Source organism: Poromitra crassiceps (genome assembly GCF_964638095.1).
Source record: "Poromitra crassiceps genome assembly, chromosome: 25".
Lineage (NCBI taxonomy): Eukaryota > Metazoa > Chordata > Actinopteri > Beryciformes > Melamphaidae > Poromitra > Poromitra crassiceps.
Window position 1 is genome coordinate 12160388 of NC_139649.1, and position 72089 is coordinate 12232476.

The 72089-nt window shown below is 44.4% G+C and overlaps 5 protein-coding genes across 8 annotated transcripts in view; all 5 read right to left on the reverse strand.

The window, feature by feature from the left end:
• Window positions 1–3328, reverse strand: part of timm17a (translocase of inner mitochondrial membrane 17 homolog A (yeast)) — a 6999-nt gene extending 3671 nt beyond the window's left edge. Inside the window, exons 1-3 of the mRNA XM_083660774.1 lie at window positions 3287–3328; window positions 1600–1699; window positions 490–553 (exon numbers count right to left, since the gene is read on the reverse strand). Of these exons, the coding sequence (XP_083516900.1) occupies window positions 490–553; window positions 1600–1699; window positions 3287–3312 (190 nt within the window). The 5' untranslated portion in view covers window positions 3313–3328. The remainder of the gene's footprint in view (window positions 1–489; window positions 554–1599; window positions 1700–3286) is intronic.
• A 5390-nt stretch (window positions 3329–8718) lies between these two features.
• On the reverse strand, window positions 8719–14027 carry lmod1b (leiomodin 1b (smooth muscle); the record flags this gene model as incomplete). The annotated part of the gene is made up of 3 exons (XM_083660680.1): window positions 13654–14027; window positions 9695–11455; window positions 8719–8745 (listed from the first exon to the last, which is right to left on the reverse strand). Exons 1-3 carry the CDS (start codon window positions 13921–13923, stop codon window positions 8719–8721), a joined length of 2058 nt encoding a protein of 685 aa, XP_083516806.1. The 5' UTR covers window positions 13924–14027.
• Window positions 14028–16984: 2957 nt separating this feature from the next.
• shisa4 (shisa family member 4) lies at window positions 16985–24631 on the reverse strand (the record flags this gene model as incomplete). Its single annotated transcript, XM_083660792.1, has 5 exons — window positions 16985–17025; window positions 17696–17890; window positions 18227–18366; window positions 22436–22613; window positions 24547–24631. The coding sequence occupies 5 exons, from the start codon at window positions 24629–24631 to the stop codon at window positions 16985–16987; spliced, it is 639 nt and encodes a 212-aa protein (XP_083516918.1).
• Window positions 24632–27040: 2409 nt separating this feature from the next.
• On the reverse strand, window positions 27041–58663 carry ipo9 (importin 9). Its single transcript, XM_083660674.1, has 24 exons — window positions 58473–58663; window positions 56560–56621; window positions 56025–56111; window positions 53815–54016; window positions 53466–53554; window positions 53226–53312; window positions 52249–52368; window positions 51673–51773; window positions 51471–51529; window positions 51142–51293; window positions 50841–50939; window positions 49947–50053; window positions 46965–47104; window positions 46498–46657; window positions 44123–44349; window positions 43129–43277; window positions 42336–42464; window positions 40395–40670; window positions 37997–38163; window positions 35459–35592; window positions 33346–33465; window positions 31536–31649; window positions 31293–31369; window positions 27041–28795 (listed from the first exon to the last, which is right to left on the reverse strand). Exons 1-24 carry the CDS (start codon window positions 58639–58641, stop codon window positions 28685–28687), a joined length of 3138 nt encoding a protein of 1045 aa, XP_083516800.1. The 5' UTR covers window positions 58642–58663; the 3' UTR covers window positions 27041–28684.
• Window positions 58664–60992: 2329 nt separating this feature from the next.
• LOC310798549 (guanine nucleotide-binding protein G(s) subunit alpha-like) overlaps window positions 60993–72089 on the reverse strand; it is a 44949-nt gene continuing 33852 nt past the window's right edge. For all 4 annotated transcript variants that reach the window (XM_083661092.1, XM_083661091.1, XM_083661090.1 and 1 more), the window contains 7 exons: window positions 70680–70734; window positions 69792–69865; window positions 67655–67713; window positions 66932–67052; window positions 65925–66055; window positions 65327–65394; window positions 60993–63862 (listed from right to left, as the gene is read on the reverse strand). In XM_083661092.1, the coding sequence (XP_083517218.1) occupies window positions 63716–63862; window positions 65327–65394; window positions 65925–66055; window positions 66932–67052; window positions 67655–67713; window positions 69792–69865; window positions 70680–70734 (655 nt within the window). In that variant the 3' untranslated portion in view covers window positions 60993–63715. The remainder of the gene's footprint in view (window positions 63863–65326; window positions 65395–65924; window positions 66056–66931; window positions 67053–67654; window positions 67714–69791; window positions 69866–70679; window positions 70735–72089) is intronic.

Sequence of the window (72089 nt, forward strand, 5' to 3'; positions counted from 1 at the left end):
AAGCTCGTGCTAAGCTAATCCAGAACTACACACAGTGTCGCATAGGCGTCCACGCATTGATTGCGAGAGAAAGAATTTCCGCGTTCACTCGTGATGACGTATAATATCCGCGTCGACATTGTAGTCTCATTTAGCCGTTTGCTAGCTAGCCACCCTTTTAACGGCACATAAAAGCTTCAAAACTCATAAAAGTCGTCTTCATGTGTGAAGATGATGTTAATAAACACTAGTTCGCGTTTGATTAAGCCAGCGTTGCCCAGAGAGATTATTAGAAGCATCGCGCCAAAAACCCATTCAAAACTCCCATAGGCGAAAACTGTGAAGAACCAGGGCTGTTAGCATCGATGATTTCCGGACTCGTTCCTGGAGCTCTCTATGGGTTAAGCCAATCCTTGTCATAGTCTTTCCTGAACTCATCAGTGGCTTTTGTTATTATTCCTTCCACGGGAGTCGGACAACATTTAAATTGAGCTTAGCAGTTGTTCTTACCTCCCAACTGTGGAGCTCTGGTCTTGATGGCCGTCATGCTGCCTTTCATTCTGTGGTTCATTCCCTACAAGAGAGAGCAACACAGATCAATGGAAATTCCTCGCCAACTCAGAATAAAACCAGTGGCCAGTGATGTCATTTGTATGCACAAGTGACATCACTGGTCCACAACTTAACTCAACATCAACTCTCAATAGAGCTCAACAGGCACGTGACTTTTCGTGATGTAATTAGCCCTGGAAGTAAGTTCCATTTTCTCCATAGACATTTCGATAAATCCAAATATCACGAGTTTTAAGGCTCGAATCAAGCCAAAAATTATTTTGCAGGTGTAAGTAAGATTTTCATTCTCGAACAGCACAAAATGACTAATATATCTATGGAGGATTGATAGGGTTGTTGATCAAGACTAATGAATGACTCAACAACTACTTTGCCAGGTGCGAAGAGTTATGGCTTTTAAAACTCTCTTTACAGCTTTTTTGAAACACACACCCCCCCCCACCCCATCAACACATTTTAAACCGCTCAACAAGAGAGGATGGTGCTAGTGTGCGGGTAAACATTTCAGTCTCATTGGTTTGAGTGCAGGATGATCAGCTGATGTGTTAGGCCACATTTAGACGACAATGGTCTCTGCATGAAACTGTTGTTGCATTCTGGCCTTTGATTCCGCGTTCATACACAGTTTGTGATAACGATTCGCGTGCAGACTAGAGCTGCAAATGTCATCACCAACTCTGAGCAACGTAAAGTAAGCCAGGATAAAACGGAAACTTCTGGCTAGAACCTTGAAAATAATGGCAATTATTTGAATAGCCTTATTGATGCACGTTGCAATTTTGTGTGTGTGTGTGTGTGATCCAAATTACAGAGAACACAGACAATTAAAAGTAAATTTTAATTAGTAGTTATAATTTATCACTGGGTCATAACAGTCGGCTAACTACTAGTTAGCCGACTGTTATGACCCAGTGATAAATTATTGCTTTTATTTTGAAGGTAAAAACACCTAGCTTCCTGTATTCTGTCTATTTCTAGAGGGATTGATTAAAGTGGTCTGTGAATGAGGCAGTAAGTGTTTATCTACTACTACATGACAGAACTTACCGACGGTGAATTTCTGAATCCTTTGACTGCCTGGAATATTCCCCCTCCAATGGCCCCCATGGTGAAGGCACCGCCACAGTCATCCACAATCCTCCAGGGGCTAAATGAATAGTACAATCATTATTTCAGGTTCCCTATTACCATAGTCAAGTCAAGTTTATTATCAGTTAGGGAAATTAATCTGTTCTCTCACTTACTTGGTTCACAAACATACATTTGTAAGGTTACTCTGAGGTCGCGCAAGCAAGGGAGGCAGGAAGGGACGCGGAACTGGGGGTAACCCGCCATTCAAAACAATGAGCGCGGATGTGAATTTTGTAAATAAACAAGACACGTACGTGGTCTGAGCTTTGGTTTTTAGCCTGAATATTACAAAAGACCCCACTGATTCATAACAGGTCTAAAGTCATGTTATAGCAGTCGGGCACACTTAGTGATAAGCGAGACAACAGTAAAACGGACAGGTTTTTGTATTTGTATTTTTGAGTTTGGCGACAGTGGGCATAATGCATAAGAGAGCGAGCCCCATACATACCCCAGCGTTGCGTAGCACCAACAACACCGGAAGTAAGTCTAGCTTTTGACCGAATAGCAATAAAAAATCAACAAGAACCAAATTAGAATACATTTTACAGGACTGAGGCACTTATCTCATTACGCTATAGTTACAAGGATAATCTATCTTAAAGTTGCATTCATGTGTTACACAGACAGACAGTCAGACAGTCAGTCAGTCAGTCAGTCAGTCAGACAGACAGACAGACAGACACAGACACAGACACACACACACACACACACACACACACACACACACACACACACACACACACACACACACACACATATACACACTCAATGATCTCAGGTTCAGTCTTGATTTGCCCCATATGGTGATATAATAGAAGAATAAAAGCAAACGTGTACATTTGCATTTTAAATGTTATTAAGCTCGTTTGGATGTATTAAGCCATCTTTTACAACAGAACTAACGCTACAAGCGAGATATGAACACCCCAGAGAAACCTCCTAGGCTGGTCACACTTGTTCTGACAGGTATGTCAAGTCACCTGACAGGTCATGCTTACAAACGTCAAATCAACTCGAAACACAGCACAAAAAAACAAATCCCCTAACTCGACCAAACACTGTCTAATCGGCCTTTATGTAACATTACGTTACCCGGCAGTTGTGCAATCTTCCAGCAATCACCAGATAGCCCCTGGGTAAGCTAACTTAGCTAACCTAGCATGCTTAAGCAACAGCCTGATCTCACTCATTTCAACTCGGCAGCTATTAAAAAAGAGATGCACTTGCTATTCAGTTCAAGTCACTTACTTAACAATAGCTGTACACAATCAATGACTGGAATAATTTAAATCCCACCATGAGCCAAGTGGGTATATCATAGCAACAATCTAAAAAGCCCACAAGGTCACAACAACGTGATAGCTTTTAGCAACGAAGGGCTAGAGTAGACATTGACACCACTGCAATGCTATACAGAGTTAGCATTTCTGCTAATGTTAGCTAGCTAGCCGGGGGTTGGTTTGACGTGGTTCGCGGAAGCTACACGCTGTAACTGTTAATGTATGAATAGGCTAAGCTTCACCTGCCAGTTAAATTAAGACATGTACTGAGGGACATCAACATACACCGCTCACAGTGATAGTATTCTGTTCAAACTCACCATGGTTCCCTTGCATATTCCTCCATTTTGTTCTTTTGCTGTTCCCACTGACGTCACGCTTATGAACGACCACGACCTACAGTGAACGACTACGTCATTTCTTAAGGGGGCATGTCACACCAAAGTCATGACTGATGAAGATGTGAATCGAACCGTTACTCTGCACCGAATAAAGGCATTTCATTGTTCGAGCTGCTCCAGATTCCCTCCTTTATTCAGCACAGATATTTCTTATTGTCTATAATAGGTAGATTCAATAGGCTACTGAGATCAACAGTGTGTGTAGGGCAGCCTGGCAGGGCTATCTAAATTGATTTAAATAATCTTGAAGCAAAACATATGACAGGCCTATATGTACTGGTACCAGTAAAAAATATAATGAAGCATCTCTGGTGTATCAACCATTTGTTTCACAACTGTAATAGCCTATCATCAGCATCAGCATAAATAGGAACTGGGGCTCTGTGTCTCTGTTTCTCTGTCTGTCCCACTGTGATGTCATAAATTACTCACACACTGATGACATCACAGTGACTGATGTCATCAGTGATGTTGTCAGGCATTGTGACGTCACTGATGAAAGGCTATAGTTCAGTGATGATATCACTGATGTCATCAGTGATCACATACGTAGGCATTGTGACATCATCAGTGATGTCATAAATTTGCGCACGCGCACACACGCCTATAATTCAGTGATGATGTCACTGATGACATCACTGATTATGTATCAGTGATGTCATAAATCCCACTGATGACATCATCAGCGATGTCATAAATCCCACTGATGACGTCATCATTTAGTTAGTAACTAACAGTGATGTCATAAATTCACTCACACACACACACACTAAGTCACGAGAGAGACTGAGGGAGAGGGAGAGAGAGGAGAGAGGGAGAGGAGGAGATGGAGGGAGAGAGAAGAGAGGGAAGAGAGACTGAGGGAGAGAGAGAGGGAGACATTGTGTGTGCGCCATAGGGCAGGCAAGGCCACACAGCAGCAGAGCTGTGGGCAAGGCCACGCAGATGTTTTGCAAACCTAAAGTATTTTACACTGTAATTTCTCCAACACAACTCGTATCTTCTTTCTAAAGGTAGCAGCCGTCACATTAGTTTAAGTTAAATTGGCTAAGTGGTGTCTCTGTTGTAATGTGTGCAATGTGCAATGTGTGTCATGATTGTGATGTTATCAGTGATGATGTCATCAGTGATGTCAAAATTCAAGATTCAAGATTCAAGATTTTTATTGTCACTCCATTGTCCAAGTACACACGTGTGAAATTATTATGCTGTGGGCTCCGTTACAGTCTATTTCCCCATGGGGATAAATAAATAAAGGATAACTTAACTTAACTTAAATGTGCAGTAGGTAAATAGTGCAACAACAAATAGATAAGTAAAGTAAAGTAAAGTCCCACACCTGAGTGTGCGAAATCTGTTCTCTGCATTTGACCCATCCCCTGGGGGAGCGGTGAGCGGCAGCAGTGAGCGGCAGCAGTGCCGCGCTCGGGAAACATACGGTGATCTAACCCCCCAATTCCAACCCTTTGATGCTGAGTGCCAAGCAGGGAGGCAAATGGGTCCCATTTTTATAGTCTTTGGTATGACTCGGCCGGGGATCGAACTCACAACCTCCCAGTCTCAGGGCGGACACTCAAACCACAAGGCCACTGAGCTGGTAATAAGGCAATAATAGTTAAATAGGGCAACAATGTAAACAGTGTATGTGAAGGGCAATTAAGGCAACAGTTAAATGGGAGAGGTAATACAGTAGAAGTGATAAAGTATTAAATAGTGTCCACGAGTGTCCAAGAGTGTGCAAATGACAGTTACAGTGTGTGTGTGTGTGTGTGTGTGTGTGTGTGTGTGTGTGTGTGTGTGTGTGTGTGTGTGTGTGTGTGCATGTGTGTGTGTGCATGTGTGTGTGCGTGCGTGTTATCTGTTGAGGAGTCTCGTGGCCTGCGGGAAAAAACGATTCCGCAGACGGTTTGTGAGTGCCTTCTGGACCCTGTATCTTCTCCCTGAGCGAGGCAGGGAGAACAGGCTGTCGTGCGGGTGGGTCACGTCCTTGATGATCTTCCGAGACTTCCTGAGGCACCGCTGAGTGTACAGATCCTGCAGTTTTGGCAGCTCACACATCCTGTCACGTGTCTCAGCGCCTTGCGGTCGGTCCATGGTGGTACAGTTCCTGTACCAGGTAGTGAAGCAGCCGGTCAGCAGGCTCATCAGTGATGTCACTTGCACAATTGTGATGTCATCAGTGATGTCACTTGAGCAATTATGATTCCTGGTTGAGGCTAAGTGGTGGGAGTATAAGAAGGGGGATCAAATGTTGTGATACATGACGACATCGGACGTTTTTGATGAATGTTATATGTTTGTGTATCTGACCCTATCCAACTGAAATGAAAACAATCTCTACAGAGAGGAAGGATATGGTCCCTTTAAAACCAGAGATAGGTTTGTAGTTGGGTTTCTGCAGCAGGTATGCATATCAATCAATCAATCAATCAATCAATAACCTTTATTTAACCAGGTAAAGTCTCATTGAGATTAAAATCATATACATATACAGTACCTGCTGCAAAAAACCAGACTACAGACCATGCTATGTTTAAGAAATGTGCATATTTCATTGTCCACAAAATTACTCCCAGCATATAATTGATCTCGCAAGTTGTCCTCGGGTCCCCTTTTGTTGGCACGGAGCACCCAGTAATCTCAACATTTTCAAATTCCTTCCCCCTTTTTCTCCATCTGAGATCAGTGCTGTTAGTCAGGCGGGGAGCTACAGCCAAGAGACAGACCGCTGGCCCATGGCCCATTATTAGGAACGGGAAAGGAATGAATCGCAGAGCAAGTCCTCATTGAGAAATGACCAAATATAGGCATTTCATGGATGCAGAGACTGTGGCGGGACGACTACTGAGATAAACTGGCCTGTTGTCCTCTGTCTCCCTCTGTGAATCCATACGACTGCTCCCATCATGGTTCCCTACAGCCTGTGCTAGAATAGAGACATAATGCCCTTTATTGGAGGACATACTGTATACATACTCAAATAAAATGTCAGTCCATTTAGCATCGTGAAGTCAGGCCAGTCAGTACTCTACACACATCACAACTGTAGATTACAAAATAAGTCCTTGGGTCTCTCTGGGCTCCTTATTTATATATACCGACCTTTTATTAGTATCAACATTACATCTTGTGCCTTGGAACAGATGGGCAGCATTGTCCTTCAGAATCGTACGCCCATGAGATGCAGCCTCAGGATCTTTTCAGATTGCGTAGACCCCTGAATTACCAAGGTCAGGGACATAAGTCAATATGAGAAATGTTTCATGGGGTTAGTGGATATAAATGATAAGGCACTATTTTGTACAGCTAGGAAAATATGTTTTCATCTAATTAGCACCATTCAGAAGTAGTGCTGCAGGAGAACAACACCTTTAAAAGACACTATTGTTTGTGCTACACTAGCTTTCACATAATGGTTGGCTATGGATACTGTATCACACGGCTCTGCATAATACTGGTGGTCTATTATGCCTTCCTATACAACCTTGATCTGAAGTGGAATGTGCATAATGAGGCCATTTACACCTGGCGCTAACATGCGTTTTCTGTGATCAGATTGCAATCAGATTGTGTTTTATCACTTGAAATGCCAGGTGTAAACACCCCCAAAACGCATTGAAGAAGGATTGCAATCTGATCGGCCAAACCGCCTCCGGAGGTGGTCAGGGATGCATTGTGTACACATTGAACACAAGTGTAAATGCAATGTGTCCTCTCAATCTGGATACAGCAACTTTATGCGGGTTGAGAGGACAACCATTTCTGCAATCAGATTGCAGAAAATGCATGTTAACGCCAGGTGTAAATGGAATCAGGCTGAAGTGATAAAATACAATCTGATTGCAATCTGATCACAGAAAACGCATGTTAGCGCCAGGTGTAAATGGCCTCAATGTGTATTATGAACTGCCTCATGCAGTTCACGAAGGGCATGAAAAACATCACATTAATAATGAGAGCTGACCTTGAATTAATACAGGAATACACCTTGCTTTATCATACGGGGTAAACAATTGCAAAAGGTTTATAGATTTTACTGTCAGACAGATTCTCTGTCATCTTAAATACACATTGCTCTCACTTGTCGAGTGATTTTAATCACGTTTATAACATTACACGTCATGTGACTTGTCACTGCATACATAACCAGAATCTTTGATTGAAGACATACAGGCTCTCTGCACGCTATGTTCAGCATGTGTAATCAAATATGACAGGGAACTTCTTCAACACACCGATCAGCCACTCCAATTTCCTTTATCACATTCCAATAGTTTAGAAATGACATTCACTGAAAGGTATGGCATACGTCAACAAGGCTGTTGTCTAAGGGTTGATACTGTATATGCCAGTAATGGTTTTCAAAATCCCTAAGGTTAAGACATGTCAATATTATATTACGTAAAAAGTAAGATATTCAAACACCCGGCCTAGAATAATACAGAATATCAGATCAGATACTAAAGGACAGTCTTTCCTACTTCCTGATTAAAAAATCAAAAAGTCATCCCGCAGTCTTTCGTCATAGACCAGGATTCCACTGGGCTGCTTTCCAACGTGTTCAACTTTGCCTGAGATGTGTTGAGATTTGGCAATGAGACAAACACATATCACAAAGCACCATAATTCACTGCTCTGTTGTTGTTGTTGTTGTTGTTTTGTCTTCTTACTCAGTGTGAATGTCTTAAGCCAGACCCCCATTTTTTGTTAATTCCCTGATATTTATGCCATTTCAGAATTCCCTGGTTTGTGCAGAATACCAAGTGACACAAGCATAAAGTAGATTCCCTCTCCACAAATAAATAAATGGTCAAATTAATGTCCACTATATATCAAGGATAGACTTTTGTATAGAAGAATTTATAGAGTTATTTCAATCTCTTACTACTAAGCTCACCACACACAGTCCCCACCACGCTCACATTCAACCGACGCATACACAAGCCAACATATGATCGGCTTCATATAATCTAGTGCAAATAACAGGCAAAGCGTCAATATGAACAGAAGACAAACGGCCACAAACCATTATGGCACTCTCTGCAGTTGGCTGAAAGGAAAAGCGCTGCGTCACTCATTCTCCATAGTGTCCTTTTGGTCCAGTGTTTGAGGGGAGAACTCATTAGAGTGAAAGCTGCTCATCCAACAGACGGGCATCTCATGTTTCGTCTTCTCCTCGTCATCTCCATCTGTCCCACAGCCACAGCACACTTCTATGACATACGGTAGTATTAGACCTTATTAGATCATATGGGCATTACAGTATGTAGAGTTGATCTCTGTGAAGCCCTGTGGTGAGATGTCTGCTCTCCCTTTCTCTTCTGTTTCACTTTACATTCCAAATGGGAGGATCACTGCAACCACTTTGGCACGGGCACCTGTGGGAGACACAGTGCAAATGTAAGTATGTGTGAAGATCTGTACAACCAGCGGTGCCTCAGGAGGTCCATGAAGATCATCAAAGACACAAACCACCCCCACAACAGTCTGTTCTCCCTGCTACCCTCAGGGAGGAGATACAGGGTCCCAAGAGCACGCACAAATCGCTTGAGGGACAGTTTCTTCTCGCAGGCCACGAGACTCCTTAACATATACAAATAGTGTAGTAGCCGTACGTGGATACACCAGCTCATCCATACACCTACTATAGCCTCAACCTGCTTCTCATGCTGAGTCTCAAACAAGGACCCCCGCAAAATCCACTGCGGGCTTCCTTTAACATGGCCCCCTACTTTTTCATACATGTAGCCAACACAAAAAAACAGTACTTTGCCTTGAAGGATAAGTTCACCCAAAAATGAAAATTCTGTCATTATCTACTCCCCCCCATGCCGGGTGAAGTTTTTTTTAGTCCATGAAACATTTGGGGAGTTTCACATCAAAACACTGTTGCAGAATTCTCCTTAACAATTGAAGTGTATGGTGACCAACTTTCAAACGTAAAAAAAAAAAAAAAACATACTTACTGCTCACCTGGCATAATGCAAGTCTCCACAAGCCCTGAGACCTGAGATGCCAAGTTGATTTGAAAATACGTCATTTAAACACCCTGTTTTTAGCAGAGATCTTCCCTAACTGCACCTCACATATTTGGCCTACATGGCTACAGTGACAAAAGGAAACCCCCTGTATTGAAAACTACGAAACATTCAAGAACACGAATAATTGACAGACAACAACCGTGGCTTTAAGGCAAGTACTGGTTTATGTGATTGCATGTATGACAAAGTAAGGCTATTTTAAAGGGAGGGGGTCCTTGTCTGAAACTCAGCATGAGAAGCAGGCTAAAAGTCTCATGTTGAGGTTACCATACACCTGTCCACATACCTTCTTGAGTTGTTGCTTATCGCTTCCCCTGATAGAGTCAAGCAGTTGGTCCCTTGAGCCCTTATTACCGCCTGCACCTTTTCCATCCCGCTTCCTCTGCGAAACCGGCGTCAGGGAGTTCCTCAGGGAGTCTACATCCAGCATGGGAGGAGGAGGAGGTGGTGGTCCGCCGCCGGGAGGAGGTGGAGGCGGTGGTGGGGGGGGACCTCCAGCTCCCCTTTTGGGCGTGAGCTTGGGCGACGGCATGGGTGAGGGTATGGGAGAGGGTTTGGGGGACGCCCGGGGCGAGCCTCTCAGCGAGCCTCCTCCGCCCGCCTTGGGCACCTCCAGCGTCCCCTTCTTCTCCCCGTTGGCCTGGGCCTGTTTCTGCTCCTGCAGGCGCTTCTGCCTCTGCCGGTCCATGTTGCGACTCAGTATGTTGGTCATGGTCATCCGGGGCCCGGCCAGCTCGAAGTGGTAGCCCAGTTTCAGCAGGGTGGTGTTCTCTTTCAGGATCTTGGTCATCTCCATCTCTGTCTTCCCGCCGCAGATGTGGCGCTGGTTGTGGAAGCGCAGCTCGGTGAGGGTGGCGTTGTGCTGCAGTGCCTGGATGAGCGAGATGATGCCCTTGGCAGTGAGATGGTTGGAGTCAAGGTTGACGCTGGTGATGGTCTTGTTGCTGCGGAGGGTTCCCGCGATGGCGTAAGCCACGTGGTCGTCGGCACGGCAGTTGGCCAGGGCAAATGTCTTAACGTGGGCGTTGTTGTGCAAGGCCTCCGCAAACTGGATGAGCGTTTTAGTCTTGATGACCTCGGAGTTGTTCACATTGAGCTCCAGGAGGGAGGGGTCGTTGCTCCGAACCTGCTCCATCAGCTCGTCAAACATACTAGAGTCTTCGTCCTCCTCCTCTTCCTCCTTCGCCTTGCTGTTGGAGTTCTTGTCGGCCACGCAGTTGCCGAGTTTTTCGGTTTCCTCGGCCTTGCTGGGCTTGGACCCTTTTCCTCTACTATCTTCTTTCTCCTTTTTCTCATCTACTTTCTTCTCTGCGCCAGTCTTCCTGTCCTTCTCATTATGCTTCACCTCCTCTGCTCTCTCTTTTCTTTTTTCCACCTTGTCATCTTTCACCTGCACATCGCTATCACCTCTCTCAGACTTCTGCCGCTCAAGTTTGACGTCGGGCTTGTCTTTAGCCTCTGTGTTTTTCTCCTCCCCTTTAGGCTTCTTCTCTTCTAACTTACCCTCTTGGCTTTCGTGTGCCTTGCTCTGCTTCTCCACCATCTTAGAGACCAGTCCTCGTGTCCTCATATCCTGCTTTGTTTCTTTTTCCTTGCCTGCCTCCTTCTCACTTTTCTCTCGTAGCTTTGAGATAAGGTCCTTCGTTTTGCTGTCAACACTCTTCCTGCTATCTTCTTTCCTCTCCTTTTCTCTATCCCCCTTTCTCTCCTGCATCTTGGCGATCATGTCTTTCGTCTTGCTACCTGTGCTCTCTCTAGTTTCTCTCCTGTCCTTCAGCTTATTGTCCTCATGTTTGTCTTTTTCTTTGATCTCGTCTTTCACCTCATTGTCCCTGCTCTCCTGCTTCCTGTATCTGCTCGAAAGCCTGCTTCGTTCCTCTCTGGAGCATTCAGGTCCTTTGTTGTTTCTGTCCTCCGTCTTAATGTCCCGTTCACTCGAGACACTGGCCTGTCTCCGTAAGCATCCTTTCTGGTCATCATTGCCCTCTTGACTCAGGCCCATCTTCCTCAGGTACTCCGACTTCCGGCTCTCTTTCTTTGGCTCCCCCTGCAGGAGGAGGAATATGATATTGGAGTTTTGTCAGACAATAAATAAACAAACAGCGAATCTATCCACCAACATCAAAAACAAATCATTCCACAGTTATGTAAAATGTTTGGACAGTATTAGTCTGGTATGTTGCCTTCCCTGCAGTAGGGGAGACCGGGTATGGTTGTAACATGGGGAGAGTAGTAACACCACCAATTCAACCAATCAGGGATAAGATAGGAGTAATCTGATCATTTCAGTGTTAAGCCACTTCCTGCCCAGTCTTACATGACGATGTTTCATGGCATTAACGCTGAGGAAGCCCGTCAGGCAGAAAAACACGTCTGTTTTTCTGCTGCTGCTGCTGCGCTGGATTAAACTCATTGAAACTTTATTGTGAGTGCTGCAATTTCATCTGATACTTCAAGTTTCATGGCTGTGGAAGCAAAAATGCAGATTTTATAGCCAAAAAACATGTTGAGGGAAGAAAGTAATTTTTTGAAGCAAGTTTATATTTTGATTAAGGCTGATATAGTTGAAGTTAAAATGAAATAACTTGTGTTAGATTAATAAGTGTTCACACTTTTACATGTCATCCATTGGATGCTTTGGATTGTCACCTATATCCATAAAATCAATCAATCAACCAACCAACCAACCAATCAATCAACCAATCAACCAATCAACCCATCCCTCTAGTCTGTGATATTATAATAGATGCTATATTAGATATTATAATAGATGTTAAAGTGATTTTGTAGCAGACAAATGTGGGCACTTATTGTCCAAATTTGAGAGATCTAACACCAAAACTCTCAAAGTAGGGACTTGACAAAATGTGTTACGCATAGGCTACCCGATCTCCCCTATAAGGATGTCTTTTTGTAAAAAATGTAAAGGCCTCTTGAAATTGCAATGATTTCAGTTGATTTATTAGATATCTCCCGTCAATGAGGACATGTTCTCCCAGAGCTATATAAACATATGACACAGCCAATGATATAATATAACACCTAACCATGCAAATGCTTCCGCGTGTGTATTCTTGCACTATGAAATGGCTCCCAATCCATTTGCTCACTTAAACACACACTCTACCTACAGTACCTGACATTATACAGCATGTGTTTTAGTGTTTACAGCGAGCAAGAGGACACCAGAGCCATTTTACAGTACGGGGATACATTTGAGAGAGCGAGAGAGAGAGAGAGAGAGAGAGAGAGAGAGAGAGAGACAGAGAGAGAGAGAGAGAGAGAGAGAGAGAGAGAGAGAGAGAGAGAGAGAGAGCTAGCTAGCTAGCTAAGTGTTTGATTTGTGAGCTCTCCATCTGTGTTGCTGTGTGAGGCTGCAGCCCTGGCAGATGAAGCCTTAAAAGGCAGTGAGCGTAGGAGCAATCAACCAAGGAATTCCATCAGGCCCGGGATTAAGATGCTCCACATGGGCCACAGGCAGCTCCATCGAATGAAGTGGCTCTCCTCTAAACACAGACAGTCACCCTACCAGGGAGGGCTCTCCTCAGAGGCCACGGACAAAACAACACGTTTGTGTAGCACAAGGACAAGAGGAACTGTGTTTAGTTTCTCAGAGGCTGTTTCTCCACTTGTGAGAAGAAGACGATTATAAGAATGTGAAATGGCTGTAAGTAAGCCTCGGGGGGGATAGTGTTTTTCCTGGCACAGACACCGACTCTGGGGACCACCACTATTTATGAGCCGATGGACTCCGTGTGCAGCATGTGGTCCAGTTGGCATTTTGCTACAAGCAAATTGAAAAATATCACATGGGATGCTATCATTAGAATATCTTGGGACAGTGGTGGGATGGTATGTAGATGCTATGTAGATGCTATCATGTAGTGCTGTGTCCATCAATCATAACGGCATGCATAGAAACTCCTCTAAATTGATTCATCTGGCAGGTCATTTTCACACACGCACGCACGCACGCACGCACGCACACACACACACACACACACACACACACACACACACACACACGCACACACACACACACACACACACACACACACACACAGACACACCCACACAAATGAAAACTACTAGTGAAAGTTTCCCACATAGAAACAGACAGGCAGAGTTAGGCAGGGTTAATATGAGACGCACGGTTGACAAAAACGCTCCTGGGTGTTTTCCTATGAGTCAAACTGAATCAAAGTGGAAAAGGGGTCAAATCATTCACTGACGATGTAACCATACCTCAAACGACTGTTCCCTCTGCCCGAGCCTCCTCTGAGGGTCACCACCCTGCTCGATGACCTTCGCCTCGTTCGGGTCGAGGTCCGGCACCTTCATCATGTCCTTCTCCAGCTCCTCCATCTCCTCGGGGGAGAGGGTGGACAGCAGGTTGTCCAGGTCCGGGTCCTCGCTCACCTGGCGGCCCGTACGGGTCAAGCCTCTCACCTTTCTCCTGGACATTTGCTTGGACGGTTGCTTGGCCGGTTTCTCCGTTGGCTTATCCTCCTCCATGGTTGCCTAAAATCTGGGCTAAAGGCTACACCCCGTGGAGAGAAAACAGAGAAGTTGGATGTCTTGAGGGTTGGTGGTGGTTGTGGTGATGGTGTTAGTATATCCCTTTAAAAAAATTGATGATGGTCTTGTTACTTCTCTCCTATAGCGAGCAGTTGGATATTCCGATATGCCAAAGATGTCCTTCTGTCCTGTCCTGCTCACCGAAAAGGCATCAATCGTAGGTGGACCCGTTTCACAGGAGGCTGCCTCGCCGGGGTACCAGTGACGGACTGCCAGAGTCTCGCATCATCAAAGCGGACTGTGAGGCTGTGGGACATTCTTTGAAATCCTGTGAAAGTGCATGTCCATATTTAGTTCAGGGTACACACTCCTTTAAAGGCAATAGGGATTGGGGAGGGCTGAGGATTACAGAATGGTGTTACACAGCCAGACTTCCTACGACACAAATCATGTTGCCATTTGAGACTTGCTTTCACATCAGACTGTAAATGCAAACTGCTACGAATTTTAAATGACACTTGCTGCTGCCAAGCGAGAATTTTCTGGTTTCTCAAGAAAATTCCCAACATTTGAGTGTCAGCTTTATTTACAAGCCGTTCATATTTTCTGGTTTCTTGAGAAAATTCCCAACATTTGAGCAAAGAGTTTAAAGTTTAAATATATATATTGTTTACACAGGAGTTGTGAATAAAACTAGTAGGCCTGTGGTTTTAGGGGGAAAAGAGTCATTATTTGTTGGGAATGTACACAGGCTCCTAATAGATAACATGTTTGTAAGCATCTATGATGTAATAAAACTGAACACACACTTCACTTGAAATTGCATATGGACATCTAGTGGTCAAAATAATGTTAGTGTCGCTTGCCAGACTATCTCCGTTTAACTGTCCCATTCCAAAGTCTACATGGAAACAAAAGAAAGGAAAAGAAAAAAAGACACAGCAGCCCATTGTATTTTACATTCCAAAGTTAAATTTTTATGTTAATAGAGATAAAAACTTTTTACTCACTTTATATTACAATCCATCCATTTGACAACAGACAAAAAAAAAAAAGCCATATCTAGACAGTTATATTGCAATCAATGTCAATTTCATTAACACACTCATAGAGTTGGTCAGAAGCACAAATGAACAGAAACAGAGCCAATGTCAAATTAGCATCTTTAAACAAACAAAATCCCAGTGTTGTACTTGTGCTTTACGAAGGCTCAGTCTGTACATATGGACATGACGTACAGCATTTGTGCTGTAAACTAGTGGCAGTAATTTGCGTCTGATTCATCGCATCATGGTTTTTGTACTGAGAGAAGATACAGCAGTAAGACTCGAGGAATTGTTAGCGAGCACGGGCCTCTCTGATGAGCGAGAGGGAGAGAGACAGGGGGGTAGAGATACAAGATGGCTGCCTTGTCCAATACGTTGCACCTGAATAAACATAATCCAAGCCTTGACCTATGAGCAGCCAGTCAGATTACTGTACAACACATGCCTGAACACGCCATGTTCTACAATTCAACCATCTCACAAGGAAGGAGCACAACGAGGGATCACTGACAGGGCTGGTACTTTCTGTCCAAGCTGGCCACCTGAACCCAGACAATTTAAGAGTCATAATTTCCACCTCAAAAAATTGGATTACAGACCTCGACCTCGAATTTAAAGAGACGTGGAGAAAGAAAATAATTGACCAACTTTTTTAAACGGTCGAGATTTTTGGCTTTGTAGCTTGGCCAGAAGGTAGAACCCATTTCACAGTAAGTATGTGATCCCAGTAATAAATATAACAACATAGCAAACTTAGTATTAAAATGCAATCTCTTATGTTACAATGACTTATCGTTTTTTTAAATAACTTGTTACAATATCATAAAATACTCGGCTGTATATCGATTTACAAAATGTGTACTGAAGTAGTTAATCTCACACGGTTAATTGTTGTAAGGCGGGTCACGTTGTTTGAATCGAGCAGCATGACCTGCAAACTCCCTGCAAACCTGATATGTTACAAGAAATAAACATTGAACGTGGACTTCACTGATAAAAGACATTCTAGCTGACTCTATGGGGTTAGTCTAACCAACGGCTCATTTCTACTTGTTCGCAATCAGAAGAAGCAGGAGAGAAGGGATAACTCGGACTGGGAGGCATGCTAACGCTGTGATGCTACATGAGAATGCTAATATATGATACTGTACCACAAAGCTGTTTTTACCAGTCAGGTACGAAAAAACTACGTGAGACTGAGCTGCCAATGGCCGACTAAAGGCTTCCAATACAGGAGAGAAGAAAACAAATCTGAGCAAATTCGTCTTAAAAATAAGAGTAAAGTAAACCACTGCCTATGACCCAAACACCCTCTTATTTCCAGTCGCTCTGTTTTCCCCCCTTTACCCACGAACATATTCAGAAACAAACAAACATGGATACAAAGACATCGTGTATCGTACTCACATCTGATAGAGGGAGAAGGTGGGCCCATGACCCGAGATGACCTGGAATGTAGCCTGAGGCCGCTATCGATTCACTTCAATTTAACGAGGTTGAGGAAGTTATAAGCATAATTGGGACGCACGTCATCATTTTTCGCAGCCCCCTTCCCCAAGGTAGTGGCCTCTGTCGTTAGGCTCAACCCTGCTGTTGAGGCAAGTGTGTGTGTGTGTGTGTTTGTGTGTGTGTGTGTGTGTGTGTGTGAGAGCGGGGAGAGAGAGAGACACGACACCGTCCGAGTAGAACCTCCTCACTTTGGGGATTGTGTGACATTCCCTCCTCGAAAACCACCAGGAGGAAGCAGGTGTCAGGTTGCAGAAACAAACTCGACTCGGGCAAATGCTCCATAGAAGTGGGACAAAGTTATAAATAAACGAAATACCTTAAAGTGCCTCTGGTTATCTTTTAGAGGCAAACCGCTGCTCTCCAAGCTGTGTGTGTGTGTGTGTGTGTGTGTGTGTGTGTGTGTGTGTGTGCGTGCGTGCGCATGCGCACGGTTGCCTTCTTTTGATACAGTCATTTCTCTCTTGCGGTTACAGCATGTCCCACTGTGTGTGTCGACTAGCCCATCAATGGCCAGGATACTGTGGTGGAGAATAAGGGGGAGGGGCTGAAAAAGGAGAAGGTAAAAAGAGAATTTGAGAATCCTACATGTCTTTATATGATTATGATCATGATAAATACATTTTATTTACCCATTCGTGAGGCTAAGAAAGAAGCCTCGACTGGAGCAGCGGGCAAACATCTAATCATCTTATCCACCTTATTTTTGAATGCCCCACTGTACAAATAATTGTGGGTACAAGTTCCGGTTTAACGTGACTTATTGTTGAAGCTTGCCATTTCCTTTGTTATACTCTTTGGCTGCAGAGCCGAATTATAAACCGGAAACTGGAGGACGTTATAAAAGCTATAAATATAGTCATATATATAGTTATAAACAACTAACCAACGCTGGGGGTCCGTATGGAAACGGTGTTACTCGAAATGGTTAAAAGTTCAATCAATTTGGTCATTTAGTGGCGTTTTACTGCCATGTAACATAGCTAGCTAGCCGCTAACATTAGCCACAGTAGGCTGCGCACTGCGCTCTTAAAGGGATATTTATCGACGAGATTTTTGCCAAGCTGGACCCGATTAGTGATTTCCTCCGTTCGCCCAGACGGGTGTCAAGCTGTCAGCAACGAGGCTGGGAGGATCACACCGGAAGAAGAACGCATAGGCATCATGGCCGCTAGAAATAAGGTGGATAATCATCAATAACACCTTGCTAGTCTTACCCTGGCTGTATCCAGGATCTGCCATTGGGTACGCGGGATAGGGCCCGGGATGCATCATGGGATACTGCGGGGGCATGCCAGGGTACTGGGGCGCCATTGCGTAACCTGGGTGCAGATAGTCGGAGGGTCCCAGTGGTTTTCCGTACGCATCGTACATGGGCTCCACTGGGTAGCTGGCCATAGGGATCTGCTGGGCTACGGGTCAAAAACAAGCACACTGTTGTGAAGGAATACTCCATGAAGTGCCATTTGCTTCTGTAATAATAATAATAAGAACACGTTTTATTTGGATACGCCTTTCAGAACACCCAAGGTCATCGTACAGTGCATAAAAGAGACATAACATTCTAAAAGATCATACTCAGATACAGGCATGGCAAACACCAGCATCATTAAAATACGACGAGCGTAGATAAAAGAAAAAATACCCAGGTATGTGAACAAAACAAAAAACTTTTTTTTTTGGATTCAGCTAGTCTTTAAAGTTCTGTATGTGTGTGTGTGTGTGTCTGTGTGTGTTTGTAGTCTTACCATCATAAGGTGTCCTCCTGCCCCTCTGCTGCCTTCTCTGGTACAGGTAACAGCAGGAGCACATGAAGCAACACACCATAGTAGCAATGATAGCCACGAAGAGGAGAATGGAGGAGGCAATGCCCGCTATGGTGGTGGGGCTGCGAGAAACAGAGCCAAGGAGAGAGAGAGAGAGAGAATGAGAGAGAGAGAGGAGAGAGAGGGGGGGGGAGATGGCGGGTCAGACTTCAGTTAAACCCATAGACCAGGGGTGGTCAAACTTTTTTGGATGTGGGCCGCATACAGAAAAATATAAGGAGTCGCGGGCCAAACAATATTAAGCGTGGCAGTTTTCGCGGCAAAAAAATTGGACCAGAAAACCCTTGTGCCATCAAAGATTGAATTTCTACCTAAATAAATATATGACACATAGTTTATTGATGCGCTCACCTATTACAATGGGTATTTCTGTATGTTATCAAATTTTCTTTTCCTGTGCCAACAGGTTAAGACAGAGATAATTTAACATAACATTAGTATTAAACATTAATTCAGTATTTTTTTTTATTTTTTATAAATAGACCACGTCAGGGTGCCCAAGTATAACCCATTTTCAATGGTTTTAAATTAAAAAAACGAAATGGGGGGGAATCCGTTTTTTTGTTTTTGTTTTTCAGTTTCTTTTTCTTAATGTTTTTGTTTTTCAGTTTTTCCCCCCGTTTTCGTTTTCGTTTTCCGTTTTAAACTTTGAAACAGAAAAACGGAAAAACTTTTTTTTTTTCTTTTTTACTTTTTTTTTTTTCCTGGTCTAAAGTCAGTGTGACACATCACCCATTGGTTTTTGGACTCCCCCTTTTGAAGCCTAGTGTGGCCGGCGCCATCTTGGGGCTCTTACGCAGCTCGTGTGAGACAGCTCCGCCTGCTATTGGTCCGTGATCGGCAAGCTGCGCAGTCACTGGACAGGCGACCTGTCAATCATGCTAAAAACATAGTCTTTTCTATCATCGATTTCAGGGGTTTTCAAAGTCTGACACTGTGGGCGTGTCCCCCCAGACAGAGCTTGGAAAAAGGAGCCCCCCTCGCTCAATTCCTGCATGCCTGCGTGTGGGATCATGATTGTTATTTGATCCCATAGATAGACACCCGACAACTGAACCAAGATGGCCTTCATATTGCTGTTTGACACACTTCAGACTACACCAAAATTTTACTCTAAACGGGTACAGTCGTTATGAAAGGTGAAATTAGCTTTATAAAGCAAACCCGTGTTTTGAACCAGGCTGTAACGATGCTTAATCCTGTTATAAAGAAAGACGGGCATTTTAACATGGGGGGTGAATGGGGAACGACTCCCTTTTGGAGCCAGCCTCAAGTGGCCATTCAAGGAACTACAGCTTTCAGTATCGCTTGTGCGCGGCTTCCTCTGTAAAAGCCCGAGCTTGCCCGCGCCTACAGTAGTTAAACCTCAAAAGCGCTTCCTTTTTCATACTTTCATCATCATACCCGTGTATATTATTCCTACCACCAATCTTGTAAATTTGCGAGGCACTTTGCAACAGATTAAAGGAGACGAGATAGTGATGAACGGAGGAGCGGCTTTTGATTCTGACTCAGTGTTTACCACAGAGTGACACTGAAATCAGACCCCAAGTTAATGAGACACACAGCCTCTCTCTCTCTCTCTCAGATTCCATCACCTCACAGTCTCAGGAAAGCAGCAAAAGCCTTCCATTTCCTCTCAGCTTCTATTAGCCATGCGTGATTTCTAACCCCACATAGGATAAGCAATAACCACGCCCTGTGGCGCCGGGATTGGCCAGGAGCATTGAAGCTTGGGACTAAAGCACCTGGGGTTTTTCATCTTTTAAAATAAAGATGTTTAAAAAACTTTTGCTTGTTACATTTTCAGTAAATTCTCTGGGTAAGAATTGAGCTTGAAATTAACGATATGATACATTATATTATATGAGCTATGAACGTGAACACAACACCGTTTATATTATTGCATGTTTTTGTAGATTGTGTACATTGTGTAGAATTATTATGCTTATTATTATTACTATGCTAAGGAAGGTAGGTGACCATAATTCATTTCAATGTCCGCTCTCAATGTCCGCTCTCGAAATCGCTGTCCGTTCTCAAGAGCTATTCAGTTGGTTCATGAAATCGCTGGGCTGCGTGCCCTCCAGTGCTGCTCCTGGCCAATCCCGGCGCCACAGGGCGTGGTTATTGCTTATCCTATGTGGGGTTAGAAATCACGCATCAGCCATGCATCCGATCTCCCATCGGGACTTAAGAAGCTGCAGGTCGGCTGCTGCTCTGTGTCCCGACGTGATGGATGGCTTCCGGGCAGCAGCGCTGTGGACGAAGCCTCTCAGGTGCGAGGTTGCTTAGTCCAGCATTATCCCAACCCCTCACTGGGGACTTGGGTTTAATCTCCCCCACTAAACGCAGAGAACAGCTGATGGAGCAGAAGAGCTAATGAGAAGATGTTGCACTGCTGAGACCTCAGTGAAGTAAGTCAATTAGTCAAATGCAGCCAATGGGAATGGGCCAATGTACTAGAGTCTAGACTGCAGCCTTATATAATAGCTGCTGTCCTGCTGCTACATGATGCTGTTTGGCCAATGGTACTACAGAGTTCTTCACATGTGACAAAGTGGGCAGTGAGGAGATGTAGAGTTCAATTGTTTTCTATCTTTTTTTTCATTCATCCTAAGATTAGGGCAATTGATAGCATTCCGTTACATCACCACACGGCCATCTTGGTAGGAAAACAACAGGTGATTGTAATCAATTAACAGGTGATTACAATCACATGACACAAAACAGCCAATGAGCTCTGTGCATTTTAGCGCCATATTGGTAGGGAAATGCTTGTGACATCATGGGAATACTATCTATACAATGTCAGGTTTTATGTTGGCAAATGATATCCTCTGTTTTCCTTCACACTTTGTACATAAAAACAAACCCCTCCATAAATCAAAATGCCATGTAGTGATAATTACAAATAAAATGTGAATTTTAATTGATTTAATTAATCTGGGCTTTCTGTTCATGTATGTATGGGAACATAATACACTAAAATAAAGTACAGAAAGTAGGTCAATTAGGGTTATGGTCAATTCAAGTATTGTTATAGAATAGAAATTTCCATCCTGTATCATGAGTTGTTATTATCCAGTTGTTATTGCTGTATTGTGACGTCAGTTGTTATAGAATAGAAATGTACAGCCAAAAGGTAAACAGCTAACCACTTGAAGAAAACCACTTGTGATCAAAAGATGGAGCCAGGAGTCAGAAATCATCTTAAATGAAGTATTTAACACAGATCTTGGCCCAGAGATGCACTCTTGTATATTCATGAATGGATACACAGGCTTCCATCACAATGAACAGAAAGTCAAACATACTTATAGGCTAGGACACACATCAGATTTCAACCGCCTTGACACACATTTGAAGGCTAATCTGCAGACAACCTGGTGTTCTGGCTCTGTACAGGACAGAGCGACACGGCGTACAGGACAGAGCGACACGGTGACAGGGCACAGTGTGAAATAGAGAGGAGCTGCAAATGTGCATTACAGGCTATCTGAATATGACGTCTGTCTATGTATGTACAATAACTACAGTATGTGTAACTTCAATGAAAATGTGTATGAATTAACTAGTGATTGTCCAAATAATGTGGCTAATGAAGTGATTTAAATTTTCCCTATCAAGTATCTCATGTACGGTACTGAAGAAAGATAGCTTTCTTATAGGGAACATAGTGCCGCAGGCCGGGTGGCAATCACCTCAGAGTTCCTATATTCAGTGTATGACAGTTCCTCCATAAGAATTGTTTATGTTTTTCACATATTCAGTGTTGAATGTTCCAGTATTTTACAATATATTAGGCTAATTATATTCATTTGAGTGCAATAAAAGACTAAAAGAACATCCTTGCAACAAATAAAAATATATATTTAGTTGTACTTATGAGTACAAAGCCATAACTCAATTACCAGATGCAATCCAGCATCTTTGAGCCTTTGAAGTGCTCTTGTCTGTCAGGGCCTTTTTTTCACTTGATGAAAAACTAAGTGTTTTGAAAGGTCGGCATTCTGCGATTATGGCCTCAAATGTGAACAAAACCCGACTGTGGGTGTCGACGCCGCCGCGCTGAAACAAGATCGTGGTGAGTGAGTAACGCAATACGCTGCGGGCCGTCCCCCCACTGACCTGAACTGGAAGAGCATGCAGCGCTTCTGCTCCCTCTCCGTGATCATCTTGAAGGCGTCCAGGCAGCAGTAGCGCCGGTGGCAGTTCCCACAGCAGAACGTGATCAGAGGGCAGTCGAAGCCGTTGTGCCAGGTGCCGTTCTTGTCCACGTACCACAGGCAGTCCTCGTTGGCTCCCGCTGGCGAGACGAGACAAGCACAAAGTGTGGAGGAAACACGTGAAGGAGACATGAGAAGGGGAGAAGGGAACAAGGAGGCGGGAGGAGGGAGAGTGAAAGGAAGCAGCAGGCCGGGACTTTCAGTTCAATCTCAAAGATATTTCCATTCTTACAGTACTTTGCTTTGTTCCAACTCTAAACCTAACCTGACGCTGCCAGATGGTTTGTTTTCACATAACTCGGATGCGTCGTGTGATGGTGATCTCATGATCCCCGCCCAAATCCAGCTGCCTCGCAAGGTTAACCCCTAACCCATCTACTGGCTATTCCTTCTTTAAAACATACCCCCCCCCCCCCCTTAAAGACTCCGTTAACTAAAATGGGACAGCAGTCCATTTATGACTTCAAATGTTTTATTCCCATGCTAAAATAGTCCAATCAGCATTTGTGGACATCAACGACTCTCTCCAAAAGCAAGAAAGTAAGACACTTCTGAAATAGGGCTCAAACATTGTCTTGGTTCTCTGGTCTGTGACTTTAAGAAACAACTGTTCACAAAAACAGACTAAGAAAACAATTGACTTTCATGGGATTCACATATAGACGGTTTTCACAGAATTGTGTTGCTGGCTAGGCAACAGTTTTGGAACCTAGCTTATGTCCTGTCAGTTATAGTAGCAACAGGAAGTAAGCTGGGTGAAATTTACAATGTTTATGCTAAACCGTCAATATCTATTGACAGTCAAAAAAGCAGCGTGGATCAGTGTGTTTGTGCCACACTCCCGGGACACAGAATCCAAGGAACAGTTCATAAGTTATGACCTGCTTACGTCAGCCACCTGTGTGCCGGGTGCTAAAAGTGACACTGCCTTGTTCCACATCATGTGGACTTTCCTCTGGTGCCTGTGGGAACATTTGCATTTCTCTGACCATACGATGCACGTAATGATTTTTTAAACCTCAAGATGGTCTTCCCGATTGAATTGAAGATTTTGATGTTGTCTATTTTGAAACTCCATAATTAAGGGCCTTCTGCCATGCTTAGTCAGGACTTTGATTTTGTGTATGAAATGTCCTATAACAAATAAACTTGCCTAAACTTGCCTTGCCTTATACACACACTTGGCTCTTGATCCTGCTGATCCTACTTGGATTCTGACCATTGAGTGCTCATATTGTGGATATTGATTTTGCACTTCGCTACTATGAGCTTATTAAAAATGCATTATTGCTTATGTACCCCCGCTGTGCTTAGCCTATCTTAATATTGAGCGGATTAAAAATATAGTTGGCTATTATTGCTGTTTTTCACTGCTGTGTGAAGCCTGTCTTGATCTACTGCAAATAAAGAAGAGAAGAAAACATGGCTTCAAAGCTAATTACTGTACCAATAAGTAGCCTACCACGAATGTAATTATCTCCAAGTGTAGGCTAATATTATTTTTTTTAATGTTGAATTATGTTTATGATAGGCCTATATGATTAAATGAGCTCACGACTCATAATGTAAAGCTTACAAGATTGTATTTAAAGCTAAATTAAAGTTTATACCACTCAATTGTAAAGGGAAGACATTAAGACAGAATTTCCACAATCATTCTTGTGGTGGGGGGACTTTTTTTCGCTAGAGGCTTATACACATTTGCACTGCATCATCATTTTTACTGGACACAATTTAACCAGTTCGGGTACAGTTAACAGGCCTACAATAAATGAAGTAAACAGGCAGAAAGCAGCATGACATCATGGACGTGCCAATTGCAATTGTTGCCTGCTGCAGCAGCCCTGCCGGACAAAGCACGGGCGGGCATGTGATGCTCCAGGGTTTATAGCCTAGAAATAAATAAATAAATAAATGTCCTGCAGAGATGCAGGCATGTTTGCAGGGATCAGATCAGGCGCATGGTGGTGCGGCCTGGATGGAGATGAGCCCGATGATGAGCCATAATCTTACCCAGAGAAGTGCAGAGGACGACGGTGAGCGCAGCCAGAGTCAACGCGACAAGGGACATGTTGCCCGGTGGAAAGAACATCCCCATCCTCCTCAATTAACACCGATCAAACACAATTTAAAAGCGCGGGCGTGGAATTAAATTTCGGCTGTTTTACATCGGTATAAAAAAAAAAACAATAACAAATCTTGCTAACAGCTCCTTTTAATCATGGTCCTAGCTCAGGGACTGCACCAGGCGGGAGGGGGTTGGTTGGCGATCGGTAATTTATCCGTCGAAATGACACATCGCGGCGGCTGTGACGCCGTTCACCCCGGGATGGGAGGATGCTGCCTTCACATGGTCGTGTGAAACGTCGGAATTATTAGGATGAGCACACACATGGACGATTCTAGACTATTTAATAGTGCAAATCTATTCTCATCTTTTTTATTCCCCCATGTCTGCACATTGTGGTAGCCTACTTAAACAGCCATGGAATTGTAGGAATTTGGGGTGGCTACAAAGCTGAGACTCTTGTGAATCAAGTGTCCAAATGCATTAATGCGTGATGAATAATTAACTCATTCACTGCCAATATCTGACTGGCATTTTTGGCACAGGCCAAGTATTTCCATAATGTTTGGTCATCTTTCAAGACCCACAGTAAATTCTGTACTAGGACTACAGTGATGTCCAATACCTCGAAATGAAGATCTAAGTCTCTACTTTCACCCCCAAAAAGAAAGTTAGCTTTTAGCATGTTCTGTACTCTACTTATAACCCTTTTTATACACCCCATGTTCATCAAAAAAGCCTGTCTGGGAAGAGAAAAGGGAGAAAAAAGCATTTTTGTAAAAGGGCACAATCTCAGGCATAACTCACTCTCAATTCTTTTATTTTGAACTGTATTGACATCAGACATGTAAATATTATTCGTTAGGACACAAATGACAACAAAAAAAATATATATATATATATATATATACACACATGAAGTGCTTTTTTTTTACATTCAACAATACAGTTTACTCGGTGTGAGTGTGCAGACAGACAGACAGACAGACAGACAGACAGACAGACACACCGACAGACAGACAGACAGACAGACAGACAGACAGACAGACAGACAGACACACACACACACACACACACACACACACACACACACACACACACACACACACACACACACACACACACACACACACACACACACACACACACACGATTTCTAACCCAACATAGGATAAGCAATAACCACGCCCTGTGGCGCTGGGATTGGCCAGGAGCAACACTGGAGGGCACGCAGCCCAGCGATTTCATAACTGAAGAGCTCTTGAGAAGGACAGCGGGCTGCTGTGAGTGCCTTCTGCCCGCTGCTGCCTAGCTGTTCCTGTGTTTATTTTTGATTTGTTCTGGTACACCCGTCTCCCTATCAACTCTGCTATTTGATCGTTCCCGTTTTCCCCTCGGCTATTCAACACGTCCTCACCGCCCTCGCAAACTGATCGATCATTTCCTCATTCCTCCGATGATCAAACACATCTCTTGATTACTTTCTCCCGTTTTCTCCTGGCTGGCACAGAGGAAGGCGACTCCAGCTCGTGCCGAGGGCGTTTCAATTGCGTTTCTCCTGTCTGCACAAGGAAGCGTTACCCGTTCTCTGCTTTTCCTCTTGCTAGATTTCAAAACAACAGCTGCTGTATGTGTTTGATCGCGTGCTGTCGGCTACCCTTTGAAGGCAGGGACCTGTGTCTGTGTGACAGGCTGGGCAAGTGTTTGCTGCAGGCGCTGCACCAATAAAAACAAAAACACGTCAAACACGTCCTTGGCGGGGAAGGCCATTGCTGATAACACGTCAAAGACGTCATTGGCGGTGAATGAGTTAATTAACTTGCTCATACTGTATAAAATGACGTGTTGTGAGCTTTAGGATAATCACAGCCTCATGAAACTAAATCTATACACACTGACTAGTGGTTCTCAGGGGTCTTTTTGAGGGGGTTCCAGTAAAATGGGTAATACTTTATTTTAACTAGAATTCCAAACACAAGTAACACAATGACAGAATGCATGACTATTTTGGTCATGGGTTTCATACACTTTCTGTTAATAAAACATCTAAAAGTGTGACACAAATTCTGTCCCACTCTCCTGGCCCCGTCTTGCAGGAGCCTGGGTCGGGACCGTTGGGTGCACCTGTGCGCAGTGCACTCATTGGGCTAAAGACCTGCAGAGCATTCAGGCCTCCTCACCGATGCACCTTTTGTTCTGTTGTTTGTTTAATGTACTTTGTGTTGTCTCGTTATATTTTCCATCAGTTTTAGTTAATACATTGTTTAAACTTTTATTTTGGTGTATGACTCCCCTTCCCCCCAAGGAGGTAACAAATGAGGGAGTCATACACCAAAGTAAAAGTTAAAACAATAATTTATTAAAAACTAAGGGAAAATAACTAAACACAAACCACATTAAACAAATGAACAGAACAAAATATGCATCGGTGGAGAGAGACTGAATGGTCCGGTCTTGAGTGCACCGGGACCAGGTGCACCCAATAAGCTATAACAATTACGAGGAGCACTTGAATGCAGCATGAGACCCGATGCGGGTCAGAGCGCCTCCCTGCCTGCTCGGTGGATGGAGGAACATGTTGCATAGTCGGGATTTGAACTGCACTTGATAGAGAATATCTCATCATGTTGCACTTTCCACAATGGAAATTCACTGAGAAGCCATGACCAGTGCCGTAATGCTAAATAAAAAATAGGTAAATAATGATCAATAAACAGGTAGGCTACATACATAAAACTTCCTCCAGTTGGTGATTTTCATAAGACAAATCATAAAAACAAAGAACTTATAGACCCTGTCGTCATAAAGCAAGATGAAATGTACTTTTTTTTGTAAGATATAACCATCAATGACCACTGAGAGAAAATTTACATCACATTAATGTAACTTTTCTCTATCAACCACTATCTTCACACTGCTATTATCTGCCCACTTCACCAAAATGCTCTTAATATTTGACAATTGATATTGTACTTCAAGGCTACATCACCTGGGCACAATTAGACTGAGATTATAAATAATCAAACCAACCTTTTCGATAACTCAAGCCACATTTGTATTAATTGAATTATTCAAAATGTCTTCCACTTCTTTGTGTCTCATTTGTCAGTCCATCGCAAAGATGCACTGCAGGCCAAAGACAGACAGGACACGTGCACAAACCCAAGCGTTGTATAGGCTAACGATGAACGAATTCACATTGTGTGGAACAGTTGCTCATCTTGTGCCTACCTGGGAGCGATCGAGAGAATGCAAGCTGAAAACTTTTGTCCTTTCAGGACTTTTATTTAGAAATTTTCCATCCCAAATTTCAAATGGGTACAAGGAAATGACAAGGCTGTGAATCACCATGGCAACAGTGTGACTTCCATAATACCCACTGTACCCCCAGACAAGACAGCTGTACCCCCAGACAAGACAGCTGGTCTAAGAGCTTTCATTTCATTTCCTGTCAGAAGCAGCCAACTCTTTCTGAAAATAAGGCCGCCAATGTTTCTCTCCTTCTCAAAAGATCAGGAGATCATGACTGTCCTTCTTCCACCAATGTAAAGTCTCTTGGAAAGTGTTTTTTTCTACTCCATATGATTCACTTCACTGTTTTATACAGAAACACAAAAATAATGGGTTGAGTTACAAATAGGACATGGCAAAAATAGTCCGTTCATAATTATATTGTGGTTCACCTGTCCCATTGTGAAGCCTCAACCCCTCTATTCAATCCTCTAGTCCAGTCTCGAAGTCCTTCCCAAACGCCAGAGGGTGAAACGATGGAGGCCGCCCCGCACGAACAGACCTCCGCACCTTCTGTAGGAACGGCGGTGTCACACGTCTCTCCTCTCATCTCTACATCCTCCTGCCTTTTAACGTCTGGAGTCCTTCACCTCGTCCCATCACGAGTATGGAGAAACAGGGGAGCTACGGATAAGTGCATGTCTGTCTCCTCTCCTCCCCTGCCAAGCCCATCATCCCATACTTCAGCGGAGTAAATTCATTTATGAGAGCGTAAGTGATGGGGCAACAGAAGAGCTGTTTTGGGGGCCGGTTGATGGGAGAGGGGTGGCAGAGAGCGGTGAGGGGGCGGGGCTAGAGGCCTATAGACTGCAGGGCTCGTCTCTCGCCGTCGTTGAGGTGGCCTGAGAACATGCTGTAACACGGCTGCTGGGCAAACTGCGTCAGGAAGTCTGTCAGGTAAGCCTGGAGGAAAGACAAACAACACAAGACAGGTTCATTATAATAATAGCAGTGTAAAAAATAACATACTAGATTGTTCCGTGTACGGAAATGCATTCAGAGCACAGGATCAGTTACAGGTGTGCCTGGAACTGCGAGATATTCAGGTCCAGATTGACTAAGATTGTATTGTGATGGCAACTTGATTATTTTTGCTCTCCAGTTCTGGCTTGCTCTCTAAGGCAGTGGTTCTCAAATGGGGGTCCGGGGACCCCCAGGGGTCCGTGGCACTTTGCCAGGGGGTCCGCGAAAGGTTTTCAGGAAAATAAAAATAAAACTTTTTGTGTGCAAAAGCTTCATACAGTAGTTCAACAAAAATATTTTATGTTTTAAATCTAAAATGGTTCATGGATTACATTCTAATCTAACAAAACTATAAATTTAAAAGTCAAGCACGTTACCGTGGAAACAATTAAGCTTAGCCCAAAATCACAAATCAGAATGACAGGGTCCCCGGTATATTTTCTATCTTGTAAGGGGTCCTTGGCTGAAACATATTTGAGAATCTCTGCTCTAAGGTATTCATCCAACGCAAGTTGGGGTGCAAACAAGCCCTCAAAAAGGGTGATGCATGATGCATGGCCAACTGCTTCGTCTTTAAATTTAATCCACCAAAGCTGGCACCCTTTCACCCTACAGCCACTTTATAATTGGGGCGTCTTCTCATCTGATTTAAGATTCTAGGACAGAAAACACGCTCCCTCACTTCCCTGACTTGCTGCCCATGACAGCAGCCATTCTGAAGGGGGCGAATCTCTTCACACAAAGTGGTCATGCCTCCTTTAAAGACATCTGTGCCCGGGAAATTTGGTTTGGTACATAGTCAGAAACGTTTGGGAACCCCTGCTTTACTATATTGGTCACAATCTCAAGTGACATGGCCTCGCCGACAAATCATTATGAGGGCAAAATAATACGATTTTTTTTATCCCATTTTATCCCCCATTAGTGCTAATTTAATTTATTTATCCTGATTGCTGCTCCACCCTCTGCCGATCTGGGGAGAGCCGAAACTGGCTCCATGCTTCCTCCGAGACATGGGCAGTTAGCCAGCCGCTTCTTTTCACCTGACAGAGGAAGCTTCACCTGTAGGACATAGCACGTGGGCGGTTCACGCTATCCCAACCGGTTCCCCTCCCTCCGAACAGGCGCCCTTAACGACCAGAGGAGGAACCACATTAGCAACCAGGATATTGCATGTTTTTGGTGAAGGGGGTTCCTATATGAAGGAAACCCCCGGGAGGCACGGGGAGAACATGCAAACTCCACACAGAAAGGCCCTTTTGACGACCCCACCCGGGCGGTGGGCACTCGAGGACATGCGGACGCCGGGCGCGCATTCCTTCAGCGTTCACAGCGTCCCAGGTGGGAATCGAACCCAGGACCTTCGAGCTGTGAGGCGACAGCGCTTACCACTGCACCACCGTACCCCCAATATAATAATAATAAGATTTATATCATCATTATCATAAGAGATCAAAAGTCCCGGCAGCATTAGTGACGCTTTCCACTCGCAGCTGGTGAATAGCATGGCATCCTGATTAGGTCATTCTGGTGATACAGCACAGAAGCACACACTCCTCCCTGCACAGTGAGACCGTCTGGTAGGGGTGCTCCAAAAAATCGATTCTGAAAGGATCGCGATTCTTAATGCCACGATTCCTGGATCGATTCCAAACTCCCAAGAATCGATTCTTCTTCGTATTGTAAAAAAAAAAAAAAAAGTTTTACAGTGCACCTGAACGCAACATGCAAGATACCGGCTGAATAAGTGTCCAAATGTTCATGTCATTTGTGTACTGTCCTGCCACGGTGCCACCACCTCTTGCACTTAAGAACTCTGGTTAATGTATTCCCCCCAAAATCTATAAATCCTTCTCAAAGTCTACAGATCCCCCCCAGCCTATAAATCCATCTTATCTGAAGAACATAAGGGGGGAATTCCCCCCTAGTTTGCAAAATGAATTTAGGCCCTGACTGTAATACTTCAGAAGTTGAATTTGAAGTTCAGCATTAATACATTTGTCATTTTTTGTCTTAGATTTACCTTTGTGTGTTATTGCAATATAAAACTACATAATTGAGAATCGATTCTAGATTCTGGAATCGAGAATCGTTGGAATCGAGAATCGATTCTGGAATCGGATCGTGACCCCAGGAATCGGAATCGGATCGGATTGTGGCTTAGCCGGATCGGAGCACCCCTACCGTCTGGTGATACAGCACATTAGCACACACTCCTCCCTGCACACACACACACACAGAGAAGCACACACTCCTCCCTGCACAGTGAGACCGTCTGGGCAGATGCTTACCAACACAGAGGCTTGAATACGGATCCTGCAGTTCAGAGTCTCCCTAGTCATTATCCCACCCTGCTGTCCCGCTAATATCCTATATTAGGAATGACAATACTAATGGGAATAACAGACATGGAACCAAAAGTTGAGAGATGGCCTACCTGAAGATCAATCTGATATATGGGGTCTTTCAAGGCATCTGGATCGTCTTCGTCATCATCCTCATAGAAATCGTCATCTTTAAAACCGGGGGGGGGGAGAGAGATTAGCTCAATTTAATTTGGGATTTTGAAACCAAGTTCTGCTGTGATAGCATGGGTAAGACACATTTATTTTGGGGAACAAGAGGAAATGAAGCCAAATAAAAGAAGGAAGTAGTTGTGGCTCTGGTGAAATAGTGGTACCGTATTTGTTGGAGGCGATGAGATCAGAGAGCAGCTGCCCTGCTAGCCCTTCGTCTTCCTCCTCCTCCTCCTCCCCCTCTTCCTCATCCTGCTCCTCCCACATGCCGCTGGAATCTGCAGCAAACACAACAGCTGCCGATTGGAACATTTGCCGTCCTCTTCTTAAATTCACCACCTTTGATCACAAATGTTCTAGTTTCTAAACATGATTAAAAACTAAGCAAGACTTTTCTGGAGACCATATGGATCCTAAGCCAAGACAAGAACAGCAATTCAGCTACAGTGAGTGGCAGGGTGGTGACGCACTGGTCCGGTTTTTGAGAAGTGTAGATGGGCGACACTCGTAGCATCAGGCAACAAAGAGGAAAAAGTCACAAATCTATTCAAATACTTTCTGACAACAAGACGTCCTTCTGTGACTAAAGCAACAATACTGAGACAATTCCTTGGACGTTGCTGCGCATCCAAGTTCCCCCAAGAATGCCGTGTCTCGCTGTGTTTACAGCGATGGCACTTCTTATCAAAGACTTCAATGCTTAAACCAGTCCACAAAATGTTGATGCTGTTGACTGATGACCTAGAAGCAAGGGTGAATACTCTATATACAACAGTATATCTATATTTAGAACACGGCTCTCTTGAATACTCGATTCTGATTGGTCAATCAACAAGATTCACCGGTCATTATTTCTCGACAACCGACCGCTGCTCTGCCACACCTGGATTAATCAGTTAATAAGAGCCTTTTGTCAGCAAGACACTACTAATTAGGCCAACCAGTTGCAGCTGTGGTGTCTTGTGTGCCAATTACGAATGAAACCGCTTTGTCGTTGAAAACGCTATTAAAAAATCTATTTGAATAATTATTTTTGTCAGATTATTGAATGATTTAGTTGTAGGCCGTGTTCTAAGCGGGATAATGTATAGTGAGCCGGTGATTACTGGGAAATAATGACCTTCAGGTGATGATTGAGCCCTCCGCTGCGCGTCGGGCTCAATCATCACCTGTCGGTCATTATTTCCAGTAATCACCGGCTCACAATACATTATCCCTTACTTAACCACCTTTCCTCCCAAATGACACATCACAGAAAGTATCATTTCCACAGCACAGCTAACCTGGTAGTAGGGATGAAACCATAACCTGTTTAATGATAAACAATGATCAAATTCCCTTACGGTGACCATACTGTACTTTTTAAATTTTTCATTATCATTACAACCGTATTACCGTGATTAGAGTGCTTTAAAAACACAGTAAATACTGTCCAACATGAACCAAAGTTGGCAACAGTCTCCCACACACAGGCACGCAGCCTTGATGAAATTATTTCAGTGAGTGTATCAGTACTTTTTGGGTCTGAGTTTTCAATATAAGAACACTGAATACTGATAACCCTGGTCATTTTGGTCACTATAATCGTGATATGAAATTTTCATATCGTTTCATCTCTCCTTGGTATTGATGCTATTGATCTCTTGGCCTATTATTAGCATTCTAAAGTTACTAATTATCACCATTTTGCAATCAATTGTGGAGCCAATATCTGAAAGCAAATACGGCTAAATATCAAGAAATGCTAGCAAACTGCAAAATAGAAGTTTAGATTGGGCTTTTTCTTTCACTTTCCCCCAGTTTGTTTTAATTCTAGCTGGAAGTGGACAGGGAAGCCTAGCAGAAAGGTCACAAGTTTGATCCCCTGAGCCAGGCCTTGTGTACTGACAAAGTGAACCACCGCCAGGCCCCTCAAGTGTACGGCCCATCTGCTGAATAACTTACAGGTAAGTGTACACTAACTTAATTATTTACCCTGGCTCCAGTCTGCTGCGTTGGCCCTGCTGGCGTTGGCCTCCACCACAGACGACAGCTCATTAACAATCAGCTTGAAGATCTTCACCAGCAAAGGAATGTTGGTCCACCTCTCTGGATCTGTGGGGACCAATTAACAGTAAAGAGCAAGAAAACACCAGCGAGTTGAACAACATTAACGAGATAAAGGGGCTAGGGGTGTTAACCAATTAACCGACATTAATCATTTTCACCGATTAATACTATCAGTTGATGAATTTCAAAAAAGGTTTGTTACATGGTAAAAGAAAAATAAGCTATACAATTTCTTAAATACACCTCATGCAGGCGACGTGCTGTATTGCGTGTCTTCACTTTTAACTGTGTCATCCTCTTCAAAGAAGTCTCTGCACTGGTGAGCGTTGAGCAGCAGCGCTAATTGACGATTGACAAGTATCTAGTTACTCTTTAGTGTTACAACACATGTCAGTTGGAGGGAAATTGTGGAATTTTATATTTTTTACCGTTTTCACAACGGGAGATAGACTGTCTGCACGAGTACAGAGATCGCCAAATGACAGACATGATATGCATTATACATATGGACGCACACATGGTTGGATGCATTACAGAGCGATTTAGATCCATTTGTACGCATTGATTAACTAGATATATTGTGCCCGGCCGTGTCGATATTGTGGTGCGGCCCCCCTTAATATATTGGAAACAATGGCACGGTAATCTACTGGTTTATTTCAGGTTATTATATTATTATATTATATATTATAAGGTTGTTTTCAGATGAGGGGCGACATCTCAGCTGCCTAGTCGCTTGGACGTGCGAGGTCAGACTGCTCTCCTTGCATATATATAGCATATATACACGGTCAGTGCGCCTGCAGCCTGGTGACAGATAGTCAATACATGCGCTGAAACACATGCTCCGCACCGCACGGGGAAACTTGAAATAGTGTTGCGCCAACTTGGCCAGCCAGGAGAATGCATTAGGCTACGAATAGTCCGTTTTAATCTTGTCAGTTAACGGTTAATGATCAGCAGTAATCCACGTACGACAAAGAACCATGCAAGATACTGTTGACAGGAGTACAAAAAGGTATTGTGCCTAATATGAGTATTGTGTATATTCATGGTCATACTAACATATCCACATTCACCCTCCTCACAACTCTGAGTGTCAAATGTCACCATGTAGGTCTATAGAGACACTGCAAGAAATAGGCCACGCCCATCACGGGGGAAATCGGTCCGTTCACTCCCATTCACCAGCGTCATTTTCCTTGAATTAAACATAGCTAAAAGCTGTTGTGTGGTGGGCTGCGCACACAACAAATGTAAAAAATCGCAAATTAAAGTTTTTTTGTACTCCCGAGCAAAACAAGGAAGCCATTGAGAATTGGTGAGAAGAAAATGTGGATTTAGTGGTGCGTTCCTTTATCGCAAAATAACTGGGATGTGGAGGCTAAATGACATCACATCCGTTTTGTTAGCGTTCCATTTGCAGAAAACTTGAGCTGGGAAGTTCACTGTTCATTGGTCAGATCCAGTCGCTAGCCAGGCTAGCCATTGTTAGCAATAACAATTGACAACATGGCATTTTGCGGGATTTTGCGCATACAAACACTGCAGCCTCATGTCCACACAGATAGATGTTAGGCAGTGCTGTGTGTACAGCTGATTTAATGAGACACAAACAAAACAGAAGTGCTAAACAACATTACTACGATTACTACTACTGTTGTTGCGCGGCGCAGCCATCTTGGATTTTTGAGGTTGGGGCTGCTGAGACTCCTACGAGTTTGGAATGGGAAATACCAGCTCTGATGATGTCACCGCCCAACTCATGACCTTTGAAGTCGTAAGATTACCAGTCCCCAGTTATAAAGGAATGCACGATTACTGTCAAGGAAGTAAGTTGGAGTGTTCATCTTCTGTATATACGATCTTTGTGTGGAACACGCAACCATGCATGTGACATAGCAGAACGCCAGGATTGGAGGCGGGGTTTCTGTTTTCCCCCGTCTTGGGGCGTGGCTTCTGAATGATGACGCGTTACGCAGTGTCTCTATGCAGTCAAGTTAAGTAACGATGAAGCGAAGGCTCTTTAGCGTCTTACTCTTGGCAGATTTGGAGCGCGTGCGGATGCCCTCCTCAGGGCTGAAGATCTCCTCTCCCTTCACCACGATGTCCTGCAGACGCTTGTCGTTGGTGTTGAGGCCGTGCTGCAGCAGCTTACAGAGAGCCACCGTGCTGCAGGGAGAGACCAGCGTGACAAACACAGAAAGACAAGTGTGAGATACAGAGAGCCACCGTGCTGCAGGGAGAGACCAGCGTGACAAACACAGAAAGACAAGTGTGAGATACAGAGAGCCACCGTGCTGCAGGGAGAGACCAGCGTGACAAACACAGAAAGACAAGTGTGAGATACAGAGAGCCACCGTGCTGCAGGGAGAGACCAGCGTGACAAACACAGAAAGACAAGTGTGAGATACAGAGAGCCACCGTGCTGCAGGGAGAGACCAGCGTGACAAACACAGAAAGACAAGTGTGAGATACAGAGAGCCACCGTGCTGCAGGGAGAGACCAGCGTGACAAACACAGAAAGACAAGTGTGAGATACAGAGAGCCACCGTGCTGCAGGGAGAGACCAGCGTGACAAACACAGAAAGACAAGTGTGAGATACAGAGAGCCACCGTGCTGCAGGGAGAGACCAGCGTGACAAACACAGAAAGACAAGTGTGAGATACAGAGAGCCACCGTGCTGCAGGGAGAGACCAGCGTGACAAACACAGAAAGACAAGTGTGAGATACAGAGAGCCACCGTGCTGCAGGGAGAGACCAGCGTGACAAACACAGAAAGACAAGTGTGAGATACAGAGAGCCACCGTGCTGCAGGGAGAGACCAGCGTGACAAACACAGAAAGACAAGTGTGAGATACAGAGAGCCACCGTGCTGCAGGGAGAGACCAGCGTGACAAACACAGAAAGACAAGTGTGAGATACAGAGAGCCACCGTGCTGCAGGGAGAGACCAGCGTGACAAACACAGAAAGACAAGTGTGAGATACAGAGAGCCACCGTGCTGCAGGGAGAGACCAGCGTGACAAACACAGAAAGACAAGTGTGAGATACAGAGAGCCACCGTGCTGCAGGGAGAGACCAGCGTGACAAACACAGAAAGACAAGTGTGAGATACAGAGAGCCACCGTGCTGCAGGGAGAGACCAGCGTGACAAACACAGAAAGACAAGTGTGAGAGGAGCAGAATTAAAGTCACATCTTGAGGAGAGAGTCAGGGATAGACTTGGTTGCCAGACTTGCTCATCCCCCGGCCACAGCACAAGTCGCTATGGACATGCTCATTTTGGTTAGCCACAGCTTCTGTTTTGCTTAATGTAGGGCCATATGAAATCTGTTTTATTTTTTCCCCAAGTAAATTTTTTCCATTTAAATTTAAATTTAGGGGTTAGGGTTTAGGGGCTTTTTTGATGACTTGGCTCTGTTAGACAGCCTGAAAACCAATTTGTGAGGTGGTTAGACTTACACACACACACACTACCCCACTCTCCCTTTGTCAATGCAAGATGCTCACATGCACCCACACACACAACAAGTCTCTTTCTCAGTCTGTCTCTCTCGTTGGATCCGTGCACCTTAGCGCACATTAGGGGTGTCAAAAATAATCGATTATAAGATGCATCGCGATGCGGACGTGCACGATTCTGCATCGATTCACAAATATCAAAAATCGATTATTAAAAAAAAAAAAAAAAAAAAAAAAAAAATTTTATCAAATAAAATAGAATGTAAGTACATGCAGTTGTTTATTTTAACTATGGATCATAATACAATGCAATTCCAAATGCACTTTTATTTTAAAAGTAGCCACACAGTGAGAAAAAAGAAAGTGAGAAAAAATAAATCATGTATTGCGGAAAAAGTGATGCATCGATTTAAGATGCATCGCGATGCATCGTTTAATCGAATCGAATCGAATCGTTGACAGATGAATCGTAATCGAATCGAATCGTGAGGCCAGTGAAGATTCACAGCCCTAGCGCACATACAGGTGTGACTGCATTAGGGGATATTTTTTTCTCCATGCCAAGACGACTGAATTCCCGAAAATAACTAGGAGTCTGAGTTATAACTTTACTCTGAATGCAGCTATGTGTGTGACTAGAGGGGTGGAGGAGAAGTACCAAGCAGATACCAGGCAGGCAGAGACTGGATACCACTGTTAGCAAAGTAAGAATGAAACCATTTAATAATTTAGATAAATGCAAAAATGTGTGGCATTTAGATGCGGCAATTCTATGATACCAACTATTGAAATAAGAAAAGTTTTAGTGTTGCTCTGTGAGGAAGGGGGGGGGGGGGGGGGGGGGGACAGGGAGAGAATCTTATAGCCTCCAAACTAACGCTGCTACAAAAAGTTACGGAGCAAACATTGAAACTAGAACAAGGTGATTAATGAGTTCCAAATTAGTTTGAGGGAACAAAAAATGATGTTTTGGGGGGAAGAAATGTAAGCAATGCATAGAGCAGTGCGGTGGAATGTCGGACATAAGCGTCTTCTCCCTCTCCACTGGATTATCAACAGAGCTGAAAATAACTTCGAGAAACTATTTTGAAAAAGCAGGCTGCCGTCTGACCTGACTTTACCCTCGTACTGTCCGTAGAAGAGATGCTGCCTGCTCATCCACTCTGTCATGACAAACTCCAGGGCCGGCTTCCCCGTGGGGCCCGGCAGGCTGCACAGGAACTCCAGCAGGGGATCCAGCTGGGAGTGAACCAGGTGGGCGAACACCATGATGAGAGACTGGAGGGAGAGAGGAGAGTTGGATATTAGGGATGATGCACGATATATCGGCAATCATATCGGTATCGGCAGATGTTAGTCATTTTCTAACATATCGGCATCGGTCCAATGTTGCAATGTTAATATCGGTTATCGGTATGAGCCAAAATTTTTACATTGAGAGGAAACATTGCAGTAAATCTATGATTTCTGGGCTTTTCCAAATGTTTTAGAAATAAAGAAAGACATTAATCTTTCAAATTCACAGTGTTTAAACTTTACATGTGTTTTTCAGTATGTACACAATTTTACTATCACAAAAATGTGTTTTTATACAGATCATATCGACATCGGTAAATAAATATCGGTCATAACAGCAATGTTAATATTGGTTATCGGTATCGGCCAAAATTTTCACATCGGTGCATCCCTATTGGATATGATGGTAGAAAAAAATGGCAGAGAGAGAGGGAACATGAAGTGTGGGAGTTAAGCATGCATGGCGCAGCTGACGTGAACAGCGCAACTTTGCTATAATGCAGATGGGAAGATAACAGGAGCGAGTGAAAGCTATGACCAAGTATATGCACTCCATCCTCTCTTTGGGCTCACTTCTAGTCATTGAAATCATAGCAAAATCACACAATGACACAATTCCCGTGGGAGGGAGCCCCTCGTCAAACTGACGTTCGCCGACAACGTCCCAGCTCGAGGCTCATGTTACAACATGTTTCTGATAGCACAAAGCTAACGTTATCAAAAACACCATCATCGTAGCAGCGTTTCCCATACAGGTTCATATTTGGGCAGCCTGTCCAGGTACATGCAGTGGTGGCCCAACGGTTAGAGAAGGGAGCTTGTGACCGGAAGGTCGTCGGTTCAATCCCCGGGACCGGCGGGATAAATCTGGGTGGGGAAAGTGAAATGGCAGCGCTTGCCCCTCCCTCATTACCACCACTGAGGTGCCCTTGAGCAAGGCCCTTAACCCCCAACCGCTCCAGTGGAGCTGATCAGTGGCCAGCAGATCGGACTGTGGTTGTACTGGGCAGCTTCCAGGTGTGAATGTGTGTGTGAATGTGAACAGGGCGCTCCTGAAAAAGAGAGCATTGCTCTCAGTGAGACTCCCCCTGTATAAATAAAGGTTTAAAAAACAAAAAAACCATTAACAGCCATCCAATTATTCTTTGTTTTAGTTTAATTTCAACAAAATAAATAACCTCATAGAAAGATTAAGTGCTGTAGTGTGATACAGTGCACATGTAATATGTCTCAGATGGCAAAGGAAATCCACAACTTCCTTTTAAGGGCAGTGGGCACAATGGCCAGTTGGAAACAGGGCATGCCAAACTGGCCGTGTGGGTCAAAGGGCATCCACGCCACTGGGCTTGGTATAACTCCTGCCCTGCAACGGTCGGCTACTTTGTTTGATACCACCCCATCTGCTCTATTCTTATTTATATCCTACTTTTATTTTCTTTTGCTTTAACTGTACCCTATGATTTGCTGCTGCAACAACCCAGTATCCCCACTAGGGCTGGGTTCAAAAAATCGATTCTCCGATTTTTAATCGATTTTTATTTTAATCCTCGATTATCGATTCATATGTCCAGAGATCGATTTTTTTAAATTAATTTATTATTATTATTATTTTTTAATAAACAGGCTAACATATTATGCTGTGTGTGGTTTTTTGAAACATAGTTCCAAGTTGACGTTTGTAGTTGAAACGAAAACAAATACTGTAGGCTACATGAATGGAAATGTTTGATCATTAATATCTACTTTTAGAAATTATATAGGCTGAAATCAAATCACTGTGCATAATTGTGAAAGTGTCTTTATTGACAGATGAAAAGGCTGTTATTTACCCTTTTTCACCACCTGGTGAGTAAATATATGTGTAACTAAAACCATTAAAATTGACAACAGGTCTGCAACTTTTTCCCCCCCGTGTATCTACTTGGCTGGTTGGGAACCCCTGTGTTACATAACTGGACATGTACCGGTAATTCAGGGTACAGATCAAAAAACATTTTGAAACATATTGAAATCGATCGAATCGGAATCGAATCGAAATTAATCGATTCGCAACCTTGTGAATCGGAATCGAATTGATTCTTGAAATTTGAACCAATACCCAGCTCTAATCCCCACAGGATTCATTAAAGTTTCATCTAATTACATTATACATGATCGTGGCCTGTCTGCGCGATTGAGTGACATGTATTAAATGTTCTCCTTCCTCCTTGTACCTGCATTACGCTCAGAGTCTCGGCCTGCTGCATCTTGCTGAGGATGGCTCTGAGGATCTGGTCCAGTTGCTCCCCGAGCTCGGTACCCGCCCTGGAGATCAGCGTAGAAACCAGCCGGCCCACGAAGGCGGCGGTGAACTCCGAGGTCCTGGGGTCCAGCAGCTGGTTGACCACCTGCATCACGTACCACAGGCCGCTGTTCCCCTGCTCGTCCCTCCATTGGACAACCTGCTCCAGGGAGACGGAGACGTACGCCCGCAGACACTCCCCGCCGTTCTGCAGAGGGGACGGGGAAAAGAATGATGGAGGAGTAACGGGAGAGTGGTGTTAAGACACTGGAAACAATCAAGCGCAAAGGTTAGGCAGGTGATAGATAGATGACAGACCTTCTGTTAGCTCAACTGTACCGTACTTAACAGGGTTCAGTTGGAACCCATGTCTTTTGGAACAGAGTAAATGCTGACATACTGAGGACATTTACACCTGGCATTAACATGTGTTTTCTGTCATCAGATTGCAATCAGATAGTGTTTGACCACATTAGCCTGATTTAATTTACACCTGGCATTAACATGTGTTTTCTGTCATCAGATTGCAATCAGATAGTGTTTGACCACATTAGCCTGATTTAATTTACACCGGGCGTTCGCATGCATTTTGGGTGATCAGATTGCAATCTGATCACCCACAATGGTTGTCCTCTCAATCCACATACAGTTGCTGTATGCAGATTGAGAGGACACATTGCATTTACACTTGTGTTCAATGTGTACACAATGCATCGCCTGACCACCTCCGGAGGTGGTTTGGCCGATCAGATTGCAATCCGTCTTCAATGTGTCTTAGGGGGGGTTTACACCTGTACTTTCAAGTGGTCAAGCACAATCTGATTGCAATCTGATGACAGAAAATGCACGTTAATGCCAGGTGTAAATGGCCTCACCGGTTGTCCTGGTGGCTCATATTGCTATAATACAGCACACGTTTGTGTCTCTCATTGCTGACCTTCCCGCACCTTCCTCAAACCAATATGACATGCCCAGCGTATATGGAGATTTTTCCCTATGTTTATTCAAGAGCAGTCTATCAATTTGTGAGCATGATTTATTGATTTCATGTTCAGATTTTGTAAGGCTTTCCCTCAAACCGCGCCTTCGCACACAAATAGCCCCTGCTCACGCTTAGATTTGCTCTGCTTGTGCTCAAACTGTATGCTTGCACTCAAGTATTGTTGCTTGGACAGGTAAATGGTAAAAATGGCCTGCATTTATATAGCGCTTTTATCCAAAGCGCTTTACAGTCAGTAGGTGCATTCACCCACTCACACACCGATGGCGGCAGGTTACCACGCAGGGTGCTGGCACACCAACGGGAGCAATTTGGGGTGCAGTGTCTTGCCCAAGGACACTTCGACATGCAGACTGGAGGAGCCGGGAATCGAACCACCGAGCTCTTTTATCCAAAGCGATTAGTGGACGACCCGCTCTACCTCCTGAGCTACAACCGCCCCAGGTTATCCGCCCTCGCACTCAAATAGCCCCTGCTCACTCAAATAGCCCTGCTCAGTCAGTCACGCCTTTTTTTTTCTCTGCTTGTGCTCAAACTCTGTGCTAAAAATCCAAGCACAGAGAAGAAATCCAAGAAGTTTCACAAGTGCAAATCTGTCCAGGCAACAATATATTTGAGTGCAAGCACAGAGCCTGAGCACAAGCAAAGCAAATCTAACGGAAACACGGGCTATTTGAGTGCAAGGGCGGGGTTTGAGGGAAAAGCCTTATAAAATCTTAACATGAAATCAATAAATCATTGATAGACCGCGCTCTTGAATAAAGATAGGGAAAAATCTCCATACGCGTCTTTATTTTCTATACCATAGATGTGCGCCATCTAATATAGCTGTAAAAGCCCACAAAACAAAACAAAAAACGGTAAGCTGTTCACCTGCATGATGGTGTTGTCGTCAGTGCGGAGGGTGCACTGTGCCACCACAGGGAAGGCCTGGCACACCAGCATCTCTGACAGAGGAGCCTTGGTGTTCCGCACGACTGTGGTCAGGATGTCGATGGATGTCTGTGGAGGGAGTCGCACAGTCAGAGGCCCAACGTGGTCAATATTTTAAGGAACCGAGGAAAAAAACTAACTTGATTTTGTTACAATGCAAGAAACGTACAGAAACATTTCAAATCGGGAAGTTGAAATGGCGATTATCCGATCACTGCTAACACCAACCTAACCTTATTGTAGCAGCTGATACACTACGGCACACGCTCAGTCTCTGGACAGTGTCATGGTTCATAGGGCTGTGAATCTTCACTGGCCTCACGATTCGATTCGATTACGATTCAGAGGGCTACGATTCGATTCGATTACGATTATCGATGCATCTTAAATCGATGCATCACTTTTTTGCATAAATCATGCAATACATGATTTATTTTTTCTCACTTTCTTTACTTTTAAAATAAAAGTGCATTTGGAATTGCATTGTATTATGATCCATAATTAAAATAAACAACTGCATGTACTTCCATTATATTTTATTTGATTATATAAAAAAATATAAAAAATTTAAACAAATAAAATAATAATAATCGATTTTTGACATTTGTGAATCGATGCAGAATCGTGCACGTCCGCATCGCGATGCATCTTATAATCGATTATTTTTGACACCCCTAATGGTTCACGGTTGGAAGTGACCTTTGTGGCTCTTTGCACAAACTGGCTTACTTACGGCACAGAGTCCAGAGGGGATCTTGTCGGAGGGAGCCTGCATGATGCTGACCAGGGTGGGGATGAGACGCATCTGCATGGGACCCTGGCACCCTTCCACTTGGGCCAGCTCCTTAAAGATGTCCTGGGCCAGGGAAGCCACCACGGGGTCTGGTGGAGAAGAAAGAGAGGAGACAAACAAGGCCTGAGAAACCAACGATAGAAAATGGGACCGTTTCTCCAATCAAGTACGGCATTTCCTTCGAGTACAAGAACACAGTGCAACACCAATGACAATCTATGTATGAGCAAGGGACAAGTGACCAAACAGTATTTTTCAATTATTTCCATCGCGCTTTTACCCCACTTACCTCAGTCTCTCCATGTGTGACTATTAGATCAAATCTAGCAAACTGGAAAGTCCTACATCTTGAAATAGGGGATAATATTTAAAGGAACACTCTGCCCATTTTCAACCAGCTTTGTGTCATTAGAACATCAGTAGTATATCAGAAAACTGTAAACGGTTTTGAAGTCTGTCATTTAATTGGACAGTTATTGAGTGTTAAAGTGTGGACCAGTGACATCACTGGTCCACACTAACTCAAATTAATAACTCATTAACTCAAATCAACTCTCAATAACTGTCAGACTAGATGAATGATGAATAGTTTGACAGTTATTGAGAGTTGATTTGAGTTAATGAGTTATTAATTTGAGTTAGTGTGTGGACCAGTGATGTCACTGGTCCACACTTTAACACTCAATAACTGTCAAATTAAATGACAGACTTCAAAACCGTTTACAGTTTTCTGATATACTACTGATGTTCTAATGATACAAAGCTGGTTGAAAATGGGCGGAGTGTTCCTTTAACCCTTGAAAGACATATGGGAGTACAAAGCACATTTAAGGAGGATTTTTTTTTTAGAAGTAAGATATGAAAGTAGGATGGGAGTAACCTAAGACTAAAATCCCACAGTAAGAGGATGCGGGTGGAAGAGAGATAGGTGTACCATTGTTGTACTTGAGGAAAATGGCGATGGTGAGGGGGCAGATCTTGTTCTCGGCACTGGTGGTGAAGGCGGGGTCGACGGTGCAGACGATGCACAGCGTCTCCATGACGAGGGTGAGCACCTCCGAGCTGAACTGGGCCGCCAGCGCCACCAGGCCCTCCAGCACGCTGGGCAGGAACGGCTGCAGGACGTGGGTGCTCTCCGACAGCTTCAGCTGATCACAGTACCTGGAGAACCACCGTATATGAATAAAGGCATCCTCGAACATAAGCACAACAAAAACACTTTTGACAGTCACTCAATATACTGTACAGTTAGTATCTTGACGATTCTCAAAGGACTCTTTAGGGTTTAGCAGACTCTGTTCTCAGTCTCTATCCGCTTCGGAAACAAATAGTGTAACGTTGCTCGGGAGTCGTCCATTTTCAATCTTTTAAAAAGCTGGGTTACAAAGTGATTCGCTGTATCTCCATTGTGTTTCACTACAGAGGATAACGGGAGAGAGCGTCATTTCCGTAATGTGACAAAGGGGTGTGCTGTAGGGTCGTTCTCTCCGCCGTTCAAACCACAACTTTTGACAAGAAGTTCCCAGACAATCGGTAGGCGGAGATCTCCAATTGGCTGGGAGCCGACACTAAGGATTTAGTGACATTTTAAGATTGTTGTAATTGCTTATTGGGAGTTTGAAATTGTATTTTTGTATCTGTGATGATGATCTACGAATGCTAGAAACTTGTTTTGTCTGCCATGCTATAGCAATATACAGTCGATAGACACTAAAAATAGCAATTGTCCCCCACCAGATGCAGTAAGAAAAAGGGATAGACTTGACAATGAAGCAAATCTATAAACATAGTTTTGTTCAGCCAGAAATTCACTCACTTTCTTCAAGATGCCAAGTTGTTGGTTCTGAATGGAATCTGTACAGTTCTGTTCCCAGCCTTGACTTGACTTGTCAGCATTAACTCAGCTGGTAAGCCAGTGATCTTACTATTATAACGGGGGGCACGGCGGCACAGTGGCCTCACAGCAACAAGGTCCTGGATTCGATTCCCGCGTGGCACTGGGGGTATGTCTCCCCATGCCTTCGGTGAGTGGTGCCCACTGCCCAGGTGGCTTATCTTGTGAGAAAGGGCCTTTCTGTGTGGAGTTTGCATGTTCTCCACTAGGGGTGTCACGGTACGTGTATTTGTCCCGTGACGTCACGGTATGGAGCGTGTAGCTATACGACGAATACGTCAATACACACTCCGTTAATTATGTTCGTCGGAATCATCAAGATCCAAATCATCTTGCGCCGTTTATGAACATTGCACATCAGAAAACATCGACAACTCACCCCAGCAACGTGTATGAACTACTGAACTACTACTGGATCAACTACTGCCAAACTGCGCTGGTTTTATGAGAAGCCATCTTTGACTACGCCTAGCAGGCGTCTGACTCCGGGCATTAGAGGAGCGGGACTGTAGTCTTATAATGATCATTTAATTATGAGTTTAACAGACTAGTATTTTGGTGCCGACTAGCCAGGGTAGCGAATGTTTACCGACTAGTTGCCTGCATCCCCATATGCAGTCGCAGAGCCAGCCCTACATAAAAATATAACCTAATGCAATCACTGTATTGTATTCCTGTATAGGGACCCCCTTGAAAACGAGATGGTTCATCTCAAGGGGTTATTTCCTAATAAACAATTTCAATCAAGAGAGTCTATATGTTCACTGTTAGTGTACTGGTTTAATACACTACAGGGCCATGCTGTACCAATTTATGACACTAGGTGGTGGAGGACTAGTACTGTATTTTCAAAATTAATGCCAGAGCCCACAGGTTCAAAATAAATCAAAACTAACTAACCTTATGCATTTGGGATTTTTTCCGTTGCTTTTCCCCCCGTTGTACTCAACCCGTACCGAACCGTGACCCCGAAGCCGAGGTACGTACCGAACCGTGACCCCGAAGCCGAGGTACGTACCGAACCGTGACACCCCTAATAACCACTAAAAACATGTGGAAGATCATCCCCTCCACTGCAGCTCCCCATCGCTCCTGGCCTGATCATGGAGGACGAGCCAGGATGGGTCAAACGCGACAGTCAAACTTCACTGTGTCTGTCGGTGTCTGTGACTAATAAAGACGGGGGGTCTGTCCATCCAATTGTATAATTTTAGTGCCAAGATGCTTTTGGAAAACCTAACTCTGTAGGTTTTTGAATGCTTTCAGCAGGAACATGGAGCAGATCCAGGTCTCTTACCGCCATCACAGACTACAGCCTTTGTTCGATGGCTTTCTGGTTTTCAGAGCGTTGCTTCAATGTAAATGATATCTTAGGGGGGAAGCGGGGTATTCATGTGAAAAAGCAGTCTGCTCACCCCCAGATGGCCCTGACGGCGGAGATGCGGACGGAGGGAGGCTGGCTGTCGTGGAGGCCGCTGACGGTGGCCTGGAGGAACTGCTGGATGAGCTCAGGAGACATGGCCGCTGTGAAGCGACTAGCCGCCCACAGAGCCCGGCCCAGCAGGAACGGAGACGCTGCGGACGACAACCAAAGACAGCAGTTAGGCAGGCAGGAGAGAGGAGAGGAAGAGAAGATGAAATCTTTTCAAATTCAAAGAAAGGTTTCAATGGAAGTTCAATCTGCACACATCATAAATGCTCCAATTAATTCCGCCGCATCAGGACATTTTCAAACATCAGCGTTTTGTTAAAGACGATCGTGTAAAATGTCAGATGTAAACCTAGTGCTCAAAATGTTCCATAATGGTGGTGATACATTTACACCATGGGTACATTATGAAATGTCTAGACGGTGCTTTTTCCATTTGAGAGAGACACTCACCTCCCAGATTGAGGTCAGCCAGGATAACGTTGGCCAGGAAGCCGTGCATGTCAAACTGGACACGGCCGTTCTTCACGTTCTCAGTGATGATGGTCTTGACTGAGCCCAGAGCCAACATGCAGGCCTCATGGACCTTCCACCTGGACAACATGTTAGGGGAAGTTAACATACAGGCCTCATGGACCTTCCACCTGGACAACATGTTAGTTAGGGGAAGTTAACATACAGGCCTCATGGACCTTCCACCTGGACAACATGTTAGTTAGGGGAAGTTAACATACAGGCCTCATGGACCTTCCACCTGGACAACATGTTAGGGGAAGTTAACATACAGGCCTCATGGACCTACCACCTGGACAACATGTTAGTTAGGGGAAGTTAACATGCAGGCCTCATGGACCTTCCACCTGGACAACATGTTAGTTAGGGGAAGTTAACATACAGGCCTCATGGACCTTCCACCTGGACAACATGTTAGTTAGGGGAAGTTAACATACAGGCCTCATGGACCTTCCACCTGGACAACATGTTAGGGGAAGTTAACATACAGGCCTCATGGACCTTCCACCTGGACAACATGTTAGTTAGGGGAAGTTAACATGCAGGCCTCATGGACCTTCCACCTGGACAACATGTTAGTTAGGGGAAGTTAACATGCAGGCCTCATGGACCTTCCACCTGGACAACATGTTAGTTAGGGGAAGTTAACATACAGGCCTCATGGACCTTCCACCTGGACAACATGTGAGGGGAAGTTAACATACAGGCCTCATGGACCTTCCCCCTGGACAACATGTTAGTTAGGGGAAGTTAACATGCAGGCCTCATGGACCTTCCACCTGGACAACATGTTAGTTAGGGGAAGTTAACATGCAGGCCTCATGGACCTTCCACCTGGACAACATGTTAGTTAGGGGAAGTTAACATGCAGGCCTCATGGACCTTCCACCTGGACAACATGTTAGTTAGGGGAAGTTAACATACAGGCCTCATGGACCTTCCACCTGGACAACATGTTAGGGGAAGTTAACATGCAGGCCTCATGGACCTTCCACCTGGACAACATGTGAGGGGAAGTTAACATGCAGGCCTCATGGACCTTCCACCTGGACAACATGTTAGTTAGGGGAAGTTAACATGCAGGCCTCATGGACCTTCCACCTGGACAACATGTTAGTTAGGGGAAGTTAACATACAGGCCTCATGGACCTTCCACCTGGACAACATGTGAGGGGAAGTTAACATACAGGCCTCATGGACCTTCCACCTGGACAACATGTTAGTTAGGGGAAGTTAACATGCAGGCCTCATGGACCTTCCACCTGGACAACATGTTAGTTAGGGGAAGTTAACATGCAGGCCTCATGGACCTTCCACCTGGACAACATGTTAGGGGAAGTTAACATACAGGCCTCATGGACCTTCCACCTGGACAACATGTTAGTTAGGGGAAGTTAACATACAGGCCTCATGGACCTTCCACCTGGACAACATGTTAGTTAGGGGAAGTTAACATGCAGGCCTCATGGACCTTCCACCTGGACAACATGTGAGGGGAAGTTAACATACAGGCCTCATGGACCTTCCACCTGGACAACATGTTAGTTAGGGGAAGTTAACATGCAGGCCTCATGGACCTTCCATCTGGACAACATGTGAGGGGAAGTTAACATACAGGCCTCATGGACCTTCCACCTGGACAACATGTTAGTTAGGGGAAGTTAACATGCAGGCCTCATGGACCTTCCACCTGGACAACATGTTAGGGGAAGTTAACATACAGGCCTCATGGACCTTCCACCTGGACAACATGTTAGTTAGGGGAAGTTAACATGCAGGCCTCATGGACCTTCCACCTGGACAACATGTGAGGGGAAGTTAACATGCAGGCCTCATGGACCTTCCACCTGGACAACATGTGAGGGGAAGTTAACATACAGGCCTCATGGACCTTCCACCTGGACAACATGTTAGTTAGGGGAAGTTAACATGCAGGCCTCATGGACCTTCCACCTGGACAACATGTTAGTTAGGGGAAGTTAACATGCAGGTCTCATGGACCTTCCACCTGGACAACATGTTAGTTAGGGGAAGTTAACATACAGGCCTCATGGACCTTCCACCTGGACAACATGTTAGGGGAAGTTAACATACAGGCCTCATGGACCTTCCACCTGGACAACATGTTAGTTAGGGGAAGTTAACATGCAGGCCTCATGGACCTTCCACCTGGACAACATGTGAGGGGAAGTTAACATACAGGCCTCATGGACCTTCCACCTGGACAACATGTGAGGGGAAGTTAACATACAGGCCTCATGGACCTTCCACCTGGACAACATGTTAGTTAGGGGAAGTTAACATACAGGCCTCATGGACCTTCCACCTGGACAACATGTTAGTTAGGGGAAGTTAACATACAGGCCTCATGGACCTTCCACCTGGACAACATGTGAGGGGAAGTTAACATACAGGCCTCATGGACCTTCCACCTGGACAACATGTTAGGGGAAGTTAACATACAGGCCTCATGGACCTTCCACCTGGACAACATGTTAGTTAGGGGAAGTTAACATACAGGCCTCATGGACCTTCCACCTGGACAACATGTTAGGGGAAGTTAACATACAGGCCTCATGGACCTTCCACCTGGACAACATGTTAGGGGAAGTTAACATACAGGCCTCATGGACCTTCCACCTGGACAACATGTTAGGGGAAGTTCAAGTACTGACAAGCAAAGGGACCTTTTTCTGCGCTCTACCTTCTTTTGGGGGTGGAACATTCTCACATGATGCACAATTTGTATTCCTTCGTTCCTTTTTTCAGTTTTCAATTGTTTGTCTGTGCAAACAAATTCAACCTAAATTAAAGCCGACAGTCCGTTGCGTCGTAAGAACAGACATTAGGATTGAGCCAAAGTGAGAGAAGAGGAGGAGACAGGAAGTCAAGTGAGTGCGAGTGAAAAGGCGTCTTCCTCACCAGTGCTCATTGCCGCTGTTTTTGGCCTGCTCTGCCTCCTGGAGGTGCCTAGTCGCTGCTGCTGCCAGCGCTGCTGCACTCTCATTCTGGAACTCTGTAGCAACAGCCTGCATGCAGAGGTCAAGGGTTATATCATTTTATAAAACGGCTCTCTCAAATCAAGCAATCTGATTGGTTCACAGCCATTGTATAAATCCCGTAACCCACTCTCATAACCCATGGGTTATGAGTTGCCATGGCAACTCTCTTACTAAAAGGCTTTGGTTACTTCAAATGACAATGTAGAAAAAAGAAATGGCGGAGACAGCTGTCAGATCCTTGTGAATCGATCTTCGCTTATAACTTTACTAATACTTCGCAGAAAATTATGTTTTGTACAAGAATAGACGCGGGCTAATGTCTTCTTTGCAAAAAAAAGGCTGTTAACCCCGCATTTAACCCCGTAACGTTAGTTGGTGTCGGGCTTTGCAGAAAGCTCTCAGCTTCTCAGCAAGCGCCAGGATTGGTCAATGTCAACTTCAGTCTCCAGAACGATCCAATCAAATCACCCGCACGTTCTTGCGGTCCCGCCTTACAGTAGTGTTTCAACTGACTCTACCAGAATGCCATGCCAGTCGGACTTATAGTATTATTATTATATTATCATACTTGGAAACCGCGGCCGAGTGGGATAACTGCTGAGCAGCGGGATATATGCCACAACACACGCAGCTCGAGTGCTATATTGCTTAAATATACAATCTCAATTCTGGCTGTGTTTCACAAGAGATAAAGGAGGGGGGGCTGTGGTCAATCTTATTTTTCGATTGGAATAGTCACATTCTGCCCATTGCATATTCACGCTGCGTTGTTGGGAAACAGACAGTAAACACTAGTAATCGATGTTTATCTTACCAGCAGCAAGTCCTGAGCAGAGATCCTGACAGTGTAGGAGAAGGTATCATCATCCTCATCCTCGACAAACTGCTGGGGGTTCGCCGTCCACACTTTGATCTAGAGTGACAACAGCACAAACAATCAGGTATGACACCAGGGATTAACTAGAAATATATATGTACGATTTTAAGCCAAATCAACCCATTTTCTTCATTCCATCATACAAAATCAAGTTCACCCTCTGTGGATGAGAGGGATCACACTCTCTCACACACACACACACACACACACAGCAGGCCAACTCTAAGGCACTTCTCACCTGGTCCTCGGTGATCTGCATGTAGAGGATAATGTAGTAGATGAGTTCGGGCAGAGCTTTCTTCACTGTGCTCTTGAACTTGTTGTTCTCCAGGAGCGTGTGGACAAACTCAAAGATACTAAACACCAGATTCTCAAAGCCCAAAACCTCACCTAGGAAAAAAGCGAGACATCAAACGCAGAAGTTAGTGGAGGGGAAGCTCTTGTAATAAGTTCTGCGTTCAGCGCGGAACCACTGTTGCTCTCCACCAACCTCATGACATGCAGCAATGACAGACGGCAGAGGTGAAAAAACACAAAGGTGTGGATGATGTGACTTGTGCTGCTCACCATCTGAGTCTACGGGGTCGTCCACCTCCTCTGTGTAGTTGACCTCTGTTCTCACATAAGTGAACATTTGGTTAAGGAACACTTAATGGAAAAAGAATCCATCCCCATATCTTGAATTTCTTTCTTTCATAGTATTCTCTCTCTCTCTCTCTCTCTCATTATCATCCAGTAGTCACAGAAATCATATCAGCGTGAAGGATATAAAGATGCACTTTCAGTCAGTGTATTCCACACAATGGGCAGTATCTGCTGCATGGAGGACACCATGGGTTTGGGGAAGTTCTTCACCAATGCCGTCACCGCCTAGGACAGGAAGAAGAAAGGGACATACCGATTCAAACGCTTAAAGGTTCCTATACAGTTTCCTTTATAAAACTCCACCTTTTTTCCTGAATTTCTTGAGAGTGGATATGAAGATTTCTGGTCAAGCCTTATGACTCTATAGCTCAATATTTTTTGTAAAAACAACAAATATCACAATATGTAAAATGACTGGCGTCATCAACTGCATAATATTATGTGTAATCATATCTATTGAGAACAAGTATTTTCCCCTATACTCTTCCAGACTTGGCCCAATTCTGAAAAAAACTACTGCAGATGATCAAATTGACTTTCAAAATTGTTCCAGACGTTCCTCCATAGGAACACTTTGTAATGTAGACTACATTCAGCCACAGCTAAACATACAGCATTGCATTCACGATATTATTTTGCCACACTTGAGCATCAGTCTGAACAACTGCTCTGTAACACCTTGCTCTCTGAAGATGCCCACCTTGAGGACCTCCATCTTGAGGCCGCTGTCAGAGGAAGGTCCATCAGGCATCTGCAGGGCCTGCACAAACGCCTCTGTGAACTGCTGCACCACCGGGAAGATCAGCGCTTTAGCCGCACCCTAGACACACGTACACAATGTGAGGAGGTATTACAGTTATGGTGTATCTCATCCAGGTCACCAAGCCTAAAGCCGAAGATATCTTCTAACCCATTGATACCTGATGCAGCATTTGCGTGTATATCCCTCATTTGTGTGTGTATCCCTTTAAGACCGCGAGCCGCGTTCACGCGGTTCGCGGTCTTAAAGGGATACACACACAAATGCTGCATCAGGTATCAATGGGCTAATGGCAATCTCTTGAAAATGGATTTCTTAAACATTAGGCCACATCCATTTGAATAAGACCAGGCCTGGACTTCTTTAAAGTATCAACTGCAACTGTACATCATGAAGCCAGGCTCATTTAAAGGGAGGCTTTTGCCGATTTTCAACCCACAACGTATCATTACAATGTCAGTAATTATGCAAATAGGCAGCCTTTACCTTGTCTTCATGTTTTCCTGCACCGAGAGCTCCCCAGTTTATTCCAGCACTTCCGTGTCCAGAATGATGCGTTTTGCATCATTCTGGACAGGAAGCGAACAGATGTTGCTCCAGGGCAGCCGTTATTGTTTCTTTTTATTTTTTCTGTATGCGGACATCCACGGAGAATCGCATCAGAGCCTTAACGAGCGTTAATGACCCATACCAGCTGGCGGGGGCGGAGTTTCTGCAGGCAGTCAAATTGTGGATTACTCGATGCAGAAATCCTATAGGGAAGGTAAGCGCTGTCCATCTGCTTTATATCACCGAGATTATAATGAGACAAAGCGGGTTGAAAATCGGCAAAGCCGCAACTGCCAGGAACGGGGGGTTCTGATCGTTTTATCTCATATTTTGGTCTTTTCAGCGAGTGACAGCTAAGTCTGCCTCACCTTTTCAAGCTCCTCAATTGCACAGATGAGGTTAGCACAGGTGGTGAAGATCTCCACTGCTCTGGAGCGGGTGCGAATACTGTATACCTACAGCAATTAGGGGACATCAAAAATCAGCTTCATGTCACTTCAGTCAAAGGGGAGGAAAATCAGCGTTGCTGGGAACACAATGGAAAATAATGAGGTGATAATCACATCCCTATAGTGAGCAGGAGAGGTTAAGGTTTGTTGCAGCAGTACCTCAGCCATGGTGAAGATCTTGTACATCTCAGGTAAAATCACTGGAGCCACCAGCGGCATCTGTGTGTCCGTCACCTCCCGGGTAAACTCTGGACACAACGGACGACAGACGGTTAGATCAACTAAACAGAAGAACCGACAACAACACTTTGCTCTAAGTATTGTTTTCAAAGTGTGTGTTTCCCCCCCTCAGTGTCTGTAACATGGTATAAACCGAGGCACAAAGTGAACACTGAACAGTGGAATACAGGCTTGCCTCAAATAGCATGGAAAATGACATCTTGCGTTTGTGTGTATAAGGTGTACAAGATGAGTGTGAGTGTGTGTCTGTCTGTGCGCGACTCCATACCTGTAAGGACCCTCATGGCCCCGTGCACAGCGTTGACATCTCCACTGACCAGCATCTCCATCAGCAGGGTGAAGAGCTGTGGCCAGGCCTCAGGCCAGTCCCAGTGGGCGATGGCCGACACGGCGTACGCCACGCTGGAGCGCACCTTACTGATGGCCTCCCGCAGACCGCCGGGCAGCAGCTCCCTGATGGCGGCTTTAGCCTGGAGAGGGACAGGGGGAGTTTAGCCTGGAGAGGGACAGGGGGAGTTTAGCCTGGACAGGGGGAGTTTAGCCTGGAGAGGGACAGGGGGAGTTTAGCCTGGACAGGGGGAGTTTAGCCTGGAGAGGGACAGGGGGAGTTTAGCCTGGAGAGGGACAGGGGGAGTTTAGCCTGGAGAGGGACAGGGGGAGTTTAGCCTGGAGAGGGACAGAGGGAGTTTAGCCTGGAGAGGGACAGGGGGAGTTTAGCCTGGAGAGGGACAGAGGGAGTTTAGCCTGGAGAGGGACAGAGGGAGTTTAGCCTGGAGAGGGACAGAGGGAGTTTAGCCTGGAGAGGGACAGAGGGAGTTTAGCCTGGAGAGGGACAGGGGGAGTTTAGCCTGGAGAGGGACAGAGGGAGTTTAGCCTGGAGAGGGACAGGGGGAGTTTAGCCTGGAGAGGGACAGGGGGAGTTTAGCCTGGAGAGGGACAGGGGGAGTTTAGCCCGGAGAGGGACAGGGGGAGTTTAGCCCGGAGAGGGACAGGGGGAGTTTAGCCCGGAGAGGGACAGGGGGAGTTTAGCCCGGAGAGGGACAGGGGGAGTTTAGCCCGGAGAGGGACAGGGGGAGTTTAGCCCGGAGAGGGACAGGGGGAGTTTAGCCTGGAGAGGGACAGAGGGAGTTTAGCCTGGAGAGGGACAGGGGGAGTTTAGCCTGGAGAGGGACAGAGGGAGTTTAGCCTGGAGAGGGACAGGGGGAGTTTAGCCTGGAGAGGGACAGGGGGAGTTTAGCCTGGAGAGGGACAGGGGGAGTTTAGCATGGAGAGGGACAGGGGGAGTTTAGCCTGGAGAGGGACAGGGGGAGTTTAGCCTGGACAGGGACAGGGGGAGTTTAGCCCGGAGAGGGACAGGGGGAGTTTAGCCTGGAGAGGGACAGGGGGAGTTTAGCCCGGAGAGGGACAGGGGGAGTTTAGCCCGGAGAGGGACAGGGGGAGTTTAGCCTGGAGAGGGACAGGGGGAGTTTAGCCCGGAGAGGGACAGGGGGAGTTTAGCCTGGAGAGGGACAGGGGGAGTTTAGCCCGGAGAGGGACAGGGGGAGTTTAGCCCGGAGAGGGACAGGGGGAGTTTAGCCTGGAGAGGGACAGGGGGAGTTTAGCCTGGAGAGGGACAGGGGGAGTTTAGCCTGGAGAGGGACAGGGGGAGTTTAGCCCGGAGAGGGACAGGGGGAGTTTAGCCTGGAGAGGGACAGGGGGAGTTTAGCCCGGAGAGGGACAGGGGGAGTTGGGACAACTCTTTAGCCTGGAGAGGGACAGGGGGAGTTGGTTAAAAAAAAACCACTTTAATTGATAACTTTTTTTTTAAATAGAACTTGGATAAACTGTGTGAACAGTTTACCTGGCCTGGAACAAGAAATATGAACTCATACTTCTACTCATGGTCTGTCCTATATACACTATGATGCACCCCCCCCCCTTTTTGTGTCTAATCCATCTGTCTCATATGTTGATTTTGGTTTGGTTTGGTCTGTGATTATTTCTGGCATCTTTCTATGGATATTTGTACCTTGAGATAATTAATTGCATATTTATTTGAAAAATCTTCAAATAAAGTGTTAAAAAATGAACTTGTGCTCTCTGATGAAGACGCACTTGGCATCTAAATGTTAGTCCGAAAATAATAGTCTCCATTATCTTACTAATATAATTGGACAGCATTCCGTGGCGCGGCGCACAACTGCTCTGCTGCACATGCAGCGGGCGAGCTACGTCTGCGAGCCAGCGAAGCGGGCGAGACCTTGAGGGCAAACCAACAAGGCGCGGTAGAAATGAAATGAGCGCTGCCAGTTCAGTGGGAGAGGCAGCGAGAGACACTAGAAACTAAGGAAGCGCGCTCAATTTCTAGTCCATTTGCTCCGTGTGCTCCTGAAACATTGCCCTACTCTGAGAGCACCAGACCCGGCCCGCTGGGCTGTTCTGCTATTAGCACACACAACAAACGTATTCGAGGTGAAGTTTTGTTTGCGTATCACTTACACGGTCCGTGGTTTCAGGAGGCCTGAACTTCTCTGACTGGGAACACCAGTGAGTCTCCACATACTGCTTCAGGATGACAGATGCTAACTGTATACACAGACAACAAGACAACCATGAGCGTGCTTGACACGTGGTAAGGCTGTAACAGTCAGGCCTACAATCAGGACAACAGATAAGCAAAGCATCATGGGCAATGTCGGGAGAACAGATAACTTTTATTTGAAATGCATGGGTGTTGTGTGTAGGGCTGTAACAAACAATTATTTTCATTATCCAGTCCACAAGATAAAACAGTTGACTCTCATAGTAGAATAAAGAAACCAGAAAATATTCACATTTAAGAAGCTGCAGTGTGAGATATTTGCTTTTTTCTTCAAATGTTGTCTAAACGATTAATGGATTATAAATAATAGTTGACAATTAATTTTCTGACAACCGACTAATCGATTCATTGTTGCAGCTGCAGTCGTGTGTAGCCCGGGCCGCAAAATCACTCTCCTGGAAAGGATGCTCAGTTTGTTTGTTTTTTCCTCACCTGACGGATGGCAAGTGCTCCCTGAGGGTCTACTGTGAGTTCTGCCAGGTGGACGCCAAACTCTACAACACAAGCAGAACAGCAACAGCATAAACAATCGGTATAGTATAAGCTGAAAGCATTCTTATAGTGCAGCTTAATAGTATTAAGCTGCACTATAAGAGTGCTTTTAGAGGTAAATCCCAACAAGTACAGGTATGGAGGTAGGAGTTAGGTAGGAATTAACCTAATTTAGTCTTGGTGCAGTTCATGAGTTCATGAATGAGCATCCCTGATTGAACAAGACTAACTTATTACTGGGAAGATCAAGATCACAATAACTTCTGCAAAATGATCACAAAAAGGCACTGTGATACCGCATGGAAAAAATGGGTAAGCTAGATATATGCAGAAATTATTCAAAATTGTGGGTTCTGGTCAGAACGTGGATCACACGTCTCTACTGGGGCTCACTGCTAAAAAACATTCTGGTTTGTTGTGATGAGTCTGGATCCCACAAGTGATTCAATTTGCTTTAATTTGGTTCCTGGGGCTGAAATGGATTAAGAAGCCAATGGCATGTGATATATACAATTACCACAGTTCCCTGGTTGGAACCTGGCCAGGCAGGCAGGCAGGCAGAGCGGGACAGATGAATACAGTCAGGATCAGAATCAACCTTATCCCTGTACCAGCTCTCACTCACTGGGTTTAACTAAGAGTGACATCAGGGGCCAGAAGACAATGTTTGTGCTGACAATCCTATAAAAGCGGCTCCCTTAGAGAGAGGCCAGCGGACAGGGTCATGTAGGCTGCGAGACTGCAGTGTAGCCGACAGACAGTGTGCACAATCAGCCTTTTACCGGCGGGCAGGAGGAACGCAGGAAGAATAGACAATGGAACCCATGTATAGGGTACCACCCCTAAGTCTTGATCCATCCCTCTCTATAGACCTTTATCTAAATAAATGACAAGGTTTTTCGAATTGGTATTACATCCCAGTGAAGCCACCTCTCGCCATTTTGGTCATATATGATGCAACATCACTTTCACTATTATAAATCTGAGAGACAAGTCTGCTAATATGTTTTATATTCCAATTTGCACAGCTCTAGTGTTTCAATACATTATAATAAAAGGGTGGAAGGCTACCACATTTTTTTTTATGTCTTTTTATTCAAGACATAACTTTGACTCTAGTCTTCGTATTGTCCCATCACCCTTCTCCTGTCTTGATGCTGATGCAGGAAGCTGACTGTTCGCGGGAGAATCCCTAGGGAACATCTTCGCGGGAAAGTGTGTCACTCCAGCTATTGATGGTTGCCATAGCGACCATACGATCAGTTACTAAGGTTGAAGCAGATGATGGGTTGGTATCCTTCCATCTTGAAGTAAACCAATATCTCCTCTAGCACAAGAAATGAACCGGCCAAACGGATGGGTGGCTAAGCTAGCCGGCTGGTGTGGGCCAATGTGGGATCTGCTGCTGTCATTCCCCGGTGTCCACCCTGCTGCTGCTGCTGCTTCGATCATTGATCATGCATTATTATACACATGGAACGGCTAACTAGCGATTATCTGATATTCTTTCTGTCCAACCATGCCAATCTCAAGCAAGCTGATGAAGCTCCGAAGCTGGCAAGAAGAGCAAGTTTTCCCAGTAAAAGATAGCTTTTCTAGTTAGCTAACTTCGTACAAACTCGTGAAAATATGGCCTAACCCTATAACGTTACAACTTGGAACCAGGGAGAAAACCGGGTAGCTAACGTCACTAATCAACTGTTAGCTTACGCTAACAGCTTAGTCAAAGTTTCCAATGATGATGTAAAAAAGTATAGTAACGTTAATGTGCCTTGACAAACAGGCCCATGCTGTAAGAGAGAATACTCTCACGTTAGCATACTGTGGCTAACGTCAACGCTAGTACCACTCACCCTCTGTCACTTCGAGCACTTTGATCTGCTCCTCCGCGGCCGCGCGCACTTCTTGAACCGGGGACAGGATGGCCGTTAGCGTCTCGATCAAAGCCTCCTTCAGTCCCTGTTGAACCGGGCCGGCAGCCGAACCGGGCCGACCACCACCCGCCGCACTCATGCCTGCCATGTTTTCACCCGCCGCACAGCACAGCCAGTAGCCCGCTACAGACAGTCAGCCCGGGGAACCGACCTCCTGCACATACAGCCACAGTGAAGCGCGCCAATGCATGGAAACGTGGAGGCGGAGTTTTGTGACAGGAAGCACATTTTCTCCCCAATAGAGCACACTTCCTGCTCGGCCCACATGTTGTTGTTTTTTTTCCCCTTCCACTCTCTGTAGTTGAACTTTGGCTCCCTCTTGTGGGGCGGAGGCACATGCTGCCTTCAAGTGCTATCTGATATTATAGCTCGCCTTACATGAACGATCCAACAATGTGGTAAATCAGATACAATCAGAAAAGTGTTTTTTGATTATTATATATTTTTTGCTGTGGGATATGACGGATGCAACTATAGTTGGCTAACGGACTGATTCAAAGATCTTGGAGGCAGAATAAGACACTATTTGGGAGGAAATTCAATACACAGTTAAATTGACAGCACCTCCGTTGCTTGACATGGCTGAGAGGTTTGACCTATTCATCCCTAGACACAGTGGCTAGTGGCTACACACAACCAGCTTGGTGCAATACACCTGTTGTCAGCTGCAGCAGATTGCTCCCTCCATCCAGCCTACTGTTGCGTTAACAGGTGTAGTCTCACCTGAGCTGCCGGTCAGAACGTTCATTACAGACTTCTCACTTCTCCATTCTTTGTAATGGCAGCAGTAACATTAAACCACGGTGAAACAATAGTGCAATTCTTTGTGAGGCGAGACCGACGGTCTCTGCATACTAGCTCTGCAAGTGGCATAGGGTTAGGTTACTCAAGGAAGATTTAACTAACTCCACCTTGTAATCCTGTTGCTCTAACAAGGTAACAGACAGGGAATCAGTAAACGTCTCCATGAATGTTTGGTGTTATTGTGACACATCGCCTCTCGAACCTCCATGGCGTAGGCTTCTCTGGATGCACCTCATACAGTAACTACCATAGAACAGTTTCTTCTAAGATAACATTATTGGTCCTGAATATGTAATTATCTGTCTGAGAACAGATAATTCACTACTACATCAATCAATCAATAAAAATAATATATTTTCAAAGATGCATTTCATCAGGTTTCTCCTTGTGGCCATGAACAGAGGACATGTATAGACCTTGAAGTCTTGATGCACTACTTGCTGTTAGCTGTGATAAGACCTCTGTCCTCTAGATATCAGGGCTGTGAACCCATGCAAGATTGAGTTGAACCTCGAAACACTTAGGGGTATCAGTGTGTCACGTGGGTGTGTGTATTTCTAGTCAGACAGGGTTACACGCTGCTTTTATAGCTGTAATTTGAGTCTTTCTACAAAATGTACAGGAAGAATTAGACACATGAAAAAGCAACAAATACTGAAGACACTTGATGCAAAAAAAAAAAATAGAAAAGGCCAGATGGGTTTTGGTGCTAAAATTACACTCACTTATTGCTGCAGCCAGTTTGACATCAAGGTAAACGCAAGAGACAGCTAGATGCTGGCAAAAAAAAAAGAAAAGAAAAATATCTTTCATATCATCACTGTCCCAGACTGTGGAAAATGAGATCTGAAGGATTAAACCCTAAACCTGGGGTTTCCGATCGCTCTGACAAGAAAGTAAAATAACTACATAATTATATATATATATATATATATATATATTATATTATTCACTTGATGATGTAGGGAAGCCAATCAGTGTTGTTGGTGATGCAGTGTCTTTTAGTCCCCATCCTCACCTCTCCTTGGCTGGTATATAAATACTGTGTAGGCTGTGTCAAGACTCAAAGGGAGTTCACAGTTTTGCCTTTCAGATTGTAGTGACTGAGGTGCTTAAGAGGATCTGATCAGTCTGTAATCCCATGTCAACACCCCTACTCTGAGGATGGAGAAACCAGGCCCTGGTCTCCTCTTCAGATCGAGGCAATGATACGTGGGCTACATTTTGGGGTAACAGATGGGCAGTATCACCTGCAGCAGGTGAACAAATTTGTAACAAATGTGGATAATGTAGCCTATCAATGTGGATAATGTAGTGGGTTTTATGGGAATCATCAAAAATCCTGGTGGTGAAAACTGGTGACCAAATTGCCTCTGCACGTTTGATGTAAAATACTTCCCCTGTACGGGGGCGAGTGAGGGCTCCCAGGGTGTGATGTTTAAGATGGAGACGTAAGAACTGCCCAAACCTTCTAGGTGAAATCAGTCTCATGCCTGAAGGTCGGCAGCAACATGGGGCAGCTTCTGTGATGTGGACCTCAGGTGAAGATCTATACCGAGCCTGGAGCAGCGCTAGGAAATGAACCAAACACTAATACAATTGTTTCTTCTTTTTTAAGCAAAAAAGAATTTGGTTTATGTAGAAACAAGCAATGTTTTGCAATTGGATATTCCCCTCTCCTTCAAAAGAGTTAAAGCAAAAAAGAAAGAAAAAAGTATACCCCTCCCATTGCACCTGGTCTCACCCCCTTCTGAAAATGTACGCAGATGTTACGGACAGAAAGCAATGCAAACCTGGGGATAGCTCACAAGGGAGATAGATATAAGTGTTCAGTACATATATATAAAATATAAAATCTGAAATATATTTTATATATATATTAAATTGTGTTAGGGTTCAATATCTTCCACTACACAGCATTAAGGTGGTGTGTCCAATTATCTTTTTCTTCTTCTTCTTCAAATCCTATTATATAAACCAGAGGGGAGTTAAAGCAAAACAAATGAATCAATGAACAAACAAATGTGGGGGAAATGGAAACTAAGCAACAGACGTCGGCCTCAGCCCCGATGCACTGCCCCTCCCCCCCACCAGGGGTGAGCAAGCGTGGACGAGGCGGGAGAAACCGGTCTATCTGTACAGCGCAGTGAAACATAACTTACATATTAGCTCATTTTTTTTTACACGTACAGTCGTGATCAAGGCACAGGGATCTTCTACAAGTTTTTTTTCTTCTTCTTCTTCAATAAAGTTGTACAAAATAATACATTTTACAGTCTGTACAAGAATAATAGTCCAGCAGTAAAAGAAAGACAAGACATACTGAAAGCCAGGAAGTGGGGCTTGGAGGGGGGGTGGAGGGAACAAGACGAAAAGGAGGCGTGTGGGGGAAGGGGTGGGGGAACGATGAGGGGCCTGGAGTGAGTGTGTGTGTGTGTGTGTGTTCCCAGGCCAGAATGTTGCGTCCCGACTTAGTCACATCTTTTACTTCATGCTTTACTCTTTCCTTTTTGCTGCTTTTTCCTGTAAAGGGACCGTTCACCCCAAAATCAAAAATACCTATTTTTCTATTTTCTTTCAAGCTAACTACACCCACTGCTACAGTAGCTAACAGCTAGCGGGTGCATTTTTTTTTTAGCAGTTTCATGTAGTAACTGTTTTCTTTCGACCGGACTACATCCAAAGACAAGAAAATGGTGCCTACATGAAACTGTAACAAAAAAGGATCTTTGTCAAAGCTTGCTTGACAAACATCCTGGAGATCGAAACGTTGCACTAAAGAGCCACTGATGGAGCCTCAGGGTGCAGACCGTCTCTTTTTGTTATACCTTTCGTCCAGCACCTGTAAGTTCCTTCTTGGATGTGCACATGTTTGTCTTCTTCCCTCCATGAAACTGCTCACAACAAGGTCTGTGTATTATCTTGAGTAACCACGTCATGATTTCTGTAAAGAGACATTGCTGATGAGTTTTTCACGTGTATCTTTTTTTTTACCGCTTTGAGCACCACAAGCCGAGTGCCATCCAGTTCCATTGTATTCAAGAGAAGGCAGACATCTCAATGGCCGGTATCTCCAAAACTCAACAACTAACACCAAAACGATCTAGATGGATACATAGCACTATAGGCAAGAGGAAAAATATGTATTTTTGATTTTTGGGGTGAACTGTTGCTTTAACTAAAGCGTCACCTTTATTTTCCATGTGTTCAATGGTTGATGTTCAGGTTGTCTGATAAAGCAGGGAAGGAGCGGGGTGGGGGGGGGGGGGGCAAGGTTAAATGGTGCACAAAGGCAGATCGCACACACAGTGTACACCAACACACAACATGGGGTAAAACTAACAAAAACATAAAAGTTGAATTGTGTTATTACAGGAATATATAATATTTATATTTATATATATATACATATTTATATACACACATATATAAATATCTATATATATAGCTTGGATTTTTTTGCACTGCATGAAGTTCACCGGTATGCATGAATTTATGCATTGTATTTTTTTCCTCTCTCTTTTTTTTTTTTTTGCCCTTCCCTCTTCGTCGATGTCTTGAAGAGCAGGTCATGTGAGCAGGTCTTATGTTCCAGTCACGCTCACGTCCACATGCAGTCCGTCCGTCCCCAGGCGCAAAAAGGCTCACAACCCTCCTCTGTGCTGGTTACACCTTCCTCCATCCATTTCATCCTATCTGTCCTCTTCTTCTTCTTCGTCTTCGTTCCTCTGGGTTTGTCTGACATACATTTCTCTTCCTCTCTCTCCTTTAGCGGTTGCAAAGTAGCCAGAGTTAAACTCGGCAAACGCAATGTTTCATTTCGCCCCCCCGGTGAACTGTAAAAGGAGTGGGACTTGATTTCAAAACGGTTTGTGTGTGTTTTTGTGATATGAGACACTGAAACCTATCTAAGGGTTATGCATGGCTGTTGGTGCGTGTGTGTGTGTGAGTGTGTGTGCGCGCGCGTGTTTACCTGCAAGTATGTGTGTGTGTTCATGTGTATCTGAGAGACAGAAAGAGGGCAAAAAGGAGGGACAGCCTGTACTGTGGACGGGATTCCAGTCTGGACCCGCTCCCCGGGTCAAAGTGTATCCGAGCACAGCAGTTTTGGCTAATAGTTGTTGAAATTGTTGTCGTTGCCACGTCCTTAACTGTGTTTACTTGTTTTTAAAAGTCTTCCCATAGGTTGCACTGTTCTGTTGATAGGCTTCTCCTGAAATCACGTTATCAGGAGGAGGAGGAATTTTAACGAGGTGGAAGGGAGGGCAGGTGGTTGGTTGGTTGGTGAAGTTGGGGGAGGTGGAGGGGTGATGGGGGCGGGTAGGTAGGTAGGTAGGTAGGCAGGCAGGTGCTGCCCATCACAAGAGCTCGTACTGCCGTAGGTGCATCCTCTGGATGATGTCTCGACAGTCGTTGAAGACACGGCGGATGTTCTCCGTGTCGACGGCGCAGGTGAAGTGGGGGTAACAGTAGTGCCTTCCGTCCCCACTGGCTGTGCTGATCCTCTGGAGGAGACACACAGAGGCAAAGACAAGTCAGTGTCGGGACATGTTGACAATGTTGTTTCTGCCCTGCACTTCCACAGGAACCACTTGGCAATCGGACAGTCTGTCCGGCGTCTTGCTGTGCTGTAGGTGGCGCTCTGTTCCCTGACTGTTCAGCCATGGTGGCTATCGCTGCTTCTGCCAAGCACTAAGCTCTTATTTATCCAAAACAAACCAATGTCGCTGCTTCCAGTAATGTAACACGCATCACATCCTGTGCGTCAAAGGGTTAACCCTAACCCTAATATTTGTATTCACTTTGCACTAAGCCATTCTAGTCTCAATCTTTCATTTGTGACATTTACGTTAATCAAACTCAAGTTAACTGCCGTTTCAAGTTAGTACCACATTTACAAGGACATTTACAGGGAAAACACTTTTTCAAGGAGAGTGGACAGCAGAGAGAAAGTGAACGGAGCACGAGTTAGTTGTGGGATAATGATGCTGTATGTTGAGGGTGAAACAACCACCCCACTAAACCAGTTGTATTTGGGCTTTGCGAGGAGGAAACGCTGACAAAAATCCAACAGCAAGTTGTCGGCCTCTATCCTTATTTATCCCAACTCACGATTATCCATACACTGACCTGTCAACCAAATGGATCAAATCAGATATAAAATATACTGTAGACTAGGGATGTCACGATACTAGAATTTCTACTTCAATACCGATACCCAGGAAAATATCGATACTCGATACCATTTTCGATACCATGCGACGGGATGACAACACATCAAGAGGCATACAAAATAAACAAAGACAGATGGACAGACAGATGCACGCTTCTCCATAATCTAGACCTGATAAAACTCATGAAAAACTTTCCACTTACACAGCAGATTACACATGCTCTAGTGATCAGCCTATCATAACACAGCAGATTACAGCTGTTCTAGTCATCAGCCTATCAGAATACTTTGAATTTGTTGAAGCAAAAGATACCCACCAATAACAGGGAGGGAGAAATCAGTGGTATGGTATGTTTGATTTTTCATTAAGAGAAAGCACTGCTGAATCTGATATTGATACAGTTGCAAATGAGTATTGTATCCGACATCCCTTTCAATTTTTTTGTATTGATACTTATCGATACTTTCGATACCTGTTGCAAATGAGTATTGTATCGGTTTAAAATTTTTAGTATTGACTTTTATCGATACTATCGATACTTTTGACAACCCTACTGTAGACATACTAAAATCTTTTCAAACCCCTTTTTCTTTGATTAAAACAGGTAAATCTACCACAACCATTGCCATGCCCCCTTTTGGCCAGTGGGCATGGAAAGTTAATCCGTTCTAAGTTGGCATATGACCTACATTTCTACAAAGTTTTGTTTAAATCCGGTCATAACGTTTTGAGATCTCCTGTGGAAAATCAGACAGACAGGTCAACTCTGAAACAAGGGACGTGTCGTGAACGTACCAGAAACTCATCCCGTATGAAGTACTTAGCCCTGGTGACGCGGGGATCTTCCCCTGGCTCTGGTATTGCTGTTAGAAGAAGAAGAACTCAGGTCACATCAAGCCATTTCTGCGTTATTCCATTACACAGCAACATTGCTAAACACTGTGATCGCGATTATTAATCACTATCATTTGTCTTGGTTTTGGTCATCAAAATTTCCTTTATTACACTTTTGCAATATTTTCACTTTTTCATGGTTTTCAGTGCAGTATTTCTCAAAGTAGCAGCAGCTGGAACTTCTCATTTTCACTTAGGCTACATCTTCACTAAAGACGTTTGCATGAACGGAGCAGAATAATCTATCTCTGTCCACACACACGGGTTTAAATGTCTTCTCCTCCGTCCGTACCACCTCCCCTTCCCCTCTTCTTCCCCCTAGAAGAAAAGATGCTGAAAAGGTGATCGGATCCGTTCAGGACCCGTCCTGCACACATATAGTATTAAATACTATATATATAATAATAATTAATTAATAATAATAATTATATTATATATGTAATTAAATACTATAGTGCTAAATCCTGGATAGCCACAGATATCAGCAGCAATCTCTTACCATCATCAGGCGTAGTGTAGCGTGCAAACTCGGGGAAATACTCCTCAATTTTAGATTTCCCCGCCAACACTTTCTCAGCGAGCAGGTCCTGTTTGTTCAGGAAGAGGATTACTGAGATGGTCCGTAGCCACCTGTGGATGGACATGGAGGAGGACTTTCAGTTCAGTTCACCTCAGATCACAAGAGGGCAGCTGATTGGCAGGCAGGTATAGACGGTTTTCACCAGCTGCAACCCCACAGCACTTCCTTTTTCTCAGCTTCTTCTTCTGTGTTTTACGGCGGTTGGCAGCCTTAAATGTTGCATTACAGCCACCTACTGAGTTGTCTCATCTTCACAGTGCTAACTATTTATACTAGTGTCCACTTTCTCAGCTGTTCAGGGGGAAACACGGACATACTTCTTTTTCTATTTTTAAATTTTTGCTATGTAAACATTTAAATGTAAATATATAGGCCTATGCGTGCAATAACCTACTGATAGGCAGCATACTCTGTAACTAATCTAATCAGTTCATCCTTGTGTGCAAGTCGGCGTTTGAGCCAAATTGGAAGAAATTCCGTCAAGGCGTTCCTGAGATATCTCACGTTAACGAACTTGGGAATGCTGTTCATGAAGTCACAGTGACCTTGAACTTTGACCCGCCAAAATCTAATCAGTTCATCCTTGAGTCCCAAGTCGACGTTTGAGGCAAATTTTATGAAATTCCCTCAAGGCGTTCCTCAGATATCGCGTTAACGAACGTCGGAAGGACGTACGGATGGGCGGACGGACAACCCGAATCCATAATGCCCCCGGCCTGGCTATCGCCGGCGGAGGCATAAAAAATAAAACACTCTGAATTCACAGAAAATGGAAAGAAAGTAATCTGTTACATAAATAAAACGGATCTCACGGGGTCCTACAGGGGTTGTGAGAAAATGTGCCACTTAACCACTTAACACCAGTGCCTAAAATGCAATATTTTTCGAAAATGGTTTCGTTTGTGAAAGCGGCCTTACTAACTGACCTGTTGTTCCAGATGTTCTTGAAGAGGTTGAGGGCCTCCTGCAGCCTGTTGGTCTGATTGTCTTCTCTGATCACCATATTGTAGCTGCTACTTGCCACCACAAAGATGATCGCCGTCACATCTACATCACACGGCCACGCACACGCACACCCATAATACAATAGGATGAACATAGGAAAAGATCCATTCAATTCACAAAACTACCAAAAATGTAACAGATATATGGTAGTGTGTATTTGCACCCCTGCTTACCTTGGAATGTAAATAAGCAAAATAGATGTGCATCTAAGTAAACCAGTCATGCTCAAACTTTTGCATATCAAGGCACCCAAATTTAGTCCACATTGGAGCCACAGACCCCATTCGATGAGATTTTGTCAGATTTTTTTTTTTACAGATATTATGTCCAGAATTCCATTACTATCTGTATTGTAGAGAGATAACAGTGAAACTATGATCAAAATACTTCTACATTCTCTAATTGTGTTAACTTCTTGTCAATTTGAAATAATGCTGAAGTTTAACAATTCATCCATTTGGAGCCCCCTGGAATCTCCTTGTGGACCCCAGGTTGAGAAGCACACACACAAAAAGGGGGGGGGGTGTCTGGACACAAATAATATAAATTGATGGAATCAATGGTGACTGATGGATATTCACCAATCAGTAATTCATAAATGTTGTATCACTACAGCACAGCAATTTGGGCTAAAAATACTCTACCGTTGAAACACTGGATCCATTTCCGACGCTCATCCCTCTGGCCTCCAACATCAAACATACTGCAGGATAAGGGAAGTAAAGAGTTAGTTTAATACAGTAAAGTAAAGTAAAGACTTAGTTTAATACAGTACAGCAAAGTAAAGACTTAGTATACTGGGTAGTTAGTAATACAGTTTATCCAACAATTCATTAGTAGGGATGCTGAACGGATGGAAAAACACTTATAATAAACGGAAATAGAGCCTGTTAACTCAAATTAAACTAACAAAAATGAAACGAAATTAACTAACAATCCATGATCGAAAATATAATGATCCAATTTGTAAAAAAGTGTGATCGTGGTTTGTCAACCAGGGGCCACATTTATCTGCTATCCCTTTAACAAATACCATGATCTGTTTTAACATTGTACTAGCCTTCATTTTGTAAGACTAGGTGTGACCTTTCTGTATATTGGAGAAGTGAGTGTGCAGCCTCTATTTCTGCTTTTCTTTCAGGCACAACAATGTCCTGCTCAGAGTACATCCACACCAATATACGGTTTCGTTTTAAAATGCATAACGCTGTTGCTACGGTTACGCCTTGCGTACACACGACCCTGGACGTCTCTGACCCCCGAAACCGGACACGAACTGATGCGCTACCGACCCCGTATCAGTTAGAGAACTCTGGGGTTGCGTAGTGGAATAGGAGACCTTTGGATGTTTCCCCAGTATATATTCATATTATGTGGCAGGCTGCCACTGTAACATGCCATGATAGAAATATTCTCAATAGAATATTTGTCCCCCCTTGAAACTGACTATGCTGTGCATTGAGGACTGTAGAACCAATGTACCTAGGCGCCACTGATGAAAATGTGCCAGATTTTTTATTATCAATGAATCAATGAATCAATGAATCAATGAATCAATGAATCAATGAATCAATCAATCAATCAATCAATCAATCAATCAATCAATGTATTTCTGCTTAGAGAACAGTCATGGTCAAAGTGACAAATAGCAATGTAGTATTGCTATTGTGTTTTTCCACAATTTTTCTTATCTACGTACTTTATACGTATATACTTGTTTGTCTGTTTTTTGGGGTTTTTTTTTAACCTTTATTTATACAGGGGGAGTCTCACTGAGAGCAATGCTCTCTTTTTCAGGAGCCCCCTGTTCACATTCACACACACATTCATACCTGGAAGCTGCCCAGTACAACCACAGTCTGATCTGTTGGCCACTGAGCAGCTCCACTGGAGCGGTTGGGGTTTAAGGGCCTTGCTCAAGGGCACCTCAGTGGTGGTAAATGAGGGAGGGGCAAGCGCTGCCTTTTCACTTTCCCCACCCAGATTTATCCTGCCGGTCCCGGGGATTGAACCGACGACCTTCCGGTCACAAGCTCGCTTCTCTAACCGTTGGGCCACCACTGCCCACAGTGCAGTACTTGATCATGTACCTACTGTACTTGCACTATGTCCTGGAATGGAGCCCCCTAGCATACTTGTATAACGGAGTGACAATAAATCTCTTGAATCTTGTGCTCATGGATTGGACAGAGAGAAGCACGCACATTGCTGCTATTCAATCATATCTAGCTTGCACCATAAAGTTTCTATGATCTAACAACCATTCTATAGTCATTGCGTGTAACGTTTCTATGACCATTCAATAATTTCAATAGGCGAATAGTAATTACCCCCACACACACACACACCCACACACACACACACACACACACACACACACACACACACACACACACACGACAATAGGCTCAATCAGGCTCTCTCTCTCTCTCTCTGTGGTATGCCTCATATACTGTATGAACATATGGATCAAATTCATTAGGGAAACAATACTTGTATGATAGCGGCCATTTCTCTTAATAACTGTGCTGACAGGGTTTCTATAATAACTATAGTAACTGCTAACTGCTATAGTGTTTTCCCCACAGACAGTGCAGCCGCTGTAAAATCAGACCAGTCTACGTGAATGGTCATATGATAATGCAGTTTCAGGCGCGTTGGCATGGACGTATTTTGTTTTCTGGTACCGCAGCTGAAACACTCCTGTGGACAGAGATAAGGTGGAGCTTCAATGTCCCAACACTTGAACGAAAGAACAACAAACATGACAAGACAACTCACTGGAAATTGACTTTCTCTATTTGAAATCTCGTCTCGAAGATCCCAGATGTCAGTACTCTGCATCTCAACAGGTCCTGAAAGATGGAACAGCAACAGGAGAGGTGTTAGACAGTGAAAAGGAGGATTTAGGTGAGGAAGTGATGCGAGGTAGAGGGACGTAAGGAGAGCGCAAATTGAAAATTGCATGTACACAATAAGGAAGACATGGAGGGAGTGAAGGAGGAAACAAGAGGGTGTTGATGGAGGAAGAGAAAGAGTGACATAGAAAATAGATGAGTGTGAGAGAGAGAGCGGAGATGGACAGAACGATGGAGAGGAAGACTACAATTAGGATACAGCACAGCATGCGATATGAAGTGAGGTGCTCGTCTTCAATCACATTTGTGATTTACAGGTCAAATGAAATGGTTCAGCTTTTAGATAGTACCCGTCTAGACGGATCAAGCTTTCACCTGTAAACTCCCCTTAAGATAGATCATAGTTGAAATAACAACAGATGTAATATCATTTAGATAACTGCGTCAAATATTACGTTTATTTCAGGGACAGATGCAGACAGAGCTATATTAATGACATTAATGTGTATGTTCGTACATGCAATTTTCAATTGATGTTGTTATGAGAGTTTGTTATTGTGTTTATTGTATTATTCTTGTTTGTTATATCTACTGTATACATTTGTTTGCTTTCCTTTTTTCACCCTTTTATACATGTTCGAAATAAAGATCATCAATCAATCAATCAATCAATCAATGCTAAACAACCCAGCTGCTAACCTTGGTGTGTGTGGGTGTGTGTGTGTGTGTGTGTGTGTGTGTGTGTGTGTGTGTGTGTGTGCGTGTGTGTGTGTGTGTGTGTGTGTGTGTGTCTCAATGCTGAGAACCTTACCTGATCAGTGGGTGTGTAGTCATTCTGCTTGACCACATCGATCCTGTCTAGGAAGCTGCAAAAGGAGCGGAAAAATATAGGTTAGGAACCCTAGCAGCTTCCTTTAAAAAAAAAAAGCATAGAATACATGTTAGAAACACGCCTTTTTCCATTGGCCATTAATTATAAAGATAAGAAATAATTTGTCATTGACCATGGCTTAGATTTATACATTTGAGGGATGAGAATGCCTCCCCCCTCCCATCACATACACGCGCACGCACACGATCCAAACACCAGTTAAGAGGAAGAGAAAGGTGGAGGAAGGCGGTCGCTGAGTGGCCACCAGAGGGCGCGCGTTTTAATCACGGTGAGATCAGAGGCAGGCAGTCTGAGTCACCAGCAGCCGTTTACTCTGTCAGACCAGAGGAGCCTAGTCAATGAAGCCGCTGTAGTAGTACTTGTACACAGGAGGAGAGGTGTGTGTGTGTGTGTGTGTGTGTGCGTGTGTGTGTGCGTGTGTGCGTGTGTGTGTGTGCGTGTGTGTGTGTGTGTGCGTGTGTGTGTGTGTGTGCACGCACGCGTGGTGGAAGTGTGTATGTGTGTGGGCGGGTGTGCAGGCCTACGGTGTGCTCAGATTTGCAAAGCGCCGGCCTACCCAGCAGCAGCGAGTGGAGAATGAGTTGTTCCAGCGAAGCGACCTACATTAGCGCCTCTGTTTATATCATTGGACAAGAAGTTAACAATTAGAGAATGCATAAGAATGCCCATTTTGATCCTAGTTTCACAGTTATCTGTACCTTGATGATACAGACAGTCTTGGAATGCCAAACTCAGGCCTATTTGAATTGTAGAGAGATGACTGTACAGTGAAACTAAGATCAAAATAGTCACTCTTCTACATTATCCAACTGTGTTAACTTCTTGTAAATGAAAGAACGCTGAAGCTTAACAATTCATCAATTTGCTGTGGAACCCTTGGAACCCCTCCAAGGACTCCTGGTGGTCCCCGGACCTCATGCTGCTGAACCACTGCTCTGAAGGATGGAGTATAGCACAGTGGAGGAATCAGCAAAAGTAGGACTTGGAGCAGCTATATCTGTACGCAAACTAGCAAGGAAGGAGGAGCCCACAGCCGGTGGCAAAATTCACAATACTGCCGCCAAACACATTCTCTATCTTACCAGCCAACCTGATTTTTAGCAGAGAATAGCACTTCAGGAATGATGGCTGGTGACCTGCTAAAGAGGCTATTAAAGCAGACAAAATTACAAGCCACAGCCAAACTGCTGGCCTGCATGTCTGTCTGTTCTAATTGTCTCCCTGTCGTTCCTTACAATCTGAGAGGCAAGATGCTTGCTACTAGCTGCTTCTCAGGGAAAAGGTATGTAAACCACTCTGAATATTATCTGCTTCTCAGGGAAAGGTGTG

What these genes read in the sequence shown, in the direction of transcription:
- ipo9 (XM_083660674.1), bottom strand. Translation starts at nt 58,641, where the DNA reads ATGGCAGGCATGAGTGCGGCGGGTGGTGGTCGGCCCGGTTCGGCTGCC. An exon ending in CTCCTGAAACCACGGACCGT is followed by an intron (nt 54,017 to 56,024) that starts GTAAGTGATACG and finishes GTCCCTCTCCAG; the next exon opens with GCTAAAGCCGCCATCAGGGA. An exon ending in CGACCCCGTAGACTCAGATG is followed by an intron (nt 51,294 to 51,470) that starts GTGAGCAGCACA and finishes CTTTTTTCCTAG; the next exon opens with GTGAGGTTTTGGGCTTTGAG.